This window comes from Cetorhinus maximus, chromosome 23 (genome assembly GCF_964194155.1).
Source record: "Cetorhinus maximus chromosome 23, sCetMax3.hap1.1, whole genome shotgun sequence".
Taxonomy (NCBI): Eukaryota; Metazoa; Chordata; class Chondrichthyes; order Lamniformes; family Cetorhinidae; genus Cetorhinus; species Cetorhinus maximus.
Genome location: NC_135901.1, coordinates 53,004,072 through 53,076,160, shown reverse-complemented (window position 1 = coordinate 53,076,160; position 72,089 = coordinate 53,004,072). Strand labels below are relative to the sequence as shown.

At 44.3% G+C, this 72,089-nt stretch overlaps 2 non-coding genes and 1 pseudogene across 2 annotated transcripts; 1 reads left to right on the top strand and 2 right to left on the bottom strand.

Annotated features, from left to right (window-relative positions):
* Nucleotides 1-12,716: 12,716 nt before the first annotated feature.
* On the bottom strand, nt 12,717-68,008 carry LOC144698041 (uncharacterized; annotated as a pseudogene).
* trnae-uuc (transfer RNA glutamic acid (anticodon UUC)) lies at nt 20,591-20,662 on the bottom strand. The gene has a single exon. It is a non-coding gene; the product is annotated as a tRNA-Glu (tRNA).
* trnaa-ugc (transfer RNA alanine (anticodon UGC)) lies at nt 23,054-23,127 on the top strand. The gene has a single exon. It is a non-coding gene; the product is annotated as a tRNA-Ala (tRNA).
* Nucleotides 68,009-72,089: the final 4,081 nt, after the last annotated feature.

Below are 72,089 nucleotides of genomic sequence, written 5' to 3'. Positions count from 1 at the left end.
CTCAACCATCTTCAGCTGTTTGACCAGTGACCTTCCTTCCATCATAAAATCAGAAGTGGGGATGTTCACTGATGATTTGCACAATGTTCAGCACCATACCCATACGTGGGGAAAATGTTTCCATTAGGAGGAGAGACTAGGACCCGAGGGCACAGCCTTAGAGTAAAGGGAAGACCTTTTATAACAGAGATGAGGAGAAACATCTTTAGCCAGAGAGTGGTGAATCTATGGAATTCATTGCCACAGAAGGTTGTGGAGGCCAGGTGATTGCGTGTATTTAAGACGGAGAGAGATAGATTCTTGTTTGGTAAGGGGATCAAAGGTTACGGGGAGAAGGCGGGAGAATGGGGTTGAGAAACTTATCAGCCATGATTGACTGGTGGAGCAGACTCGATGGGCCGAATGGACTAATTTCTGCTCCTATGTCTTATGGTCTTATGGTCTTATGCCCGACTCTTCAGATACTGAAGCAGTTCATGTCCAAATGCAGCAAGGCCTGGATAATATCCAGGCTTGGGCTGACAATTAGCAAGCAACATTCACACCACACAAGTGTCAGGTAATGGCCATCTCCAACAAGAGAGGATCCAACCATCGCCCCTTAATGTTCAATAGCATTACCATCACAAATCCCTCACTATCAATGCCCTGGGGGTTAACATTGACCAGGAACTGAACTGGAGTAGTCGTACAAACACTGTGGCTACAAGAGCAGGTCAGAGGCTAGGAGTCGTGCAACGAGTAACTCACCTCATGACTCCCCGAAGCCTGTCCACCATCTACAAGGCACAAGTTTGGAGTCTTATGGAATACTCCCGACTTGCCTGGATGAGGGCAGCTCCCACCACACTGAAGAAAATGGACACCATCCAGGGCAAAGCAGTCTGCTGGACTGGCACCACATCCACATTCACTCTCTTCACCACCGACATGCAGTAGCAGCAGTGTGTACCATCTACAAGATGCACTGCAAGAATTCACCAAGGCTCCTTAGACAGCAGCATCTAAACCCACGACCATTGCCAGCGAGAAGTACAAAGGCAGAAGATAGATGGGAACACCACGACCTGGAAGTTCCCTTTCAAGTCACTTACCATCCTGACTTGGAAATTTATCGCTGTTCCTTCACTGTCACTGGTGCAAGATCCTGCGTGAAATGTATTTGGACCGTCTCCACCCAGTTCCTAGTGGATGCTAATTCACAACCCAGTTCCTCGTGGATGCTAGTTCACAGCCCAGTTCCTAGTGGATGCTAGTTCACAGCCCAGTTCCTAGTGGATGCTAGTTCACAGCCCAGTTCCTATTGGATGCTAGTTCACAACCCAGTTCCTAGTGGATGCTAGTTCACAGCCCAGTTCCTAGTGGATGCTAGTTCACAGCCCAGTTCCTAGTGGATGCTAGTTCACAGCCCAGTTCCTAGTGGATGCTAGTTCACAATCCAGTTCCTAGTGGATGCTAGTTCTCAGCCCAGTTCCTAGTGGATGCTAGTTCACAACCCAGTTCCTAGTGGATGCTAGTTCACAACCCAGTTCCTAGTGGATGCTAGTTCACAGCCCAGTTCCTAGTGGATGCTAGTTCTCAGGCCAGTTCCTAGTGGATGCTAGTTCACAACCCAGTTCCTAGTGGATGCTTGTTCACAACCCAGTTCCTAGTGGATGCTAGCTCACAACCCAGTTCCTAGTGGATGCTAGTTCACAACCCAGTTCCTAGTGGATGCTAGTTCACAGCCCAGTGCCTAGTGGATGCTAGTTCACAACCCAGTTCCTAGTGGATGCTAGTTCACAGCCCAGTTCCTAGTGGATACTAGTTCACAACCCACTTCCTAGTGGATGCAAATTCACAACCCAGTTCCTAGTGGATGCTAGCTCACAACCCAGTTCCTAGTGGATGCTAGTTCACAACCCACTTCCTAGTGGATGCTAGTTCACAACCCAGTTCCTAGTGGATGCTAGTTCACAGCCCAGTTCCTAGTGGATGCTAGTTCACAACCCAGTTCCTAGAGGATGCTAGTTCACAGCCCAGTTCCTAGTGGATGCTAGTTCACAACCCAGTTCCTAGTGGATGCTTGTTCACAACCCAGTCCCTAGTGGATGCTAGTTCACAACCCACTTCCTAGTGGATGCTAGTTCACGACCCAGTTCCTAGTGGATGCTTGTTCACAACCCAGTTCCTAGTGGATGCTAGTTCACAACCCACTACCTAGTGGATGCTAGTTCACAACCCACTTCCTAGTGGATGCTAGTTCACAGCCCAGTTCCTAGTGGATGCTAGTTCTCAGGCCAGTTCCTAGTGGATGCTAGTTCATAACCCAGTTCCTAGTGGATGCTAGTTCACAACCCAGTTCCTAGTGGATGCTAGTTCACAGCCCAGTTCCTAGTGGATGCTAGTTCTCAACCCAGTTCCTAGTGGATGCTAGTTCACAACACAAAGGTTGCCCCATAATCAGAACTAAAATGACAATCTTGCCAAGAAAGGACAAGAGAATGCTGCTCTGTTAAGTGGAACAAATAAACTTTGGTTCAGTTGTGCTACTGCTCCAAAATGAGGCTAAGATGCATTGTAGAGTAGAGTATGATAAGTTTTATTTTACATTTAATTTGTTCTGCCCTTCCTAACAGCACTGTGGATGTACCTACACCACATGGACAGCAGCAGTTCAAGAAGGCAGACAACCTTCCCAAGGGCAAATAGGGATGGGCATTAAAATCTGGCCCAGACAGCGAAGCCCACATCCCATGAAACAATTTTTAGCAAGTTTCAGGTTAGCCTGCAAATGATATTGCCTTGTTCTTCTTACCAAATTAAAGCGCTGCAAACGTCAGTGTCTGGAGCAAGTCTGACGTATTTGCTCAGGTGAGGAACCAGCTGAAACTTTCAATATTGGTTTTCTAAACACCGAGTTTCCAAATGGGAATTGGACAATGGCTTGAAAGTGAAATAAAAACAGGGTTAAGAAGAAAGAGAAGGAAACTGTCATTAATTATAAAGCTCTTTGTACAAAACTGACATAGACACCATGTGTGGAAGGTCCTCTTACTGCGCTGTGCCGTTTGACGATGACATTGTTGATCTGTCTGTCTCCAGCATTCCTAATGAGAACAGCCGAATTCCATTTCTTCAAAACAAAGACCCAAAGTGCTGCTGCATGACGTCACCGTTTAACATTCCAGACAGCTCCATTGGACTCTTTACAGCGCAGGGTTTATAGAGGCGAATGGGGTCATATTCGCTTCACATATGATGGAGTTGCGGTTTGAAACCTGGCAAGAGCAGTATCCAAGCTTGTTTATTTTAATGTGAGCGAAAGTTCGATAATTAACGTTTGTTGTAAATATGAACACAAGTGTTGGAATCCTGCTGACTAAAGTTTTCACCATTTTTGAATTTAATCAGTTTAACTATCAGTTAAATAGAAGGAAACCCAACCAAATACTCCCGTATTTTCGAATTTCCATTCATTTGTCAGCATTGAGGAAATTTGCTTTCGGAAATGGAACAAACATTGAGCCAAGTTGGTGACATCCTTGCTTTCTGGGTGTGTGTCTCTCCTTAGGCCTCTGTCACTCTCGGTGTATATCTCTGTGTCTCTGTTTGTCAATGTGGTTCAGTTCCCAGAGGGGGTGAATACGCTTTTAACGTTGCAAACTTGACTCACATTAGTTGTACGAATTCATGTTAAAATGTAGCAGAGGCAATCATCGACGTGAAAGATAAAACAGGAGAGTGGCCCTTTCTATATATATCCTACAACAACAACAACTTATATTATAAAGCGCCTTTAATCTAATGAAACCTTCACAAGTCGTTCCCTAGGAGCATTATGTAACAAAGTGTGACACCGAGCCTCATATTCGGTCAGATGACTAAAAGCTCGGTCAAAGTGGGAGGCTTTAAGAACTGTCTTAAAGGAGGAAAGTATCGATTTCATGTTCCAGCTCACAGCAACCGTTGTTTTCATTGGCTGAAGAAGTCCTTTGTGTTGAACTGAAACAGGCAGTTTTGTGGTGAAAGAGATCTGAACTGAAAAACAATGGGCAAAAGCAGCATAGATAAGCCAAATTGAAAAAGGTTGGTGCAGCTTCCCTGGTCGTCTATGGGCCAGGATTCAGCGCTCTCACAGCCGTGGCCCGGGTTCGATTCCCGATCAGCGGTTGTCAATTTTATTGAGTTTGTTCGAACGAGCGTTGGTTATTCGTTAATAGGAAACGTTTAAAAGCTCCACCAGAATCAGATGAGTGAGAGTTTAGGTTTCACCTCAGAGCTGGAAAACATCGCACCTGGTTCAAGTGGAGTGAGGGCATGAAGGGAGAAGAGAAGGGCAAAGCACTGACTATAGAAATGTTGGTGTGAGGCAAAATATGGATTGGAGAAGTGGAAACTTTGCTGCTTACAGTTTGCACTGGCACAAATATCACTCCTGATGTATCAACCAATCACTACTGCTCTTCGAAACCAGCACGACCGGCCGAATGGCCACTTTCTGTGCTGTGACTTTCTATAATTTTATGTTTCCCAACAGCACGAGTCATTCTGCCATTTTGTCACCCACTCGAGTGAGATGTACTTTCTTACCTTGTATTCGTCTCTCTTGACACCAAAGCACGGAGCAAATTCAGTGAGTTTTCTTGTCATTTTCAGCACGAGATTTCTCACGAGACTTATTGACCGACACATTAATGGTGCCAATACTTCACTGGAGCTCACCGCGTCCAAAGAGTACTGTTATCATCAGCCTCTTATGTACATTCTTGCAGTATATCTGCTGAACAATATCAGTTTATCACAGCTCTGCTTTCTTCACATTGAAACCTAGTGTGAAAATCAATTAAAAAGCTGAACAACTGGGAGGAGAGTGACTGTGGATAATCGGCACTGTGCACATTCCTGTATCTTGGAGAAGCAGGAAGATGAGATCCAGGTGTCTCTTTACTCACGAGTTTTACCCATTCACACGAACTGCTTGTGTCTGAATCAAGCAGCTAATTGACCTGGGAGCTGGACGGGCAGAGGGAGCTGGAGGCGAGGCAGGGACAGAAGCAGAAAGAGGTGCGACATGAAAGTAATTTGAATTTTATGTGTGTCAGTTGTTTTCAGTGATGAATTTCTGCCTTGTAAGTTTCACAGGATCTGCAGTGATTAGTTGGTGTTTTTTGAAGCAGGAAGATGTAAAAGTAAAAAGATAAAAGCAAATTGCTGCGAATGATGGAAAGCTGTAACACAAACAGAAAATGCTGGAAAAATGACAGCAGCTGGAGGGAGAAACAGTGTCAATGTTTCCAGTCTGTCTGACTCATGAGACAGAATTTGAAACAGCGCCTAGCTTGGAGTTTGAACCCACGACCCTGAATCGCATGTTCTACCGGCTGAGCTAGCCGAGCATGAGCACAATTATTGCATATCCCAACTTACATGGACGGTTTCGTCGCTTTCCACCCGATACCTCAGCTTGGTGGGAATTTTAAAGTGTGAAACGTAATCGGCCTACGAATGCCCCAAGGTTGCAATTCATTCCTCTCAATCATCAATAACATCATTCACATCTTCCACTTCTTAGCTGCACCTCCTTCCAAATACTGTGATCGATTTTCCTCAGGATTTTCTTCTGCATTTAATACTTACCTGCTTTGTGTCCTCATTTTGAAATTAGATTCGCTTCAATATCCAACACAAATTGAATTGCAAACCTGACTGACAAACAATGGAAAACAAGTCACTCGGTAACACAAATCCCATGGTGCTCATTTTCAGATTCACAACAGTCAGCTTTTCAATAAAATGAAGGAATTTTAAGGTGAAATGAGTAGAAAGTTGGTGTGACTTTTATTTGTGACTCACTCACTCGGGAATTCTGTAAATGCTGCTCGGAGGTTTAGTGACCGGGACATAATCTACCTGCGTTTTCCTGAGCCTATGCTCGGTGTATTGGGAGGTTTTGCCCGGGTTGGAGTATCTTCCGTTCCAGGGATGGGCAGTAACCCGCTGACTGAAGCTGCAGTCGCCGCTTTTTGCTGGCAGCGGGTGATTGGAGAGTGCGGGGCCGGAATATTACTGCTTTTCTGCTTTTGCCTGTCTCACTCACTGTGGAAATGAGGAAGAGGGAAGAATTGACGGATTTGTTTGAATCCAATAACTTCATAGATTTCCAGTGTGTTGGATATCGGTACATGGTATGCCTAATTGTTTTCCCATTATATTTGAAATGAATATTCGAAAAAAAAAGCCGCATCTCTGGGAGCTCACTGGATAACAGTCAAGCCGGCAACATTTCTGGAGCCTTGATAATCAGTTCAAGGATCCAGTGACAACCAGGAACTGTTTGACAGTGAGGGCTGATGGGGAGAAAACAGCGACAGCTTCGTCCCTGGGTGGCCTCGAAACCCCAACCTTTCGCTTAACAACCGAACGCGTTAACCGATTGCGCCACAGAGACCGATAAAATTTTCAGCTGGGTGTCAGCGAGTTAAAGCTTCAGATTGCGGCGAACGAAATGACAATTGTTCTCTATCAGTTTTAATCTTCCAAAATAAAGGTTGGGACATTCATTGTGGATGCATGAAAACAGTCTGATCCCACCCACTGCAGACACATCCATGTCACCGGAAACCAGCTCTCCTACAACCGGTGACATTTCCCTTCGAGCCTTTCGGTTTCTTGCCTATTACCAAATATTCTGATTGTCCCGAAGCCGATATTAGGTTTGAATTCCTGATGTGCAGTAACGAGAATCCTTTCAATGTCACAGGTCAGTTAATTTCACTGATCACATCAGAGTCAATGTTCCGGCGTCTTAAAGAAGGGAAAGTTGCCTTGACTGTCTCTGGTCAGTGAGACAGTTCATCCTTCATTCTCCCCTGATTCCGGTTCCCAAAGTCTTTCTGAAGATTCACAAAGCTGGAGACTGGGTTTTCTGGTTTGGTTCTTTCTCCATTTTCCCACCTGCCAACTGACAATATTTTCGAAAATCTCATCTCAATCCTCCGCCTATCATCATGTCCAAGGATGAGGAAATTCAGTTTGGTGGAGACATTATAGAGACCGGGATTGTTCTCTTTAAAATAAAGACGGTTAAATGGAGATTTCATGGAGCTGGTCAAAATGATGGGGATGGGGGCAGTGAGGACGGGCGCTCTCCACTGACGGGGGTCAGTAACCAGAGGACTGGGATTTGAGATAATGAAAGATGGACAGTCTTGCATTTTTCTAGCGATTTTCCCGACCGGTGGATGTCTCAAAACACTTTCCAGCCAATTAAGTACTTTTTTGAAATAAGAACAGAAAATGTTGGAAAATCTCAGCAGGTTTCTCTCTCCACAGATGCTGTTAGATCTGCTGAGTTTTTCCTGCATTTTCTGTTTTCCTTTCCAGATTTCCGCACTTTTGGTTTTATTGAAGTGGAGCCATTGTTGTAATGTAGGGACCACGGCAGCCAATCACCGCTCAGGAAACAGTAAAAACCAAGGACGTCACAATGAGCAGACCATGTGCCGTTGGTTGAAGGACAAACACTGACCAGGCCACGTGAACCCACAGATTTTGATAATGGCTCTGCCCAGTTTTGAACCAGAGACCGTTTCACGTGTTAGGTAAGCATGAAAATTACTGCACCACAGAAACAGGAAACAACACAAAGGCTCAATGGGATTCACTAAAATGTTAAGCGGTGACGTCATGCAGCAGCACTTTGGGCCTTTGTTTTGAAGAAATGGAATTCGGCTGTTCTCATTAGGAATGCTGGAGACAGACTGATCAACAATGTCATCATCAAATGGCACAGCGCAGTAAGAGGCCTTTCCGGCAATCATATCTGTGTCCGTTTTTTACAAAGAGATTTCCAGTTAATCTCAAATTCGTTGCCTCTTTCCATAACCCTTTTTTTACTCCCTTGCAAGTCATTGTCCAAATCCCTTTTGAAAACTCTGAGTTAAGAAAAACAATATTGAAATAGGTGCAGGAGCTTCTGCAGTGCCTCTGCACAGTGTATGAAAATTAACAAAGTTTCCCTGACCCAATTTCCCCAGCGTTCTCTAATTTCCATTCGTCTGCAAGGATTCACAAAAGTTACAGCTCAAAATGGAAGAAAAACAGTGCGAGGTTGGTGTCATTCTTGCTTTCTGGGTGTATGTCTCTCCGTAGAGACTTGCTCTCTGTCACTCTCGGTCTTTGTGTGTTCCTGTGTGTGTGTCAATGTGGTTCATTTCCCAATTTTTACCATCCAAACATTATTCACGTTAATTGTGTAGCTTCATATTAAGATGGTACAGAGAACAAAAAGAGCGGATTTAAAATATACAAGAAAGGCTTTCTTTCTCTTTTTTGACTGGAGACTTTTCAGCTTCTAAGGGTCGGGGTGGTTCAAAGTGGAGAATGATGGAAATTGTCACTGGGCAACATTTAAACAGGCAGACACCGAGTCCTTGTGGTCGAGTGGCTAAGGCAATGGACACATCGACAGAATGAGTTTCTAAAAACAAATAGTCCAAACTGAAATCACTCGGACATTAGGAACTGTTTCTACTGCTGTCAGGTGTCGCAAGGAACAGGGCAGTAAAAGTTCCATCACAAATGTTACAGGAACGGGTAGGTTATAATCACCAGGAAAGGCTGAACAGCCTGAAACTCTTTTCTCTGGAAAAGAGAAGGCTGAGAGATGACCTTATAGAAATGGGATGCTTTGTCCCTGTTTCTTCTGCGGTTCGAGGTGAAATTTATTTCTTCAGATGCAGCTTTACAACTTCTGAATCTGCATCAAACAAACAATGAAATGTTTAGGGATATAGAAAGAATGATTCTACATTGAGATGGAATTCTTAAAGTCTGATTTTGTCATCTGCTAAATGAATAACTTATTTCAACCTCTCTCTGTCATTAGATTACAACATTGATTGCACTTCAGCAAGATTTCATTGGCTGTAAATCGCCTCCCGTTTTCATGCGTTGGTGAAAGGCATTATTTAAATGTAAGTCTTTCTTTCTCTTCTTTCTTTCTGACTGTCGATATGAGTTAACAATCATATGGAATGGTGAAGTGTATCTGTTCCTTTCAGTGTCTACTCCACTCTCTGTCTCTACCTGTCCCTCTTTCTCCCTGTATATCTGTCTCGCTCTCTTTCACTCCCTCAGTCCCTCTGTCTGTGTCTCTATCCCTGTTGACTCCTGTGCTCTTTGTTCCCTCTATTCTCTCGCTGTCTGTGTGCAACCAAGGTTCACTGTATTGATTCCTGAGATGAGACGGTTGTCCTAGGAGGAGAGATTAAGTGGGATGAGTCTGTTTTCTCTGGAGTTTAGAATAATGAGAGGTGATCTCATTGAACAGTCTGACATTCTGAGCCAGCTTGACAGTGAACATGCTGAGAGGCTGTTTCCCCCTGGCTGGAGCGTCTAGAACTGGGCTCACATTCTCCAGATAATGTGTCAGCCATTTAGGACTGAGGTGAGGAGACATTTCTTCACTCAAATGTTTGTGAACCTTTGGAATTATGTAGCCGAGAGGTCTGTAGATCCTCAGCCGATGTGTATATTGAAGGCTGAGATGTTTAGATTTTTGGTCTTTAAGGGAATGAAAGGGCATCAGGATTGGATGGGCAATTCGTGTTGAGGTTGGGGATCCGCCATGATCTTATGAACTGGTGGAGGAGGCTCGAGGGGGCGTATGGCCAATTCCTGTTTCTTTTTTGATCATTTCAATGTTCTATGTCAGTGGAAATACCATCAAGGGAATGGGAAACAGCAGGTTGAGCGTGCTAGCCTGGCCGAACGGCCTCAGGTACTGGATTAAGATTTCAGTCTCTGTGGAACCGCTGCCAAAGTTATAGGTGGTTAACCTGTGAGTCACTTTGGGTGCTCTCTTCTGACGAAAAAGTACCAGCACAATGTGAATGCGGGAGTGTATTGGGTTTCATTTTAACCGGAAGGAGAAGCAAAACAAATATTAATTGATTTTGTGAGAATGCACGGCAGTAGAAGTAGCTGAGTTGCTCTTCCAGACAGCCAGCACGGACACAATGGGCCGAATGCCCTCCTTCTTTGCTGCAGCCATCTATGTTTATATAGCAACAAGATTAAACGATCCATAGGGCCAGTCATCGTAGCTGAGTGGATAAGCCGATGGAGTTCAAATCCATTGGGGTTTCCGCATCTCATTATTCCTGGTTTTAACTCTGTGTCTACAGAGTAAATTATTGGTTACATTGAATCAAATCCATCCAGAAACTCGGGAGCTATTTCCGTTAATTGATAAAAGCATTCACGAAATTTCCAGTCGGAAATGGAACAAAAACGGAGCCAGGCTGATGCCATTCTTGCTTTCTCGGTGTTTGCCTCTCCTTAGAGACAAGCCCTTGCCCTCTGTAACTCTCGGTGTATATGTCTGTGTGTTTTCCCCTGTGTGTGTCAATTTGGCTCATTTCCCCGAGAGATTGAAAACAGTTTTACCATCAAAAACTTTATTCATGTTAGTTGTACAGCTTCATATCAAAGTGTTGTAGAGAAAAATATCAGGATGGAAGATGCAAGACGGGTTTGCAATATTTGGCATGAGGTGCAGCCATGAAGTAGAGGATTCAGCGAGAAGCTTTCTTCTCATTTAACACGAGATTTGGAACTAGATCTGGGAGATCTTTGTATCGGTGCAAACGGTAAAATCTCCTCTATAAACCTACAAGATTCTGAGGAAGCTTGACAGGTTAATGTAAAGAAGACGTTTCCAGTAGTGGGGAATGTTGATTCAGTAGGCTCATTTTTGGGATGAAGGGGCTGACCTATCAAAAACGGCGAAATGGGTTAAGCCTTTATTCATTAGAGTTGATAAGAATGATGGGTGATCTTATTGAAACGGACAAGATTCTGAGGAGGCTTGACAGGGCAGATGTAGAGAAGATGTTTCCACTAGTGGGGAATCTCGAACTATGGGACATAGTTACTGAATAAGGGGACACTCATTTAAAACTGAGATGCGAAGGAATTCCCTCTCTCAGAGGGTAGTACATGTCTGGAATTCTTTACCACAGAGAGTTGTGGCGGCTATATCACTGAATGTATTTTAAGAGGAGATAGCGGATTTTTAAAATATCGGGAAGTTGAGGCCGATGAGGAGCTGGCACTAAAGAGGAGTTGAGGTCTGGAGCAGATCAGCCATGATCTTAATGAATAGCGGGGCAGGCTTGAGGGGCCGAATGGTCGACTCCTGCTCCATTACCTTATGTTCCTATGTTCCTTTGAAACGTGTTTCTGGTGAAAGGGGCCGGAAATAAAAGGCACAGATAACATAGGTAATCCAGGTTGTAAGATTTGTAAGCAACTGCCTTAATGGTCTAGTGGTCAGGATTCAGCGTTTTCACGGCTGCTGTCCGGGTTTGATTCCCGGTTAAGGGGTAGTAATTTGTTGACCTCGTGCAAACTGTTAAAATGAGCTTGAATAATTTCCTGATTAAAAGCGAGAAATGCAAGTCATCTGATTCTCAGTGGCGTGGGAGCTCGAGTTTTGCATCAGAGTTGGAAATGTCATTCGGTCGCAACCGGTCGAGAACAAACACAGAGATGAAGATAATGAATGAGAGAAAGTCTGTGATCGGCTACAAAGCGCTGACAATAGAGATGGTGGTGTACGACAGAAGATAGCGGTAATAGGGGAGATTTTATCGTTGACACTGATACAAATATCTCCCAGAACTGCTTCCAAATCTCATGTTAAACGAGAAGAAAACTTGTTGCTGAATCTTTCACTTTTTAGCTGCACCTCCTTCCAAACATTGCAAACTCCTAAGATAAAAGCAAAATACTGTGGATGCTGGAAGTCTGATACAGAAACAAAAATAGCTGGAAAAACTCAGCAGGTCTGACAGCATCTGTGGAGAGGAATACAGTTGACACTTCGAGTCCGTTTGACTGACTCTTCAACAAAACTCATGAAGAATCATAAGGACTCAAACGTTAACTCTGTCTTCCTCTCCACAGATGCGGTAAGACCTGCTGCGTTTTCCCAGCTATTTTTGTTTTTATTGCAAACTCCTCATGCGTCTTCCATCCTGATATTTTTCTCTGTAACATTTTGATATGAAACTGCACAACTAATGTGAATAAACTTTGTGATGGTAAAAATGTGTTCACCCCCTCGGGGAACTGAAGCACATTGACACTCACAGAGGGATACACACGGACATATACACCGAGAGTGACAGAGGGCAAGGGTTTGTATCCAAGGAGAGACAAACACCCAGAAAGCAAGCATGACACCACCTGGCTCCGTTTTTGTTCCACTAGGACTACAAGTTTCGTGAATGTTTTCGTGAATGAACGGAAATATGAAAACCCCCTTGGATGCTTTACTGCTTGGATGGATTTGATTGCATCTAACCGATAATTAACTCTGCAGACACAAAGTTAAAACCAGGAATAATGAGCAGCGGGGAAACTCCAATGGATTTGAACTCCATCGCCTTAACCACTCTGCTTCAGCAATTGGCCTTATGGAGAGGTTAATGTTGCTGGTATATACGATGGCTGCAGCAGAGAAGGCGGGCTTTCGGCCCATCTTCTCCGTGCTGGCTCTCTGGAAGAACGAGTCAGCCACTTCCACTGCCGTGCATTCGCACATAAGCAATGAATATTTGCATTGTCTCTTCTTCTTCTCCCAGTCAAAATGAAACCCAATACACGCGTGCGTTGACTTTGAGCTGGAACTTTGTCATCAGAACAGAGCATTCAAAGTGATCCACAGATCAACCACCTATAACTTTGGCAGCGGTTCCACAGAGACTGGAACCTGAATCCAGCGCCTGAGGCCGTTCGGCTAAGCTACCTCTCTCAACCTGCTGTTTCCCGTCGCTTTGATGGTTTTCCCACTGAAACAGAACATTAAAAACATCAAAAAAGGAACAGGAATTGGCTATATGCCCCCTCGAGCCTCCGCTACCATTTTATTAGATCATGTCAGATCCCCAAACTCAACACCAATTTCCCATCTGATCCCGATTGTCCTTCATTCCCTTAAAGCCCAAAACTATATCCACCTCAGCCTTCAATATACTCGTCGACTGAGGATCCAGAGACATGTGGGCTACAGAATTCTAAATATTCACAAGCCTTTGAGTGAAGAAATGTCTCCTCACCTCAGTCCTAAATGGCTGACACGTTATCCGGAGAATGTGAGCCCAGTTCTAGACTCTCCAGCCAGGGGGAACAGCCTCTCAGCATTTTCACTGTCAATCTGGCTCAGAATGTCAGACTGTTCAATGAGATCACCTCTCATTATTCTAAATTCCAGAGAGAACAGACTCATGCCACATAATCTCTCCTCCTAGGACAGCCGTCTCATCTCAGGATCAATCCAGTGAATCTTGGTTGCACACAGACAGCGAGTGATTGGAGGGAACAAAGAGCACAAGAGTTAACAGAGATAGAGACACAGACAGAGAGACTGAGAGAGTGAAAGAGACCGAGACAGATGTACAGAGACAAAGAGAAGCAGACAGAGGGAGAGAGAGCGGTAGACACAGAAAGGAACAGATACACTTCACCATTCCATATGATTGTTATCTTTAAGTAGACAGACAGAAAGAGAGAAATAAATATTTACATTAAAACAGAGCCTTTCACCAATTCAGGAAACCGGGAGGCTCTTTAGAGCCAATGAAATCTTTTTGAAACGTAGTCACTGTGGTAATCTAATGACAGAGAAAGTTTGATAAAAATGCTGATGCAATAGATGACAAAATACGATCTTAAGATTTCCATCTCAATGTAGAATCTTTCTTTCTAAATCTCTAAACATTTCATTGTTTGTTTGATGCAGATTCAGAGGATGTAAACCTGCAGCTGTGTGAATAAATTTCACCTCGAATCCCTGAAGAAACAGGGGCAAAACATTCCATTTCTATCAGGTCATCTCTCAGCCTTCTCTTTCCCAGAGAAAAGAGTTTCAAGCTGTTCAGCCTTTCCTGGTGATTATAAGCTATCAGTTGCTGCAACATTTGTTATTGAGCTTTTACTTTCCTGTTCTTTGCGACACCTGACAGCAGTAGAAACAGTTCCTAATGTCCGAGTGATTTCAGTTTGGGCTATTTGAATTTAAAAATTTATTCTCTCGACGTGTCCATTGCCTTACCCACTCAACCACAAGGACTTGGTGTCTGTCTGTTTAAATGTTGCTCAGTGACAATTTCCATCATCCTCCACTTTGTAGCTGTAACTTTTGTGAATGCTTGCAGACGAATGGAAATTAGAGAACGCTGGAAGTTATGGCTGTTTTTTATTCAACTCATTCGGCAATTAATTGTGCACGCACACAGTTAAATTCAGGGATGATAAGAAGCGTAGCTGTTAGGATTCCAGCCGACCTGTGGAGATCCCAATTCATTCAAAACCCGTCACCTTAACAACTCAGTCCAAGTCCCAGATTTGCATGAAAGTTGTTTGTATAAAATCATAGACGGCTACATCAGACGGCCATTCACTTGCCGAGTCTCTGGAAGAGCAGCTCAGCGACTCTCATTCCACACACCGTGTTTTTCCTCCAGCAACTCATATTCATGTCGTCTCTCCTCGTTCCTCCTAACAAAGTTAAAAACTGCACAGTCCGCTGGATTTAATGTGAGTTGGTATCTGTTGGTTCAAATGGGACTGCTGCAGATCCTAAAAGGCGGATAACTTAAATATTTGCCAGTGGTGGGATTCGAACCTACGCCTGAGTAGAGACTAGAGTCTTCATCCAGCGACTTAAACCGCTCAGCCACGTTACCACAGTAAGCAGCAGCACTCATAATTTCCTTCACTGGTATTGCCAACGAAATAGAACAGCAGCAAAGTAGCAGGGGTAGGTCGTTTCGAAACTCGAACCAGCTCCGGCAGTTAATCAGATCATCCTGCATTTTGTTACATACAGAAATCATCTCCACTGTTAAATTCTTTTTTCAATGTCTCATTGTTTCGATGTTGCAAATGATGTTTCTTTTTTCCTGTGTGACTGTGCGTGTTTGCTGAATGAAATGTTGGTAACAGGTAATGAATTTGCATCTATTGACTGAGAAAATTGAGGAGATGATTGGTCAGGATAAACATTTTTTGATAATTCGATTTGACATCAACTATTTCAAAAATTTTGAAAACTGTAAAAAGTTTCAGAATCCAACTCTTCATATAATTGGGTCAGGGAAGGTTTGTTAATTTTCACACATTGTGCATAGACACTGCAGAAGCTCCTGCGCCTCTTTCAATATTGTTTTTCTTAACTCAGAGTTTTCAGAAGGGAATTGGACAATGACATGAAAGGGAGAAACATAATCAGGGTTATGGAAAGAGACAAAGAAATTGAGATTAACTAAAATTCTCTTTGTACAAAACTGACATACATATAATTGTCCGAAAGACCTCTTGTAGCGCTGTATCATGACATGATGACATTGTTGATCAGTCTGTCTCCAGCATTCCTAATGAGAACAGCTGAATTCCATTTCTTCAAAACAAAGACCCAATGTGCTGCTGCATGACGTCACAGCTGTACATTTTAGTGAAGCCCATTGGGCCTTTGTGCTGTTTCCTGTTTCTGTGGTGCAGTGATTTTCATGCTTGTCTAACACGTGAAACGTTCTCTGGTTCAAAACTGGGCAGAGCCATTATCATAATCGGTAGGTTCACGTTGCAGCCACGTTGCCTGGTCAGTGTTTATCCCTCAAACAACCGCACATGGTCTGCCCATTGTGACGTGCCTGATTTTGACTGTTTCCTGAGCATTGATTGGCTGCCGTGTTCCCTAAATTACAACAATTACTGCACTTCAATAAAAGCAAAACACTGCGGAAATCTGGAAAGGGAAACAGAAAATGCAGGAAAAACTCAGCAGGTCTGACAGCATCTGCAGAGAGAGAAACCTGCTGAATTTTTCCATCATTTTCTGTTTTTATTTCAAAAAGCACTTAATTGGCTGAAAAGTGGTTTGAGACATCCACTGGTCGGGAATAGCGCTATTAAAATGCAAGTCTGTCCTTCTTTAATTATCTTAAATCCCAGTCCTCTGGTTACTGACCCCCGTCAGTGGAAATATTCTCCCCCTATCTGCTCTATTGAATCACCTGTCCCCATTGACCCCACCCCCATCATTTTGAACATCTCCGTTTAACCGTCTTTTTTTTAAATATAACAAGCCCTGTCGCTATAATCTCTCCACAAAATTGAATTTACTCATCCCTGGACATGATGCAAGGCGGGGGATTGAGATGAGATTTTGGAAAATATTGTCAGTTGGCAGGTGGGGAAATGGAGAAAGAACCAAAACAGAAAACCCAGTCTCCAGCTTTGTGAATCTTTAGAAACTCTTTGGGAACCAGACTCAGGGGAGAATGAAGGGTGAACTGTCGGACTGACCAGAGACAGTCAAGGCACTTTTCCCTTCTTTAAGACGCTGGAACATCGACTCTGATGTTATCAGTGAAATTAACTGATCTGAGACAGTGAAAGGATTTTCGTTACTGCACATCAGGAATTCAAACCTAGTATCGGCTTCGGGAAAATCAGAATACTTGGTAACAGACAAGACACCGAAAGACTGGAAGGGAGATGGCACCGGTTGTGGGAGAGCTGGTTCCCGGTGACATGGATGTGTCTGCAGTGGGCGGGATCAGACTGTTTCGGTGTATCCACAATGAATGTCCCACCCTTTGTTTTGAATAGTAAAAACCGATAGAGAACAATTGTCATTCTCGTAGCGACAATCTGAAGCTTTAATTCTATAGCACCCTGCGGTAAGATTGCATCATTCTCTGTGGTGCAATTGGTCAGCGCATTCGGCTGTTAACCGCCAGGTTGGTGATTCAAAGCCATCCACAGACGTAGTTTTCACGGTTTTCTCCCCATCAGCATTCATTGCCATACAGTTGCGGGCTCTCATGATCTAAATGTCAACAGCCCAGAAATGTTGCCAGCTCAACTGCTATCCAGTGAGCCCCCAGGCAAGCGGCTTTTTTTCCGATCATTTATTTCAAATATAATGAGAAAACAATTAAATCTACCATGCACCGATATCGAACCCATTAGAAACCTATGAAGTTATTGGATTCAAATAAACCCATCAATAATTCTCTTCCTCAGCTCCACAGTGAGTGAGACAGGGAAAAGCAGCAAAGCAGCAATATTCCGGCCCCACACTCTCCAATCACCCGCTGCCAGAACAAAGCAGCGACTGCAGATTCAATCAGCGGGTTACTGCCCATCCCTGGGACACAAGATACTCCAACCCGGGCCAAACCTCCCAATACACCGAGCACAGGCTCAGGAAAACTCAAGTAGATTATATACTGGTCACTAAACGTCCGAGCAGCATTTACAGAATTCCCGAGTGATTAAGTCACAAATAAAAGTCACACGAACTTTCTAAATCGTTTCACTGTAAAATTCCTTCAATTTATTGAAAAATTAACTGTTGTGAATCTGAAAATGAGCACCATGGGATTTGTGTTACCGAGTGACATTTTTCCATTGTTTGTCCGTCAGGTTTGCAATTCAATTTGTGTTGGATATTGAAGCAATTCTGATTTCAAAATGAGGTAAAAAGCAGGTAAGTATTAAATCCAGAAACAAATCCTGAGGAAAATGGATCACAATGTTTGGGAGGAGGTTCAGTTGAGAAGCGGAAGCTGTGAATGGTGTTATTGATGAATGAGTGAAAATCCTTGATCAATCATCGTAGCCGAGTGGTTAAATGGATGGTTCTAAAATCCATCGGAGTCTCCGCAGGTAAATTCAAACCTTACCGAATGTTCTTCTTATTATTGCTGATTTCAACCGGGTGTCCACAGAACTCCCGGATCAATGGAAGAAAAAACATCCAAAAATTCTCCTGATTTTTGGACTCTAAGGGAATGAAGGGCTATCGGGATCGGGTAGGAATTTGGTGTTGAGGCTGGAGATTCGCCATGATCTTATTAAGTGACGGAGGAGTCTTGAGGGGCCTTATGAAGTATCTCTGCTGCTTTGCTCCTGTTCTATTTGAGTAGCAACACCAGCCAAGCTGATGGGCACTAATAGCCTGAGTTCGGTAGAGTGGCTAAAGGTGGTTGAAGGTGTCACTCTTCATTGAGAGGTGAAAACGATGCTTTTAAAATCCACTGGGGTTTCCCCGGGAAAGTTTAAATCTTACCAACTGTGCTTCTTATTATTGTTGATTTCAACCAGGTGTCCACAGAACTCTCGGATCAATGGACGAAACAACATCCACAATTTCTCCTGATTTTTGGACTCTTAGGGAATGAAGGGCGATCGGGATCGGGTGAGAAATTGGTGTTGAGGTTGGGGATCCGCCATGATCTTACTAAGTGACGGAGGAGGCTTCTGGGGCCTTATGACGTATTGTTGCTGCTTTGATTCTGTTCTGTTTCAGGAGCAATATCAGACAAAGCAATGGGCAGTAGCATCCTGAGCTCGGTATTTCAATTGACTTGTTATGGTGCTTGTTTAAGGTTTCACTCTTTATTGAGGCGTGGTTTCTAATCCCACTGCTGCTAAATTGTCCTATTGGTCGAAAAGATGCCAGCGCACAGTTAAAGCAGGTTTTTGCAGTGTTTCACTTTAACAGTAAGAACGAGGAGACACAATAAAAATATAAATGGCTGTGGGGAAAATGTGTGTTTGTCGAATTAGCTAAATTCCTCTTCCATAAGCTGGCATGGACAGACTGGGCCGAATTTCCTGCTCCTTTGCTGTAGCCATCTATAATTTTATACCAACAACACTAACCTAGCCATAGAACCAGTCATCGTGGCCGAGTGGTCAGGCGATTGAGTCCAGACCCAGTCAAGGCGATGTGAAATAGCATCATGAGCTTGGTAGCGCAGCTGTAGTGTTTGTCAATGGTTTAAGGTCTCATTCTTTATTGAGGCGTTGTTTCAAATCCCACTGCTACTAAAATTGCCCTATTGGTCGAAAAGGTGCCAGCTCACAGTTAAAGCAGGTCTGTGTGGTAAAGTGAAACCACTTTAACAGTAACACTGAGGAGAGACATAAAAAATACAACTGGCTGCGGGACATGACGGGCCGAATGTCATCCTTCTCTTCTGTGGCCGCCTACAATTTTATACCAACAAAATTACCCTGTGCATAGGGGCCGACATCGTAGCCGGATGGTTAGGCAATGGAGTCCAAATCCATTGACGTTTCCTGCTTCTCATTATTCCTGGTTTTATTCTGTGTCTACAGAGTTGATTATCGGTTACATTGAATAAAATCCATCAAAACAAGCGGGCGTTTCCCTATTTCTGTTCATTCACGAAACCTGCAGTGGAAATTGAGCAAAACTTGGTGTCATGCTTGCTTTCTGGGAGTTTGTCTCTCCTTAGAGACAAACCCTTGCCCTCTGTCAGTCTCGGTGTATATCCCTGTGTGTGTTCCTCTGTGTGTGTCAATGTGATTCAGTTTCACGAGGAGGTGAACACATTTTTACCATCACAAACTTTATTCACATTAGTTGTGCAGCTTCAGATGAAAATGTTACAGAGAAAAATACCAGGATGAAAGATACAAGAGGAGTTTGCAATGTTTGGAAGGAGGTACAGCTAAGAAGTGGAAGGTGTGAATGATGTTATTGATGATTGAGATGAATGTATTGCAACCTTGGGACTTGCGTAGTTCGATTACCTTCTACACTATGAAATTCAGAACAATCTGAGGCTGCAGGTGGAAAGCAACAGTTGTCTCCATGAATGATGGGATATGGGATACATATGTTATGTGTGCCCGGTTAGTTCAACTGGTAGATCAAAGGCTCTTAATCTCAGGTCGTGGGCTCGCCGCACATTGAGTGCAGCTTCTTTCAAACAAATAACCACCAACCTCTGTCCCTTTGAAACTGGCACACGACGGATTTTCACCACTCATTCAAATCACTTCCATGTCACATCTCCTTCTGTCTCACCTCCAGCTCTCTCCGCCCTTCCAGGAGCTGTTTGACCACACACAGTCAGTTAGTGCGAACGTAATACACAACGTGATCGGTTTACAGATAACAGGCTAAAGAGACACCAGGATCTTCCTGATTCTCCCAGTTACTGATTACAGGAATGTGCACAGTGCCGATTATCCACAGTCACACACTCCTTCCAGTCTTGTCTACATTGTTCAGCTTTGAAATTTCTCGTATTTTCGCACTGGATTTCAATGTAAAGAAAACAGAGCTGTGATAAGCTTATACTGTTCAGCAGATATACTGCAAGAAGTTACATAACAGGCTGATGATAACAGTGCTCTTTGGTCGCGGTGAGCTCCAGTGAAGGATTGGCACCATTAATGTGTCGTTCAATTAGTCTTGTGATTGGTTGATCCATCAGGAGTGATATTTTTGTCAATGCAAACAGTAGGCACCAGAATTTGCCCTTCTCCCACCCATATTTTGCCTGGCACCACCATCCCTATGGTCAGTGCTTTGCAACCAGCCCTTCTCTTGTCCTTCTTTTACTCCGCTTCTGTCTTTGTTCCCGGCCTGTTCTAAGTGTGATATTTCCAACTCTGAGGCGAAACTTAAACTGATTCTGGTGGAGCTGCTAAATGTTTTCAATCAATAAGTAATTAATACTCATTTTGACAATTCCACAAGATCAATAAAACTGCATTCCCTGACCAGGAATCGAACCCGGGCCGCGGCGGTGAAAGCGCCAAATCCTGACCACTAGACCACCAGGGAAACTGGCAGACTTGTTTCAGGTTGGTTTATTGACGCTGCTTTTATCCCTGTTTCCACTTTAAATGGAATGAATTCTTCAGTCAATTACAACAACGGTTTCTGTGAGCTGGAACATGAAATTGACAGTGAGGTGAAATATCCCCATAAGCTGCTCATGTGTAACTGTCAATTTCCTAAACCCACCAACCTCATTACTGCGGTTGTTGTGAAATTGACAAGGGAACACATGGCAGACATTCATCACTGAAAGTAACTGACACACTTCTAAACACTTTCATGTCGCATCTGTTTCTGCTTCTGTCCCTGCCTCACCTCCGGCTCCCTCTGCCCGTCCAGCTCCCAGGTCAATTAGCTGCTTGATGCAGACACAGTCAGTTCATGAACCCAAGCTTTCCCTGGAAAGCAGGGACAGAGAATGCGGGACCCAAGGATTTTAGAAAGAAGAGGTTTGCAGATGACATGGTAAAGATAATCTGGGATCTCATCTTCCTGATTCTCCCAGACACTGATGACAGGAATGTGCACAGTGCCGATTATCCAGAGTTGCAGACACCTTCCAGTCTTGTGCAAGTAGTTGAGCTTTTAACCCACTCGCAAAAGTGGATTATAAAATGGCAGAATGAGTGTGAAAGAAGTGGTGTTGGGAAATATCAAATTATAGAAAGTTACAGCAAAAAAAGAGGCCATTCGGCCCTGTGTGCGACTTTCAAAGAACTCCAAAGAAGAGTCACACAGAATTGAAACATTAATTCTATTTCTCTACCAGAAATATTGCCAGACATGCTGAATTTTTCCAACATTTTCTGTTTTCACTTCAGATTTCCCGCATCCACAGTATTTTGCTTTTATCTCTGGGTTTCTAGCCCAGTGACAATGCCAATACGCCATCTCCTGAATGCTCTGATTTGATTTGAACATGTTTTCCCGAAAGAAGTGCTGTTAGTAGCGGACGAGTATTGGGGGCGATTGTTTCTGACATCCATCTGGGTTTCCCCAATGTTGGTTTGCTGACTGCGGTTCTCATTATTCCCGATTTTGACCAACAGAATTAGTTATCTGGTAAATAGAATCAAACAAAAACTTCCGCGCTTTCTTATTTCCATTCATCTGCAAGGATTTGCGAAATCTGCAGACGGAAATGGAGTAAAACTGAGCGAGTTTGGTGTTTTTCTGGGTGTTTGTCTCTCCTTGGCCCTCTGTCACTGTCGATGTATATGTCTGTGAGTGTCCCGCTGTGTGTGTCAATGTGGTTCAGTTCCTCATTTTTAGCAGTCCCAACTTTATTCATCTTACTGTGGCTTCATATTAAAATCGTAAAGAGAAAATAAAAACCGGTTTAAAAGGTTCAGGAGGAATTTTCTTTCTGTCTTTCTGAGTGGAGACTGTTCAGTTACTAAGTGTCCGAATGTTACAAAGCGGAGGGCGATTGAAATTTTCACTGAGAAACATTTAAACAGACACCGAGTCCTTGTGGTCGAGTGGTTAAGGCAATGGACACATCGAGAGAATGAATTTGTAAATACAAACAGTCCAAACTGATACCCCTCGGACATGAGGAACTGTATTTCTTCTCGAAGTTGTTCCACGTGTGACATTTGCAGCTCTGATGTGAAACTTCAACTCTCACTCCACTGATTCGGGCGGAGCTGTTGTGCGTTTCGGTTTTCAATCAATAAGTAAATGAGGCTTGTTTTAACAGTTTGTACCAGATCAATAAACCTTCATTGCCTGGCCGGGAATCGAGTCCGGGCCACAGCGGTGAATGGGCCGAATCTTTACCTCTAAATCACGAGGAAAGCTGTCTATAACTCTTGCAACGTGCTTTATCTGGGCCACGTTTGCCATTTCTCAGACACTTTCACCAGAGGTGTTTTTAAGGGGTAGCTGCAGTGAAGGATTCGCACCAATATAGTGTCGTTCAATTGGTCTGGTTCCAAATCCTGCTCAGGAATTTAAGAAAAACTTTGAATTTGCTCAGTGTCTTGACTTCAAAAGCGAGAATGTAAGAAAGTACATTCCCCCAAGCGTGTAATAAAATGTCGGAATGACTGGGAAATTATGCTGGGAAACATAAAATTGTAGACAGTTACAGCAAAGAATGAGGCCATTCGGCCTGGCGCGCTGCTTTCAAAGAGCAGTTCTGATTGATTGGTCAGGAGTGATATTTGTGTCAGTGAAAACAGTCGGCAGTAAAATCTCTCACATTACCACGGCAGACTTTCATCACTGAAAGCAACTGACACACGTCAAATTCTGCCGCTTTCATGTCGCATCTTTAACTTCCTGTTCTCCCTTTCAGGCATTTCCAGGTCTATCAAATATTATCCATGCAGAACGTTGTCCTGTTCCTGGTTCCACTAGGAGACTTACTGTGAGCGGGGTTGAGTAACTGGCTCCATAGCTCAGTGGTTTAGAGCACTGGTCTTGCAAACCAGGGGTCGTGAGTTCAATTCTCACTGGGGCCTGCGATTAACGTTTATGAAATTTGGTAATAAGGTAACCTTTGAGCATAGCACTGTAAACAAATAAAAGCTAGAAATCCAAAACAAAATAAAAAAATACCTCGAAAAACTCAGCAGGTTCGACAGCATCTGCGGAGAGGAACACAGTTAACGTTTCGAGTCCGTATGGCAACAAGATGGCAGGTGGATTATAATGTAGGCAGGTGCGATTATGTTCACTTGGTTATTAAAAATGAGAATAACAAAATGCTTTTAAAATGAGGAATTTGTAAGTGCTGATGTTCAAAGAAACTTGCGTGTGCTTGTACAAGCAATGTGGAAAGTTTGCATGCAGGATCAGCATGTTGGCCTTTATTGCAAGGGGATTGGAGAGCAAGAATAAAGAAGTCTTGCCACAGGGTTTTGGAGAGACGGCATCTGGAATCCCGTGTGCTGTTTTCATCTCCACATTTATAAAAGAATAGACTTGTATTGGGGACGGTGCAGGAGAGGTTCACTAAATTGATCTCTGGAATGTGCTGGTTGTCCTAAGATGAAAGGATTTTATTCTCTGGAGTTTAGAAGAATGAAAACCAATCTAATTGAAACCTGTAAAATTCTGAGAGGGCTTGATAGGGTAGACACAGGGATTGTTTCCGCTGGTCAGGGAGTCTAAAACACTGGGGCACAGTCTCAGGGTAAAGGGTCGATAATTTCGGGCTGAGATGAGGAGAAATTACTTCATCCAAAGGGTTGTGAATCTTTGAATTCTCTACCCAGAGGGTTGTGGATGTTCCATCATTGAATACATTTAAGGCCGGGATGGATAGATGTTTGGTCTTTCGGGGGACTAAGGGAAATGGAGAACGGGCAGTATAATGGAGTTGAAGCCCAAGATCAGCCATGATCGAATTGAGTGATGGGACAAGCTCGATGGGCCGTGTGATCTACTCCTGCTCCTATTTCTTATGATCATATATATAATAAAGACAGTAATTCATGTTATAATAAAAACAGAAAGTATTGGAAGTTCTCAGCAGGTCTGACAACAAATGTGAAGGGAGAAACAGAGTGAAGGTTTCGAGTCTAATTTGACACTTTTTCAAACCATAAATTGGCTGCTAGTTATGACATTTTGCACAACATCAAGACAGAATTGAACCCAGGCGGTGAAAGCACCGAGGCTGGACCACTAGAGTGTTAGATTCCAACTGAAGGTTTAATGGTTTAAGAAAACCTAGGGTCAAATAGATTCCCTCTCTTCCTGCTTCTACTCATATTACCGACATAATTCTACTTTGTGTCCTTTGGCTACAAGGAAATATTGTCCAAACTTTGCCAGCCCTGCTGTTATTCAGTAAGTTCTCACACAAGTATTGCGTGTCTCCAAATATTGTGTGCAGTTCTGGAATCAGCATCATAGGAAGGGTGTGATTGCACTGGAGAGAGTGCAGAGGAGATTTACCAAGACGTTGCCTGGGCTGGAGAGTTTTAGTTATAAGGAGAGATTAGATAGGCTGGGGTTATTTTTCTTGGAGCAGAGGAGATTGAGTGGGGGCATGATTGAGGTGTATAAAATTATGAGGGGCATAGATAGAGTAGACAGGAAGGAACATTTCCCCTTGGTGGAGGGATCAATAACCAGGGAGCATATATTTAAGATAAGGGGAAGGAGGTTTAGAGGGGATGTGAGGAAGAATTATTTCACCCAGAGGTTAGTGGAAATCTGGAACTCACTGCCTGAAAGGGTGGTAAAGGCAGAAACCCTCATAACATTCAAGAAGTATTTGAATGTGCACTTGCAATGCCATGGCATAGAAGGCTATGGGCCTAGTGCTGGAAAATGGGATTAGAACAGTTAGGTACTTGTTTGACGGCGCAGATTCGATGGGCTGAAGGGCCTCTTGCTGTGCTGTAGACCTCTATGGCTCTTTGACTAAATAGATTTATGAATATTCATTTCAAATAACGCGAGAAACTGAAACAAACATGTGCGTAACATTCAACCTATTAGAAAGATTGGGTTCAAAGCAACGAATAGAAATTGACTGTCAAATTGCTTTTACCGAACTGGAACACACCATCACAATGAATGAATCCATTGTCTGTTAAAATGTTGCTCAGTGAAAATTTCAATCATCCTCTGCTGTTTCAGATACAGGCACTGAGTCAATAAGCAGTCTCCACTCAAATAAATACAAAGGGTCAATCTCCTCTTGCAACTTTTCAACCTGTTGTTATTCTCTGTACCATTTACCATGAAGATATATAACGAAAGTGAATAAGGTTTGCGATGATAAAAAATGTGTTCACCCCTCGGGGAACTGAACCACATTGAGACACACAGACACATGCAGCGTGAGTAATAGTGGGCAAGGTTTTATCTCTAAGGAGATAAAAACTCTCAGAACGCAAGTATGGCACAAATCAGCTCAGTGTTGTATCATTTCTGACTGCAAATTCCGTGAATTCTTTGGATCAACAGAAATGAAGCAACACGGAAGTGAAGCAGGAAAACTACACGGGAGTGTTTGGAAGGTGCTGATTCCATTTAACCAATAGTTAATTCTGGAGGCAGCAAAACGAAGGAACAGCGAGAAGTACAGTCAGCAGGACTCTTACCCACGAGGGGAGGCCCCAGTGGATTTTAAATCCATCCCTGTAACCACTCAGCCACGGCTGCAAGCCTTATCCTAGCGTCATTGTTGTTCATGTAAAATCCTGGAATGGTTACAGCAGAGAATGAGAGCATTCAGCCCCACCTATTCCCAGTCACCCTGCAATTCCTACAGCCTCCCTTGTTCTACCTACCAAGACGAACTACATCATATGTCAAATACCCCGAGCCTATTCTAAAGGATTTGATGAAACGTCTGAAAGGCAAACCAACTGAAACTTTGGCAATGGTGGGATTAAAATCTATGATTTAATAGGAACTGGTGCTTAAATCCAGCGCCTGAGACCACTCGCATACGCTACTGCCGGCAATATGAAAGTAACCATTGCCTTGATTAGTAACGGGACTGAATTGGAACATAACAAATAGCTACAGGAATAGACCATTTTGTCTTTCGAGCCCCTCACTGTACCATAAAATCAGAGCCAAAAACAACATATAGAGACCATTCAGCCGGGTCAGAGGAACAGAGGCCGTTCAGCCCTGTGACCCTGCTCAACCATTCAATAAGATCAAGGCTGATCTGTTTGTGGTCTCAACTCCACTTTCCTGTCTGTCTGTCCGTACCCAGCCCCACCCTCACCACCCCCCATAACCTTTGAGTCTCTTCTCTACCAAAAATCTGTCCAAATCAGCCTTGAATAAATTCAATGACCCAGCCTCCACTGCTTTCTGGAGAAAATTCCTCAGACTAACGACCCTCTGAAAAATCAAAAAAAAAACTCTTCATCTGCGTCTGAAAAGGGAAGCCTCTTACTCTTCTGGAATTAACTCACCTGGCCCCTCTCCCCTACCTTTTCCCTGGACATGTTGCAGTATTTGGTCCAATTCCCTTTTGAATTCCGCTGCTGAATCTACCATCCCCACACTCTCTATCTAACCCAGCCGCCGGATCCATCCCTCCCAGGTCGCCATGTGGAAATGCATGGTGACCCTACACTGAAGAACAGGTCCCAGGCATACTCAGCTACTTGACAACAGAACAACATGAAGTGACTATTGTGGAAAATTGAATGAGACAACATTTTAAATCATCAAGATATTGACACACACTCCATAGAGAAACTGGCTTTCAAACAATCAGGATAGAATTAAACACACCAGTACCTATCAGAGGGAGTAAAATTAAAGTGAAGAGGGAAACAAACTCTAGGTTTAGAAAATATCCACAAGGTGGATGAAGGTGAATAGTGAGCTAGAGAATCTTTAAAGTCCGTGCATGAACTTCTGTTTGAACCAGATGTATTTACCAATGTCAATAATTTAAAATTGTGTGAGATGATCTGCAGGTGAGGAGGATGAATCTCAGTCGATAGTTATCACATTTAGTGGATAAAGTTTTCACATTTACTCTTGGTGGCAGCTCAAGAGTTTGTGTTGCTGATTCTGATCATTCTAGTAGCTTTAGTGTGTTATCCACGGTTTGTCATAAAGAAATTAGGAAAACAAGCTCGTAGCTTAGAAATAGTGAGGTTAGTCAGAAATCAGTTGTGAGAAATCAATAAGGATATTCCCTTCTCAAGGTGGTTATATCTGTAAGAAATCACTGCCTAATAACCTTATAAAATCTTCAGAAGTGTATTGAATATTGTACGAATGGCTCCCCCTTTCCCTCTCTCTCTCGCTTAGGAACAAAGATTCCTGGCTTGACAAACATAGGACAACATATCCCAATGTTACCTCATAGGGATGGACTCAGGAGTTAGGGAATGGAATTTGTACTGGTGACTGAAGACAATGGCTCTGATCTTCCCAATTATTAAAAGGTGCAAATTTCTGCTCATCCTGTACGGAATGTTGGATAAGCAGTTTGATAATTTAGTAACAGTGAAGGGATGGAGAGGGATGGTGGTGAGGTAGAGCTGGGTGTTGTCAGTGTACATGTGAAAACTAACGTGGTGCTTTTGGATGATGTCACCTCGTGGCAGCATGGAGATGAGAAATAGGAGGTATCAAGGATAGATCCTTTTTTTAGGATGGATGATGACAGTGGATTTAAAGGTGAGAGGGACAGTACCAGAAGAGAGGGGAAAAAAAAAACATGAACAATATCAGCCAACATGGAGAAGTTGAATGGTCAGCAGTTCAGTGGGAATCGGGTCACTGGAGCAGAAGGCGAGTCTCATGGACAAGATGAACACTGAAAGGTTATGAAGGGAAATAGGAAACTGGAGAAAGATCTGAGTTCAGATCTCGGACATGAGGGATCTTTAGAGACAGTTGTCCCGGTGGGCTAGTGGAAGGGAGGGAAGCAGCAGAGGCAGCTGATCGGATTGACTCAATCTTAGTGACAAAGAAGCTGCATGAGCTCCTCACACTTGCTGTTGGAGGTGAGAACAGAACAGGCATGGGAGAGAGAGAGAGCACTTCAAAAGGAACTAACTTCTGTAGAGAAATGAAAAAGACTCGACACACTCTGTGTTTGACACAAAGCTAATTTATTTGACTTTTATCCAGAATTTTAACCCCTATAACTGGGTTGAAGTTTATTAACATCAGCAGAAACAGACCCCATAGAACATGGTTCAGTCCCAAATGTGATTAACAGCAAAATCCAATCACTGTAGTTACTTGTCAACTTGAGTTAATGTTTCGAGTCCATGTGACTCTTCTAAAGAAGAGTCTATGTGGACTCAAATCGTAAACTTTGTTTTTCTGTTCACAGATGCTGCCAGACCGGCTGAGTCTTTCTACACTTTGTTTTATTTCAGATTTCCAGCATCTGCAGTATTTTATCTTTATGCTTGTGAACTGGTTGTTATCACTGAAGTGTGGATGAACAACCAAATGACTTGCCACACTCGGAGCGTGAGAACAGCCTCTCCCCAGTGTAAATTCACTGGTGTACAGTGAGGTCAGAGGATTGCCTGAAGCCAGGCCCATTATGAGAGCACCTCAACGGTCTTTCGTCAGTCTGAACATGTTAATAAGGCATCAGTTGCCTGGAACATTTCTAGCACTTCCCGCAGTCCGGGCATTTAAAATGCCTCATCAGTGTGAACTCACTCGTGTGTCTGCAGATGGGACAACTGAGTGAATCCCTTTCCACAGTTGGAGCAGTTGAATGGTCTCTCGTCAGTGTGAACATGTTGATGGGAACCAATGAACATTCTCCACTCTCACAATCCGCTGCTTCCGGCTTCTCTCCGGCACCAACCTCAAGCAAAGAGAGCAGGAGACTCCGAGCATGCGCCATCCACCCGGACAACCCGCGGCAGATAGAGCGGTTTCTGAGGCGCACGGGGTTGTGGGTAATCAGGCCGCCATTAGAGACCTCGTCTCAGTTAATCTTTGCCTGAAACTGGGAAAGCAAGGGGAAGGTTCAATTCGCATCGGGATAGAAAATAAGAAAGATCAAGTTCCAACTCCTGCCATTCGGACTAGAGATGATAAGGGACGAAAAAGAGGATTTACACATGGGGGCAAATGGCATAGCCGAGAGTCGAAATGAATACTTTGCAATTGCCTTTACAAAGGAAGAAAATGCTACCAAGAACATGGTGAAAGAGGAGGTCATTCAGATTCAGAAAGGTTTAAAATTGAATTCGAGGAGATATTAGATAGGTTATCAATACTTAAAGTTGTGAAAGAAAAACAGAACATTATGGAAAAACTCAGCCGGTCTAACAGCATCTGTGGAATGAAAAAATAAACAATTAATGTTTCGAGTCTGTATGACTTACTGTTTTGTTCTCCCTCCGCAGATGCTGTTAGACCTACTGAGTTTTTCCAGCATTTTCTGCTTTTGTTTCAGAATTCCAGCATCCGCAGTATTTTGCTTTTACTTTAAAGTTGTGAAATCACCTGAGCCAAAAGAGATGCACCCAAGGATCCTGGGAGAAATTAGAGTGAAATTTACAGAGGCGGTGGCCATAATGTTTAATTGTGCCTTAGACTCAGGTACCAAAGGGCTCGAAAATTGCAAAAGTTACACCCTTGTTCCAGAATAGGTGTAAGGATAAGCCCAGCAATTGCAGGCCAATTATTTTAACTTCAGTGGTGAGAAACTTCTAGAAATTATAATTTGGACGAAGTTAGCAGTCACATGGTCAAATGCAGCTTAATAAAGGAAAAACAACATGGACTTCTTAAGAGAAAATCATGTTTAACTTCCTGGAGTTTTTTGAAGAGGTAACAGAGAGGGTTAATGAGGGCAATGCTCTTGATATAGTGTACATGGACTTTCAAAAGGCATTCTGTACAGGGCTGCTCAACAGACTTTTAAGCAAAGTTATAGCTCGTGGAATAAATGGGACAGTAGCCACATGGATACGGAATTGGCTCAGTGGAAGGAAACAGAAAGTAGTTAATGGATGTTTTTCAGGCTGGTGGAAGGTTTGTAATGGTGTTCCCCAGGGGTCAGTGTTGGGACTCGGGCTTTTCCTGATATATTAATGACCTAAATCTTGATGTAAAGGGAAAAATTTCAAAGTTTGCAGAAGATACAAAAGGGGTTGAAGGAGAAAGGGACCTGGGTGTATATGTCCATAAGTCATTGAATGTGGCAGGAGAGTGATTGAGAGAGTGATTAATAAAATATACAGTATCCTGGGTTTTATTAATAGGGGCATAGAGTAGAAGAGCAAGGAGGTCATGTATAAGTCACTCGCTTGGCCTCAGGTAGTTTATTGCATCCATTTCCGGGCACCACACTTCAGGAAGGATGTGAAGGCATTGGAGAGGGTGCAGAAAAGATTCACAAGCTTGATTCCAGGGAGGAAGGACAGCACATCAGAAGATAAATTGGAAAAAATTAGGACAGTTTTCATTAGAGAAAAGGAGGCTGGGAGGATATTTGGCAGAGTTATTCAAAATCAAGTGGGGGCTGCACAGAGTAGATAAGGAGAAATTGTTCCCACTCATCAAAGGATTGAGAACAAGAGGGCATAGTTTTAAAGTGATCAGTAAAATAATCAACAATGATATGAGAAAAATCCTTTCACGCAGTATCTGGTTAGGGTCTGGAATGCTTTGTGTGGGAGTGTGGTGGAGGCAGGTCCAATTGAAGCATTCAGGCAGGAATTAGGCTATTATCTGAAAAGGAAGAATATACAGGTTTATGGGGAAAAGGCAGAAGAATAGGACTGGTTGAGTTGCTGATTCGGAGAGCCAGTGCAGACACGATGGGCTAAATGCCAAGCACCAAACCAAATCTATAACGTGGTAAAAATTATTGGTTCATTCTGACAGTCAATCTCTATCAATATGTTTGTAACAGAGCAACATTCCATTGTTCTCCCAGATTTACATTCTAACAGGAAGTTCCAGGTGTTTGTAGCGCTGTGATCTTGTGGTGTGGACAATAACATAGTCAATGTTATTGTCCACACCACAAGATCACACATCAATCTTGTGGAAAGGGTCTGATACATCCAGAGTGATATGGTCTGCAAAATGCAATCTGTGTGAGTCATTGGAATATGATTGTGTAATAGTTCAATGTGATCTGACCACTCACTGAGTGAGTCCGTATAAGTGTAACATAGATACACACAGCTTGTGTCATAGTTCAGTGAGACCTGACTACTTAATGAGTGAGTCTGTATGAGGGTGAGATTCTGCTAACATAGACATTACAAACTAAGAATGACAAGGTCCATCTCCTACCATTTGCATCCTGCAATAATGGACCTGTTGGCAAATTCTTGGGAATTAATCTGTTTCAATAAGTCTGTCACAAACTAACACCCTGTTGTTCTGCTGTGCTTTATATTTTAATGGGCATTAGCAGACATATTTATTGCTATGAGCTTGGGTAGTGGCTATGTCTTCACTCTTCTCTGTTGATCTGATCAAGAAGGGCTGCTGCAGAAAGAAGGACTTGGTCTGTCAGACGCGGTCACTGTGAAAGTGATAATGAAACATCTGTGTGTCAAAGTTCAGTGACACCTGATCACTTACCGAGTGTGAGTCAATGAAAATGTAACTCAGATAATCTCAGCTCCTGCAGGTGATTCTCTGGCTACAATGACAGAGATAAGAAAGGAATCAGGAGCATGTAGTCCCACCCAGCTGGACACCAGTGGAGAGGCATTGGAGGAGGATGGTTCAGTCAATGGTGTCAAAGACCACAGACAGGCCAAGAAGGACAATGAGGGAGAATTTACCTTTGTCACATTCACAGATGATGTAATTTTTGACTTTGATGAGAGCTGTTTCAATATTGTGGTAGGGGCAGTTTTCTTATTGGAGGGATTGAACCATGGAGTTCCATTAAAGATTGGCGTGGATTTTGGAGGTGACCAGGACTTTGGAGAAAAAAGGGTGGAGAGAAATGGGGAGATAGTTTGCAAGGGCATTGGGGTCAAGGATTGGTTTTATTGCGGAGGGAGTGATGATGGCAGATTTAAAGGAGAGGGAACGTGCTTCAAAGGAACTAACTTGTGTTCGAGATATTAAAAAGACTCAACGCACTGTGTTTAACACAAAACTGATTTATTTGATTTTTATACAGAATATTAACCAGAATGACAGGGCTGGAGTTTATTAACATCAGCAGAAACAGACCCCAATGAACATGTCCTGGATGTGATTAACAGGAAAATCCAATCACTGCAGTTACTTACGAAATCACTGGTGTTTCACCCGGTTAGCTGACCGAGTGTTGGAAGGGATTCACTCAGAGCAGGTGAACAGTCTCTCCCGATTGTGAGCTCGCTGGTATGGCAGCAGGTGGGATGACTCAGTGAACCTTTCCCACACTTGGAGCATCTGAACGGCCACTCCCCCGTGTGAACTCACTGGTGTACAGCGAGTTGAGAGGATCACCTAAACCCAGTCCCACAGTGAAAGCACCTAAGTGGTCTCTCATCAGTGTGAACCAATTGATGGGACACCAGTTCCCCAGAACTTTTAAAGCACTTTTTGCAGTCTGGACATTTAAAAGGTCTCTCATCAGTGTGAATTTATTGATGTGTCTTTAGATGGGATGATTGAGTAAATCTCTTCCCACACTCGGAGCAGCTGAACAACTTCTCCCCAGTGTGAACTCGCTGTGAACCAGGTTGTTTGAATGGGCGAATTTTTTCCCACACTCGGAGCAGCTGAATTTCCTCCCCTCAGTGTGAATTTGTTCATGTCTCAGCAGGCTGGATAACTGAGTAAATCCCTTCCCACACTCCATACAGGTGAATAGTCTCTCCCCAGTGTGAATTTACTGGTGCCTCAGCAGGGTGGATAACTGAGTGAATCCCTTCCCACATACAGGTGAATGGCCTCTCCCCAGTGTGGACTCGCTGCTGTATAGTGAGTTCAGATAAACGCCTGAACCCAGTCATACAGTGAGAGCACCTGAACGTTCTCTCGTCAGTGTGAAGACGCTGGTGTGCCAGCAGGTTGGATGAGTCAGTTAATCCTCTCTCACACTCGGAGCAGGAGAACAGCTTTTCCCCAGTGTGAACCTGCTGGTGTATCACCAGGCTGGATGACTGAGTGAATCCTTTCCCACAAATGGAGCAAGTGAACGGTCTCTCCCCCGTGTGAACTCTCTGGTGCCTCAGCAGGTTGGATGAATTAATGAATCCCTTCCTACACTCTGGGCAGGTGAACAGCCTCTCCCCAGTGTGACTGTCTCGATGAGTTTCCAGCTGAACTGCATAAGTGAATCCCTTCCTACAATCTGCACGTTTCCACAGCTTCTCTCCGTTGTGACTGTATTTATGTTCTGACAGGCCAGATGATCGGCTGGTCTCATCCACACACAGAACACGTGTACGGTTTCTCCCCAATGTGAACAGTGCTTTTTCCTTCCATTTTCAAAATCCAATGATATTCAGGTTACCACAAATTTGGCGAATCCATCAGATCCTGATGTGATGTTTTATTTCACTTCCCCAAATTAAAATCCTCCCCTCCTAATACTCTGTGAAATTGATTTAAAACAGAAAAAAAGGAGTGAGAGAGAACCCACAAAAACACAAAGGCAGGTTGTGAAATTGAGCTGAATGAATCTGGGAATTTGTGGGGCCGGCACTAGGAAAATGTGACCATGAAAGCTGCTGGATTGTCATAAAAACCCAACAGGTTCACTAATGTCCTACAGGGAAGGGAACCTGGCACTCGGTCTGGGCCTACACAAGACTCTGGACTCCATCGGAGCAAATAGAGAGAGAGGTTGGAGAGGTATTGGATAAAACAAAGGGATAAACTCTAAATCTCCATCCCTAGAAGGACCAGGGTAACAGGTGTAGGTGAACACCATCACCTCCAAGTTCCCCTCCAAGTCACACACCGTCCTGACTTGTCTGACATCCAGTACTGGATTAATAGAAATTTCCTCCATTTAAGTATTGAGAAGACGAAAGCCATTGTCTTCAGTCCTCGCTACAAACTCCACTCCATAGTCATTGGCTCCATCCCTCTACCTTGCTGGGAGTTGGAGCAGAGCCGACCTGTGGGAGATACTCGGGAGATGAGAAGCGCCTAGAAATACAGGTCGGGGATTCGAGTGAGGCCTACCTTGCTGGGAGTCAGAGCAGAGCAGACCTGCAGGAGACAGTGGGGAGCTGAGGAGCCCCTATAAATACAGATGGGGGATTTGAGTGAGGAGTGTCTATAAATACAGACTGAGGATTCGAGTGAGGAGTGTCTATAAATACAGACAGGATATTTGAGTGAGGAACACATATAAATACAGACCGGGGATTTGAGTGAGGAACGCCTATAAATACAGACCGGGGATTTGAGTGAGGAGTGTCTATAAATACAGAGTGAGGATTTGAGTGAGGAGTGTCTATAAATACAGACTGGGGATTTGAGTGAGGAACGTTTATAAATACAGACGGGGGATTTGAGTGAGGAGCGTCTATAAATATAGAGTGAGGATTTCAGTGAGGAGTGTCTATAAATACAGACTGAGGATTCGAGTGAGGAGTGTCTATAAATACAGACAGGATATTTGAGTGAGGAACACATATAAATACAGACCGGGGATTTGAGTGAGGAACGCCTATAAATACAGACCGGGGATTTGAGTGAGGAGCGTCTATAAATACAGACCGAGGATTTGAGTGAGGAGCGTCTATAAATACAGAGTGAGGATTTGAGTGAGGAGTGTCTATAAATACAGACTGGGGATTTGAGTGAGGAACGTTTATAAATACAGACAGGGGATTTGAGTGAGGAGCGTCTATAAATACAGACGGGGGATTTGAGTGAGGAACGTCTATAAACACAGACGGGGTATTTGAGTAAGGAACATCTATAAATACAGACCGGGGATTTGAGTGAGGAGCGTCTATAAATACAGACGGGGGATCTGAGTGAGGAATGGGCTGTTTCACTGTTGCAGCTGCTGTGAGGCAGCAGGAGAGGGGGGAAAGAGGCAACTGTGATGTCACAGGAAGCTGGTACGTTGATTGGTTGGTAAGTGCTCAGTCTAAGGGACAGTGTGTGAGAAACCAACTTAGGACAGGCGAGTTCAGGTAGATCTATAAATAAAAATAACTAAAACTTTACAATCATAATCCAAAATTTGAAAACTTTAAAACTCAAATAAAACAACAAAGATTTTAAACAAGCAATAAAATAGAGTTACTTAAATCAACATCTAATACACATCCATTGTAGTTAAGAAGCATATAATCTTTAGTTGTCAGTGATGCTAGCATTCAGTAAACACAGTAAATTGTAGCATACATAGGAAGAAAGTAATTAAAGTAAATTAACTAAATAACATAAGTTAGAATGGTAGGACAGGGGTTATGTTGCAGCTGTGACACGTGGGAGCTTTTGGATGCCAAGGCGATCCATGACAAACACGTCTGCAGGAAGTGTAAGCAGCTTGAGGAATTCCGGATCAGGATTATTGATCTGGAAATCGAAATGCAGACACTGTGCAACATAAGGGATGGGGAGAAATACCTGGATACTTTGTTCCAGAAAACAGTCATACCTCTTAGAAGAGGGTCATCTGTTTTGATCAGCAGTGAGGGACAGGAGGATGTGACTGTCAGTGAGGCAGGTAGTGGGACTGAGCAGGCAGGAGTGGAGGGGCCTCAGACTTTGCAAGTGTCAAACAGGTTTGAGGTGCTCACAACCTGTGTGGATGAAAGTGAAATGTGCAAGGTGGATGAGCTGGCTGGCCATGATACTGTGGTACAGGAAGCCATTCACGCAGGGGGAGCAAAAAGGAATGTAGTGGTAGTAAGGGATAGTATAGTGAGGGCATTGACACTGTTTTCTGCAGCAAAAAGTGAGAGTCCAGACGGCTGTGTTGCCTGCCCAGTGCCAGGGTTCGGGACATCTGCTCAGGGCTGGAGAGGGACTTGCAATGGGAGGGGGAGAATCCAGTTGTCGTGGTCCATGTACGTACCAATGACATAGGTAGAACTAGGAAAGAGGTTCTGTAAATTCAGTGTAAGGAGATAGGCACCAAATTATGTAGCAGAAACTCAAAGGTAATAATCTCTGGATTATTACCTGAGGCACGTGCAATTTGGCATCGGGCAAATAAGATTAGCGAGACCAATGCGTGGCTCAAAGATTGGTGTGGGAGAAGTGGGTTCCGGTTTGTGGGGCACTTGTATCTGTGTTGGGGACAGTGGGGGCTGTACCGTTGGGATGGTTTACACCTGAACTGTGCTGGGATGAGTGTCCTTGCAAATCGCATAGTTAGGGAAGTAGAGAAGGCTTTAAACTGAACAAGAGCAGTGAGGGATCAAGCTTGGGTAGAGGTAGCAATTCAAGGTGTAGAGTCAAGACAGGAGAGCAAAATAGTAATATGAGAAATGATGGTCAGAGAATGGCAGGAAAGGACTGAGAGAAAAAGCATAAGAAGAAATCAACAGTCAAGACTAGATGTTACAACGGTAACAAAAATATAAGACTCAAAGCTCTCTATCTGAATGCACATAGCATTCAAAACAAAGTAAATGAATTGATGACCCACACAGAAGTAAATAAATATGATCTGATAGTAATTATGGATATGCGGCTGCAGGACAACTAAGATTGGGTCCTTAATATTGAGGGGTACATGACATTCAAGGAGAATAGGAAGCTCAGTAAAGGTGTATGGGTAGCATTGTTAATCAAAGAGGGCATTGGTGCAATAGTTAGAGATGACCTTGGATCAGGAGATCAGGATGTAGAATCGGTTTGGGTGGAGATGAGGAATAGTAGGGGAAAAATAGTCATTAGTGGGAGTGGTAGACGGGCCGCTAACAGCAGCCATAGTGTAGGACAAAGTATTCAAGAGAAAATATTGTGTGCTTGTGATAAAGGGACGGCAATAATCATAGGTGATTTTAATCTACACATTAACTGGAAGTATCAGATTGGCAGTAATAGCCTGGGTGAGGAGTTCTTAGAATGCTTTTGAGATAGTTTCTTAGAGCAGCATGTTCAGAAGCCAATCAGAGAGCAGGTTATATTTGACTTGGTATTGTGTAATGTAACAGGATTAAGTAATGACCTCAGAGTAAGGGCACTGCTAGGTAGCAGCGAGCACAATATGGTTGACTTTTACATCCAGTTTGAAAGGGAGAAGAGTGGGTCACAGACTAGTATCTTAAACTTAAATAAGGGCAACTTTGTGGGGATGAAAGCTGAGCTAGCTGAAGTGAAATGGGAAACTAGCCTAGAGGATAGATGAATAGAGAAGCAGTGGCAGGCATTTAAGGGGATATTTCAGAGTATTCAGAATGAATCCCGACCATATAGAAAAATTATAAGGGGAGGACCCACCATCTGTGGTTAACTAAAGAAGTTAAGGAAAGCTTCAAGCTTAAGGAAAAAGCATACAACTCCGCAAAGATGAGCAGCAGGACAGATGATTGGACAGAATATAAAGAACAGTCGAAAATGGCTAAAAGGTTAATCAGGAGAAAGAAATTAGAGTGTGAGAGGAAGTTTGCTAGAAATGTAAAAATGGATAGCAAGTGTTTCTACAGGTGCTTAAAAAGGAAAAGAGTGAGCAAAGTGAGTGTTGGTCCTCTAGAGGGTGACAGTGGGGAGTTAATAGTAGATAAGGAAATGGTGGAAGAAATGAATAATATTTTGCTTCTGTGTTCAATATAAAGGATACAAAAAACATTCCAGTAATAGCTGCAAATCAGAAGGTGACAGGAGAAAGGAACTTGGTGAAATTGAAATCACTGGGGAAATGGTACTGAGCAAATTGAAGGAGCTGCTGATGTCAAGTCTCTGGGACCCAATGAACTACATCCTTGGGTCTTAAAAGAGGCGGCTAATGCGGTAGTCAGTGCGCTGGTGTTAATTTTCCAAAATTCGCTCGATTTTGGAAAGGTTCCATCAGATTGGAAAGTAGCAAATATAACCCCTCTATTCAAGAAGGGAGGGAGGCAGAAAACAGGAAACTATAGGCCAGTTAGCTTGACGTCTGTCGTGGGGAAGTTATCAGAATCAATCATTAAGGAGATTATAGCTGGGCACTTAGAAGAGCTCAAGGCAATCGGGAAGAGTCAGCATGGTTTTGTGAAAGGAAAATCCTGTTTAACCAACTGATTGGAGTTTTTTTGAAGGAGTAACATGCGCAATGGATAAAGGGGAGCCTGTAGATGTACTGTACTTGGATTTTCAGAAGGCTTTTGAGAAGGTGCCACATCAAATTATTATGGAAAATAAAAGCGCATGGTGTAGGGGGTAACTTATTAGCATGGATAGGAGATTGGCTGGCTGTCAGAAAGCAGAGAGTGTGTGTAAATGGGTCTTTTTCTGATTGGCAGGATGTGACGAGTGGAGTCCCACAGGGGTCTGTGCTGGGGCCTCAACTTTTTATGATTTACATCAATGACTTAGAGGAGGGGAGTGAAGACATGGTCGCTAAATTGGCAGATGGCACAAAGATAGCAAGGAAAGTATGTTGTGAAGAGGACACGAGGAGGTTGCAGATGGATATAGATAGGTTGAATGAGTGGCCAAAGATCTGGCAAATGGAGTAAAATGTGGGAAAATGTGAAGTTGGTCACTTTGGCAGGAAGAACAAAAAAGCAGAGTATTGCTTAAATGGAAAATGGCTGCATAATTCTGAGGTGCAGAGGGACCTAGGTGTTCTAGTAAATGAGTCACAAAAAGTTTGTATGCAGGTACAGCAAGTAATTAATAAGGCTAATGGAATGCTATCCTTTGTTAGGAGAGGGGTTGAACATAAAAGTAAGGATGTTATGCTTCAGTTGTACAGGACTGCACCTTGAATTCTGTGTGCAGTTTTGGTCTCCTTATTTAAGGAAGGATATAAATGCATTGGAGGCGGTTCAAAGGATGTTCACTAGATTGATATCTGGAATGCGTGGGCTGTCTTATGAGGAAAGGTTGGACAGACTGGGCTTGTTTCCACTGGAGTTTAGAGGAGGGAGGAGTGATTTGATTGAAGTATACAAGATCTTGAATGGCCTTGACAAGGTGGACATGGAAAGGATGTTTCCTCTTGTGGGTGAGTCCAGAACTAGGGGGCACTGTTTCAAAATTAGGGGGTTGCCCTTTTAGGACAGAGATGAGGATAATTTTTTCTCTCAGAGGGATGTGCGAATGGGAACTCTCTGCCTTAGAAGGCAGTGGAGGCACGATCATTGAATATTTTTAAGACACAGGTAGATCGATTCTTGTTAGGCAAGGGAATCAAAGGTTATCGAGGTTAGATGGGAATGTGGAAATTCAAAGACAACAAGATCAGTCATGATCTTATTGAATGGCACAGCAAGCTTGAGAGGCCAAATGTTCTGCTCCCGTTCCTATTCCATATGTTCTTATGGCGTCTCTCCAGTATGAATTCGCTGGTGTATTTGTAAGTGGGATGACTGAGTGAATCCCTTCCCACACATGGAGCAGGTGAATGGTCTTTCCCCAGCATGAAACCGTTGGTGTCTCAGCAGGCCAGCTGGCTGAGTGAATCCCTTCCCACACACAGAGCAGGTGAACGGTCTCTCTCCAGTGTGAATTTGCTGGTGTGTTCGGAGCCTGGATGACTGCGTGAATCCCTTCCCACACTCAGAGCAGGTGAACGGTCTCTCCCCAGTGTGAACCCACTGGTGTATCAGCAGGTCAGATGACTGAGTGAATCTCTTCCAACACTCAGAGCAGACGAACGGTCTCTCCCTATTGTGAATTCGCTGGTGTGTTCGCAGGTGGAATGATTGAGTGAAACCATTCCCACATTCAGAGCAACTGAATGGTCTCTCCTCAGTGTGAATTCGCTGGTGTGTTCGCAGGTTGGCTGACAGAGTGAATCCCTTCCCACACTCGGAGCAGGTGAACGGCCTCTCCCCAGTGTGACTGCGTCGATGGATTTCCAGCTGGGATGGGTAATTGAATCCTTTCCCACAGTCCTCACATTTCCACAGTTTCTCCATGGTTCAAGTGCCCTGTGTCTCTCCAGGTTTGATGATCAGTTGAATCCTTGTCCACACATAGAACACGTATACAATTTCCCCCTGCTGTGAATGGTTTGATGTTATTTCAGGCTGCGTAACTGGTTAAAGCTCTTTCCACAGTCAGTTCACTGGAACACTCTCACTCGGGTGTGTGTGTCTCGGTGCTTTTCCACTCACACTGATGTTTGAAATCTTTTCCCACAGAAAGAACAAACATTTCTCTTTGCACATTCAAAGACGATAATATTCAGGTCCTGATGAATCGAGTGACTCGGTCAGATCTTGATGTGATGTTTGCTTTGAGTTCCCCCTCTGTAAATCCTCCCCTTCCGATACCCTGTAAAAGGGGTTTACAAATGTGATCACTGTAAGAACAGGATAGAAATTCAGAGCAGACAATTCTCATTTCTATGGAACATTATTTCCTATCTTCTTCTCCCAAAGCTGCAAATCCCTGTCCCACACATTCTCCCTCCTCCCTGTGCTGAAGCCAAACAGAGTTTTGGATAATTCTTCCTGTATCTTTTAAACAAATTTGTCCAACTGAAGATAACAATATGTTTCATCATTCATTTCAGTCATTACTCATGACAAAACATTAATCTGAAACTCCCTGACCGACCACACAGAATAGCAGACGTTCACCTTGTGTCCAAAACTTACTATGTGGAGATTTAATGAGTGATTGTGAAGGTGGTTTCTCCAAACCTCCCAGGATTTCGTTCCTTCCTTCTCTCCCTCTCTAACTAAGTTAAACCTGGGATCAGTCTCATGGTCTATTCTGGTTACTGCTTCTCTTCCTGATGACTAACTAACTCCAATTAAATACTGAGAAGACTGAAGACACTGTTTTCAGTCCCTGCTCCAATCTCCATTCCCTAGATACCATCTCCATCCTTCTCCCTGGGAACAGTCTGAGATTAAACCAGTCTGTTTATAATCTCGGTGTTACATTTGATCTCGAGATCAGATTCTGACCTCATATCTGTGCCATCACAAAAATCGCCTGTTTCCACCTCTGTAACATTACCCGCCCTCACCCTGTCTCAGCGCATCTGCTGCTGAAACCCTCATCACTGCCGTTGTTACCTCCAGACTTGAACGATTATCCCAACACACTCCTGGCTGGTCTCCCACATTCTGCTCTCCGTAAATGTGAAGCCATCCAAAAGTCTGCTGTCCATGTCTTCAGTCGTAGCAAGTCCTGTTCCTCTGTCACCCTCTGCTTCCTGACCTGCCTTGGATCCCGGTCAAGCAACAGCTTGATTTTAAAATTCTCATCCTTGTTTTCAAATCCCTCCATGGCCGCGCCCCTCCCTTTCTCTGTAATTTCCTCCAGCCCCACAACCCTACGAGATATCTGCACTGCTCGAATTCTGATAGCTTGTACATTGTCCATTTTAATCGCTCCAGCATTAATGACCTTGCCTTATGTTCCCTCGTTCCCAAATTCTGAAATTCTCTCCCTACACATCTCCCTCTGTCTACCACGTTTTCCCCCTTTAAGACACTTGAGTATTGCCAAAAAAAGAGACATTCTGTCAAAACCTTTTATCTTGTACTCATCAGGACAGGCGCAAGAACATCAAATTTAAAAGATTATCAGTCGGGCTCATAATGGGGCTCACTTATGCTTGCTATAAGCTGCATGTATTCATACACAGGGAACTGTCCACTGCAGACAGAAGGTGCATGTCCAGGGATGGGGCTGTTTGTTGAATTAAACAAAAGCATGGAGGATGATAGCTCTTTGGTGAATACTCCATGGTAATGCCTTGACCAATCGGAGCTAACTGGCCAAACCAGTCAACACCCATTCCTCGTGCAGCATAAATTGTTATTCGCTGAGAAATTTGTTTTTCTTGCATCTGTCCAGAGGAGTGCAACATGAAATATCAGCAATATGTCTCCCTTTTTCAGCAATAATTAAATTCTGTACTGCTGAGTGACTGTGGGTTTATAATTCTATTGCTGCTGATCTAAAACTCCTGGTGAACACACATTTTATGAACGTCTCCCTCGGGCTGTTGCTCATTGTCCCCGTGAGGATGGCAGCCGCGCATGCGCCCTGTAGAATATTGGCCAATCTCCACATTCCCCCTATAAAGATGGCGGCCGTTAACTCGGGTCTTTCTCCCGCAGCTCCGAGCAAACCCGTGAACGGTGGCTGCTTATTGAGGGTTTGGGGCCGACACCGTGAGTTTATGAAGCTTCCAAATTCACCCGTCAACCCTATCTCTATTCACGGGTTTATTTTCGATTCTGCATCCGCACTCGGTCTTTGTAAAACCCGCATTTTAAATCCGCTCGCTCGAGTTCACTTACCGTCTGTCTCCACGGACTGCGCATGTTCCGACTCCAAATGACTGGCGGCAGCTCCGGACCAATAGGAATAAGGGGCGGGGTTGGATGACCGAAGGGGAGCAGCAGGTCCTTCAGCCAATCGGAGTGAGAGGCGGAGCCTGCTGGGAATGGAGCATGCGCAATGTGGGCGGGGGAACCAGGATGAAGGCGGTGAATTTTTTTCCAATAATTGATATAGATTTTTCTTTTCCCACCTATTTCCATTATTTTTAAATGTATTTCCATCCATTGTTTTATCTCTACCTTTTAGCCTATTTCAATCCCTTCCCCCCACACCCACTAGGGCTGTCTGTACCTTGCTCGTCCTGCTTTCTACCCTTAATTAGCACATTCCTTAGATAATATCACCACCTTCAACACCTCTTTGCACTTTTGTCTGTGACATCTTTTGGTTATCTCCACCTATCACTGGCCCTCTATCCAGCTCTACTTGTCCCACCCCCCTTAAACCAGCTTATATTTCACCTCTCTTCTATTTTTACTTGGTTCTGTTGAAGAGTCATATGGACTCGAGACGTTAACTGTGTTCCTCTCCGCAGATGCTGTCAGACCTGCTGAGTTTTTCCAGGTATTTTTGTTTTTGTTGCGGTGGAATTTAAAGTCCAGCGGGTGAGAAAGGGCCGAGTGCAGGAGAGGAATGGAGCCGGAGGGTGGACTGGGAGGGTTCACATAGCCCCGGTGTAGGACACCAAACCCGGATTACAAACTCCCGGAGCCCAGTTTATACCGAGTGTTTGGAAACTCCTTTTACAGGGGGTTAGAAGGGGAGGATTTACACACAGCAAACTCAAACCAAGAGAAATATTTGTCTCTTTGGACTGACATGCTGAAACACATTGAATTCACACTGGCTAGAGGCTGTTCAGTTGCTCACAGTGTGGTAAGAGGTTCAGGACATCACCCCACCTGCTGGGACATTAGCACATTCACACTGACAAGAGACCTTTTAATTTAAGTGTGAGAAGTCCTTTAAAAGGTGTGGGGAACCTTGCGGGGAGATTTGCTAGTGCTGTTGGTGGGCTCTTAAACTAATTTGGCATGAGGGTGGGATACAGAGTGGAGGTATAGTAGGGGGTGATGTACATACAAGTATATAAGAAAAAACAAGTCAGTCTAGAAGGCAGGGTGTACAAAGTCAAGTTAAGGCACAAGGCAACATGGCAAGGCTGGATGACATTTATTTTAATGTAAGGAGTGTTGTGAGTAAGGCAGATGAGTTGCAGATGCTGATTAACACATGGGGATATGATATCATTGCTATCACGGCAACATGGCTGAGGGAGGGGCAGGACTGGCAGCTCAATATTCCGAGGTATAGAATCTTCAGGTGAGACAGGAAGGGGGCGGAGGTTGTAAAAGAGATGGTGGTGTCACAATATTGATCAAGGAGTCAATTAGTGCAGTAAGGAGGGATGGTATCTTAGAAGGTTCCTTAAATCAGGCCGTATAGGTAGAACTTAAAAACAAAAAGGGGGCAATCACATTGTTGGAAGCATCCTATAGACCCCCAAACAGTCAGGGAGAGATAGAAGGGCAGATATGTAGGCAAATCACAGAAGTGTCAAAAGAATAGGGTAATAACAGTCGGGGATTTCAACTTCCCCAATATTAACTGGGATAGACAAAGTGTGAAAGACTTTGAGGGGGCTGAATTCTTCAAATGTATCCAGGAGAGATTTTTAAGCCAGCACATAAAAAGTCCTACAAGAGAGGTGCTGGACCTTCTTTTAGAGAACAAAGCTGGGCAAGTTGTAGAAGTGTCAGTGGGGGAGCAGTTCAGTGATAATGACCAAAACTCAATAAGATTTTAAGTAGTTATGGAAAAGGACGAAGATGGATCGAAAATAAGGGTTTTGAATTGGGGGAAGGCCAATTTCAATATGATAAGACAGGACCTGGTCAAAGTGGACTGGGAGCAGTTACTTGTAGGAAAATCAACATCAGAGCAGTGGGAGTCATTCAAAAAGGAAATAGTGAGAGTGCAGGGCCAACATTTTCCCACAAAGGACCAACAAGTCCAGAGAAACCGGGATGTTGAGGAATTGACAGGATTAGATAAGGGGGGAAAAATGGGAAGCTTATGGTACAAACCGAGGGCTCAAAAGAGCAGGAGCCCTTGATGGGTTGAGAAAGTGCAGGGGGTTACTTAAAAAAAGAAATTAGGAAGGCGAAGAGGGGGCATGAAAAACTCAGCTGGGTGAAATAAGTTAAAATCCAAAGGCATTTTATAAGTATATTCAGGGCAAGAGGATAACCAGGGAAAGATTAGGGCCCATCAGGGACCAAAATGGCAATCTGTGTGAGGAGCTGGAAGATGTAGGTGAGGTTTGAAATGAGTACTTTGCATCTGTATTAACTATACAGAAGGATGGTGTAGGTATAGAAATCTGGGAGGGGGACTGTGATATACTTGAACAAATGAGTATTGAGAGGGAGGAGGTATTAGCGGTTTTATTGGGACTTAAAAGTGTATTAATCCCCAGGCCCAGATGAGATGTATCCCAGGTGCTGTGGGAGTCAAGGGGGGAGATTGCAGGGGCACAGACATTAATTTTCAAATCCACTCTGGTCACAGGAGAAGTACGAGAGGACTGGAGGACAGCTAATGTGGTACCATTATTAAAGAAGAATGGTAGGGATAAACCAGGGAGCTAATAGGCCAGTGAGTCCAACATCAGTGGTAGGGAAACTTTTGGAAACATTCTGAGGGACAGAATTAATCCCCACGTGGAGAGGCAAGGATTAATCAAGGATAGTCAGCATGGCTTTGTCGGTGAGAGATCATGTCTAACAAATTTGATTGAATTTTTCGAGGAGGTAACGAGGTGTGTAGATGAGGGTAGTTCAATTGATGTAGTCCACATGGAATTCTCTGAGGCTTTTGACAAGGTCTGGCCTGGGAGACAGGTCCAGAAGGTAAGAGCCCATGTGATCCAGGGCAATTTGGCAAATTGGATCCAGAATTAGCTCAGTGTCAGGAGGCAGAGGGTGATGGTCAAAGGTTGTTTTTGTGACTGGAAGCCTGTGTCCAGTGGCGTACTGCAGGGTTAGGTGCTGGGTCCCTTGTTGTTTTTAGTGGACATTAATGATGTACACATGAATGTAGGAGGTATGATCAGTAAGTTCACAGGTAACACAAAAAAATCACTATTGTAGTAACTAGCGAGGAGGAAACCCTTAGACTAGAGGACAATATAGACAGGCTGGTCAGATGGGCAGGACAGTGGAAAATGGAATTTAATCCCAAAAAGTGTGAGGTGATGCATTTTCGGAAGACTAACTAGGCAAGGGAGTACATGATGAATGGTAGGACCCGAGGAAGTACAGACCCTTGGTGTACATGTCTATAGATCCTTGAACATAAGAACATAAGTACTAGGAGCAGGAGTGGGCAATTCAGCCCCTCGAGCCTGCCCCGCCATTCATTACGATCATGGCTGATCTCATTTTGGCCTCAACTCCAATTTCCCTCCCTCTCCCCAGAACCTTTCAACCCATTACTAATTAAGTCCGTGTGGTGAAGGTGCTCGCACAATGCTGTTAGGTAAGAAGCTATAGTTTATTCACCCAGCGATGGGGAAGGGACATTGTTGTTGTTGATTTGGAGAAATATCAATTTGTCTTTATATCACATATTAATTGTTATATAGTTTACCAAGATATTTCACAGAAATGTTAGAAACCAAGGAGATACTCGGGCAGGTGGCCAATAATTTGGTCAAAGAGGTTGGTCTGAAGGAGTATCTTAAAGGATGCAAATGAGGTAGAGAGATGGAGAGGTTTAGGGAGGGAATTCTAGAGTCTTGGAAACTGACAGAATGGCAACCAGTGATGGAATTATTAAAATCAGTAATTCTTGAATTCGAGAAGAGCAGATATCGTGGGGGGATTGTGAGGCTGGAGGAGGTTACAGAGATAGAAATGATCACAACCATGGAGAAAAACAAGGATGAGAATGTGAAAATTTAGGTGCTGCTTAAATGAGTGCCTTCAAATCATTTGTATAGTTTGTGAATGGTTGTGGGCCAAGCACTGATCCTTGCAGTATCCCACAAATAACTGCCTGTCATCCTGAGAATGAGACATTTATTCCGACTCTGTTTTCTGTCTGTTCACCAATTCTCAATCTATAACAGGATAATACCCCAATCCCATGCACTTGAATTCTGTTTACTGACAGCCTGTGCTTTGTTTAGTAACCTTCTCTCTCTGTCTCTCCTACTACTCTCTCTCTTTCGCTCTCTGTCACATTGAATTCTCCAGCCCAGCGAGTTGTGGATGCTCCATCATTGAATATATTTCCGAGTGAGTTGGAGAGATTTTTGGTCTCTCAGGGAGTTGAGGGATATGGGGAGAGGGCGGGAAAGTGGAGTTGAAGCCCAAGATCAGCCACGATCGTATTGAATGGTGGAGCAGGCTCGATGGGGTGTTAGGACTTCTCTTGTTCCTATTTCGTATGTTCTTATGGAGGCCAGAGTCTTGTATAGGCCCAGACCGGGTGGCAGGTTCCCACCCCTGATGGACATTAGTGAACCAGTTGGATTTTTATGACAATCCAGCAGTTTTTTGTTCACTTTTTCCCAGTGCCGGCCTCACAAATTACCAGATTCATTCAGCTCAATTTCACAACCTGCCTTTGTGTTTTTGTGGGTTCTCTCTCACTCCCTTTTTTCTGTTTTAAATCAATTTCACAGGGTATTAGAAGGGGAGGATTTGAAATCGGGAAACTGAAACCAAAGAACACAACAGATCTGATGGAGTCGCCTAATTTATCGTAAGCTGAATATCATCAGATTTTGAACATGGAAGGAAAAAGCACCGTTCACAGTGGGGAGAAACCGTACACGTGTTCTGTGTGTGGACGAGGCTTCAGCCAATCATCTGACCTGATGGAGCATAAATGCAGTCACAATGGAGAGAAACCGTGGAAATGTGGGGACTGTGGGAAGAGATTCAAATCCCCATTGGAACTGGGAACGCATTGGTGCACTCACACTGGGGAGAGACCATTCACTTGCTCTGAGCGTGGGAAGGGATTCACTCAATTAGCCAACCTCATGGGACACCAGCGAGTTAACACAGATGAGAGACCTTTTAAATGCCCACAGTGTGAGACGTGCTTCAAAAGTTCTGTGGAACTAAAGTCCCATCAATGTTTTCACACTGATGAGAGACTGTTCAGGTGCTCTCTCTGTGGGACTGGGTTCAGACGATCATCTGAACTCATTGCACACCAGCGAGTCCACACTGTAGAGAGACCGTTCACCTGTTCCAGGTGTGGGAAGGGATTCATTCAGTCATCCAACCTGCTGCTGCACCAGAGAGTTCACACTGGAGAGAGGCCATTTACCTGCTCCGAATGTGGGAAGGGATTCAGTCAGTCATCCGACTGGCTAAGGCACCAGAGAGTTCACACTGGAGAAAGGCCATTTACCTGTTCCGAATGTGGGAAGGGATTCAGTCAGTCATCCCACTGGCTAAGACACCAGAGAGTTCACACTGGAGAGAGGCCATTTACCTGCTCCGAATGTGGGAAGGGATTCAGTCAGTCATCCGGCCTGCTGCTGCACCAGAGAGTTCACACTGGAGAGAGGCCATTTACCTGCTCCGAATGTGGGAAGGGATTCAGTCAGTTATCCCACCGGCTAAGACACCAGAGAGTTCACACTGGAGAGAGGCCATTTACCTGCTCCGAATGTGGGAAGGGATTCAGTCAGTCATCCGGCCTGCTGCTGCACCAGAGAGTTCACACTGGAGAGAGGCCATTTACCTGCTCCGAATGTGGGAAGGGATTCAGTCAGTTATCCCACCGGCTAAGACACCAGAGAGTTCACACTGGAGAGATGCCATTTACCTGCTCCGAATGTGGGAAGGGATTCAGTCAGTCATCCGGCCTGCTGCTGCACCAGAGAGTTCACACTGGAGAGAGGCCATTTACCTGCTCCGAATGTGGGAAGGGATTCAGTCAGTCATCCCACTGGCTAAGACACCAGAGAGTTCACAAGTAACTGTCGTGATGTGATTTTGCTCTTAATAACATTCAGGACTGAAGTATGTTCATTATAGTGTGTTTCTGCAGACATTAATAAACTCCAGCCCACTTAGATAAAAATCAAATAAATCAGCATTGTGTTAAACACAATGCATTGAACCTTTTTTTACTATTTTTAACACGTTAGTTACTTTTTGATAATAAACTCCAGCCCAGTTACACATTCTGTATAAAATTGAAATAAATCAGCTTTGCGATGAACAGTTGAGTCGTTTTGATATCTCTAGCACAAGTTAGTTCCTTTTGAAGGGCTCTCCCTCTGCCCTGTCTCCTCCATCCTCACCTCCAGCAACAAGTGTGAGGAGCTCATGGAGCTTCTTTGTCACTAAGATTGAGACAATCTGATCAGCTGCCTCTGCTGCTTCCCTCCCTTTCACTAGCCCACCGGGACAAACTATCTCTAAAGATCCCTCTTGTCCGAGCCTGAACTCGTGATTAAATGACAAAGGGGATGATGGTGCAAGGCAGCATTGGGTGATAATGAGACAAGGAAATAAACTAATGGGACAAGTGGATAAACAACAGACAGGCCCAGAGGAGAGATAAATGGTAAAAGAAGAACCATTACCAGACCCTACTGTCAGAAAAAATGGGAGCAGTGGTTATGATTTGAAATTGTCAAAATGAATGTTGAGTCCAGAAGGATGTAAAGTGTGCAATGAAAGATGGGCTGCTGTTCCTCGAGCTTCCATTGAGCTTCATTGGAACAGTGCAGGAGGCCGAGGTCAGAGTGGGAGTGGGTGGAGATTAAACTGGTAAATGACCAGGACCTCAGGGTCACGCTTGGAGACTGAAAGGCGATGTTCCACACAGCAGTTACCCAATTGGGATTTAATCTCCTCAAAGTAGAGAAAACCGCACTGTGGTCAGTGAATAGACAATACTGAATAGCAAGAAGTACCAGTAAATCACTGTGCCCCTTGGAAAGTGTTTTGGGCCCTGGAATGAGGGAAGGGAGGAGGTGGACGGGTGCTGCTGCATCTGCTGTGCTTGAATGGAAATGATACACAGTGATGTTCATAAGAACACAAGAAATAGGAGCAGGGTTGGACCAAAAGGTCCCTTGAGCCTGCTCCACCATTAAATGTTCTTCCAGCTCAACTCCATTTTCCCATCCTATCACCATAACCCTTAGTGCCCAAATATTTATGGATTTCCCTCTTGAACATATCAAGATGGAGAACAACAGACTCAGTGCAACTATTAATCTGGGAAATGCACAAACAAGGTCCATGTGAATTACAAATTCACCTCTTAACTGCTTGGTAATCATGTTAAATGAGCTTTACACTGGCCCCATGCTGAAATCTAGTCATTCTCTGACAGGTATTCTTAATGGTATAATTAGCAAATTTAGAATGAAAAATACCCTCCGCTTCACTGTAAGGCTGAGAGACAACTTTGTAATTGATTCATAATGTCACAGAGCGGCTCATTAGATCTGCTCATTTCATCTAATCTTATTTTCAGCTTATGGGAGAATGGCTGAAACAGGGGATGGTGAATAACAGCTCGAAACCACATTCCCTCTCCCACTGCAAGAATGATCCTTACAACATACAGGAATTTGGGACAATGTGACTTTGATGCTCAGATTAGCTCTGCCTCCATTTTATAGGAAGGAGCGAAGCACTGGGGGTGGTGCAAAAAAGATTTACCGGAATGATGGCAGAATTGGAAAATATGTCAAATTCACAGAGATTTAACGGATTGAAAAGTTTTTCTCTGGAAATGAAAGTGAAGGAAGAGCTGACTAAGGCCTTTAAGATAATGAAAGCGGTTGATAGGTTAGACAAGTGGAAGAGTTTTCCACTTGTAGATGGTTGAGAATAAATGTACATTAGTCATCAATAAATCTAATGCACAATTCATATGCAACTTCTTCAATCAGAGATAAAAGCAGAAAATCATGGAAATACTCAGCACATCCAGGAGAATCTGTGAATTGAGAAATAGAGTTAAGTTTTCAAGTCTGCTCACTGATGCAGTGCAATTCTGATGGAAAATCACAGCCCTGAAATTTAAATACATCTTTCACTCTCCACAGACACTGCCAGATCTGCTGAAAATTCCAATATTTTGTTTTTTTATTTCAGATTTACAGCACCACCTTTCTCTAACTGTGGTTGAGAATGTACGGCTCATTCTCAGAAGGGTTTGAGATCCCAGTGTGAGCTGAACACTTATGTTGCAAAATCACACCATGAAATCACACCACCTGAATGTGGAAATGGATTCACCTCGTTATTCCATTTTCTGACACAGCAGCACAGTCATACCTGTGGGAGACCATTCAGATACTTCATGTGTGCAACCCTTTGCTCACTGCCCACCAGCTAACACTCCAGTTTTAGAAGGTCAAAGGATTAGATCCACAATTGCTACATTCCAACTGACAAGACAGAGTTTCAGTCGTCAGAATATGGGGAGAAAAATCACTTGTCTGCGCCGCAGCTGAGACTCCAGTGAGTTCACATCTAACCGTCAGGGTTTGATCTGTTGTTAATTACACCCAGGACAGAACTATGGTGGAGGTGCCGTGCACTATGGTTGCCATATCAATATTAATAATTTTATATATTGGCCCTATGGCGCCAATCATCATCGGATCATTAAACATAATTATCTTTACAGAAAAGGCCTTTCAATGGCGGTACGTTTACCCAGGATTCAGTGGGGGGCAGAATGTGCTCTATCCTCACGACAGGCGGTCCTCGCGCAGGCGCAGTGACTGGTACATGCGCATTGCGATCTCTGACTGGAGCATGCGCAGTCCCATCTGGAGCTGGTGGAAGACGCTGAGAAATGGCGAACACAGGCGAGTAAAAGGAGTCGGTGAGTGGGGAGAGATGGAGGCGGCGGAGTGGGCGGGGAGGCTTCATGAAGACCCTGCAAAGGTCTGAAATCTTGAATAAGAAGCTACCGGTCCTGCGGTTACACCGAACGGAGAGGAGACAATTCCGACCCGCGTCTCCTCTCGGAGACAGGCCCGAGTTAACAACCGCCATCTTCACAGGGGCAATGTGCATCAGGGCGCATGCGCGGCCATCCTGGTCCAGGTAGCAGGAGAAGAGGATGTTGCGCATTTCTATCCTGGACTGACAGGGATGGATTTTGGAAACTCCTTTTACAGGGGTTTAGAAGGGGAGGATTTACACACAGCAAACTCAAACCAGGAGAAATGTTTGTCTCTTAATTTCTATCTTGGACTGACGGTTAGTGTTTCTGTAAATTTCTGATACTGGATCTTCGAAGTTAAGGGTTGACAGATGGGAAACTCAAATCAAATATCAATTCAGATCTGGCAGAGTCACTCGATTCGTGAGGATCTGAATATCATCGGCCTTTAAATCTGGAAGGTAAACAGTTGGCCTGTCTGTCTGTGGGCAAAGGTTACTTGTAGGAGAAAGAATAATTAACTAGGGAAAGCCAACTTCCATAGGGTGAGAATGGATCTGACGCAGTAAAGTGGAATCAAAGGTTGGCAGGAGAAACTGTAATTGAGGAATGGGCTGCCTTAAAGAGGAAATAGATCAGACATAGTAATGACATATTCTTACAAATGAGGAAGGTGTGGCTAACATATCCACAGCTCACTAAATAAGAGAAGAGATTAAGATGAAGATGAATAAGTCTGCTAACAGAGATATCAGGTGGCTAATACAACCGAGAGACAGGATAAAGAAAGAATATTCAGAGAGAAATTGGAAAAAGAAAGTAAGAGAAGCAAAGAGAGAGTATGAGAAGAGACTGGCAGCTAACATGGCAGGAAATCAAAACGCTTTCTCTGGCTTATACCTAGTAACAGGGTGGTAAAAGGAGAAAGGGGCTGATTAGGGATTTAAGCAAAGGTGATTTACCCATTGGGACAGGGGGTATGGATGAGGTATAATTGAATATTTGGCATCTGTCTTTACCAAAGAAGATGATGCTGCACAGGTCATGGTTAAAGAGGAGGGAGTTCAAACACTTGTGGTGTTTAATATTGATAAGGAGAAGGTATTATATAGGCTGTCTGATAAAGTTGACAAGGCACCAGGATTGGATGAGATGTATCCAAGGATACTGAGGGAATTCAGAGTGGAAATTGTGGAGGCACTGAACATATTATTCCAATCTTCTTCAGACCCATGAGTGGTGACAGAGGACAGGAGAATTGCAAATCATACACCTTTGTTCAAAAAGGGTGTAATGATCAGCCCAGCAACTACCAGACCAGTCAGTTTATCCTTGGGAGTGATATTTCTGGACAAAATTAATAGTCACTTAAGCAAATGTGGGCTAATTCAGGAAAGCCAGCACAAGTTTATTAAGGGAAAATCATGTTAAACTAACTTGCTTAAGGTTTTTCAAGAGTTAACAGTGTGGTTCATGAGGGTAATGCTGTTAATGTGGTGTACATGGTCTTCCAAATGGCATTAGGTAAAGTGCCACATAACAGACTTGTGAGCAAAGTTATAGCTCATAGAACAAAATGGGCAGCAGCAACATGGGTACAAAATTAACTGAGTGACAGGAAACAGAGAGAAATGATTTTTCAGAATGGAGGAAGGTTGAAAGTGGATTTCTCCAGGAGTCAGTGTTAGGACTCCTGCTCCTATGACCTAGACCTTAGTGTTCAGGCACAATTTTGAAATTTATGGGCACAGACTGTGTAGAAGGTCCTTTCTCTGGTGGACCTTAGTGAACCAGTTGAGTTTTTGTGACAATCCAGCATCTTTCGTGATCAGTTTTTCCTCGTGCCGGCCCCACAAATTCCCAGATTCATTCAGCTCAGTTTCACAACCTGCCTTTGTGGGTTCTCTCTCACTTCCTCTTTCTGTTTTAAATCAATTCCACAGGATATTAGAAGGAGAGGATTTGCAGTCAGGAAACTGAAACCAAACATCACATCAGGATCTGGTGGAGTTGCACAGTTTATCGTAACCTGAATGTCATCGGATTTTGAACATGGAAGGAAAAAGCACCGTTCACAGTGGGGAGAAACCGTACGTGTTCTGTGTGTGGACGAGGCTTCAGCCAATCATCTAATCTGGCAGGACATAAATGCAGTCCCAACAGGGAGAAACCGTGGAAATGTGGAGACTGTGGGAAGGGATTCAATTGCATGGAAAGACATTGGTGCAGTCAAACAGCAGAGAGACCGTTCATCTGCTCCGACTGTGGGAAGGGATTCACTCGTTCATCCTACCTACTGAAACACCAGCGAGTTCACACTGACGAGAGACCTTTTAAATGCTTGGACTGTGGGAAGTGCTACAAAAGTTCCTGGGAACTGATGTCCCATCAACACGTTTATACTGACGAGAGACTGTTCAGCTGCTCTTACTGTGGGACTGGGTTCAGGCGATCATCTCAACTGACTGTGCACCAACGAATTCACACTGGGGAGAAGCCATTTATCTGTCCCAAGTGTGGGAAGGGATTCACTCAGTCATCCATCCTGCTGAGACACCAGCATGGTCACACTGGAGAGAGGCATTTCACCTGTTCAGAATGTGGGAAGGGATTCACTGATTCATTCCATCTGTTGGCGCACCAGCGAGTTCACAGTGAGGAGAGACCTTTTCAATGTCCAGACTGTGGGAAGTGGTATAAAAGTTCCGGGGACCTGATGTCCCATCAACGTGTTCACACTGACGAGAGACCGTTCAGGTGCTCTCACTGTGGGACTGGGTTCAGGCGATCAGCTAATCTTATTTCACACCAGCGAGTTCACACTGGGGAGAGGCCTTTCACCTGCTCCGTGTGTGGGATGGGGTTTACTCAGTCATCCAACCTCCTGAAACACCAGCGAGTTCACACTGGGGAGATACCATTCACCTGCTTTGAGTGTGGGAAAGGATTCACTCAGTCATCCAACCTGCTGAGACACCAGCAGGTTCATGAGTAACTACAGTGATTGAGTTTTGCAACTGAACCATGTTTCACTGAGGTCTGTTTCTGCTGATGTTAGTAAACTCCAGCCCAGTTATAGTTGTTAATGTCCTGGATAAAAATAAAATCATTAAGCTTTCTATTAAATAGATGATGTTGAATCTTTTTACTATCCCTAAGACATTAGTTCCTTTTGAAGGGCTCTCCCTCTCCCCTGTCTCCTCCATCCTCACCTCCAGCAACAAGTGTGAGGAGCTCATGGAGCTTCTTTGTCACTAAGATTGAGACAATCCGATCAGCTGCCTCTGCTGCTTCCCTCCCTTCCACTAGCCCATCGGGACAAACTTTCTATAAAGATCCCCCACGTCCGAGCTCTGAACCCACATCTTTCTCCAGTTTCTCTCCCATCTCCCCTTCCTGCCCTCTCAGAGCTCACTTTGCCCGTGAGACCCACCTCCTGCTCCATCGACCCTATTCCCGCTAAACTGCTGATCACCCAATTTCCCCATGTTCACTGATATTAATGGTTCTCTCTCTCCTGGTACTGTCCATCTCTCCTTCAAATCTGCCATCATCACCTGTCCTCAATAAAACCAACACTTGACCCCACTATCCTATTAAACTCCCACTCCAGCTCCAACCTCCTTTCACTCTCCAAAGTCCTGATCACCTCCCAAATCCATGTCCACATTTCCCAGAACTCCATGTTTAAATCCCTCCAATAAGATCTCTGTCCCTGTCACGGTATCGAAACAGCTCTTCCCAAAGTCACCAATGACACCCGATGTGAATGTGACAAAGGAAAACTCCCTCATTGTCCTTCTCGGCCTGTCTGCAGCCTCTAACAACGTGGACCTAACCGTCCTCCTCCAATGCCTCTGCACTGGTGGCCAGCTGGGTGGGACATGATGAAACAATGTACAAACAATTCAAGGGCTGACTGACTTCAAGAAATAACCGGGCAGACAGGGAATGTCACCGTTACAACAAGGAGAGTCCGTGGTTTCAGTGAATGAACCGACAAAAGGTGTTGTGGATTATCTAAGACATTCGACATGAGTCAGCTGTGTGATGGAAAAGCAACATTAATGACAAATATGGGGATACAGGAGAGCCCCAAAGACATCTCATCGATAGAAGTTTCTCCCATACATTTGGAGTATTTTGTAGACATTACAGCATTGATTACGATTACAGAATGAACCGTGTGCCTTTGTTTATAATTTCGATCCTGTACGTTCATGCCTATGTAGAAATGGTCTGCACCCATACCTGGTTCCTCTGTTATTACCCTCCCACCCCACACCACAAGTGCACTCCCTCTGAACTTCTCGACTTTCTAGCTCCTTCTCACTGTCTCCCTTTCCATCAAAAATCAGCAAATTGTTAAAAAAATGAATGTAAAAATGTCTAACCTTGTAATCCCGACATTAGCAAGAAGTCCCCTTATGTCCCCTTATAAAGATCTGTCCATTCGAACATACCCTAATCCTTCTGTTAGTCCTAAATTAATTATGTCAGACAGGCTAAGCAGAATTAATAACTTGAAGCATCTATGTGTTAATGACGCATTCCCCCCTTTCAAGGTTTAGGACAGGTTAGGAAGAAGGTTCATATTGTCATCATTCAGAACAACCCAGATTACAAAGGAACAACTAATCTCAAAGACAACCTCTTGTAGTATGTGTGGAGGGGGTGTGCTGACTCAGGTTTAAATGGGTTAAATGATATATGTTTTCTATATTAGACAATCACATTAAAATCTGGAACTCAGATGGGGATATGGATTTGTGTTAGGTGGGAAGATCTGGATCAGTGTATTACTCCAGGGACCCTAATGATCAGAGGGACAGTATTTCAGAACTGATTCCTGTGATAGCAGCAATCCCATTGCTGTCTGTGAAAAAGACCGATGGAAATATTTAAAGTGGAAACCATAGGCATGTTGGAGGATGATGTACACAAGGAATTTGTGAACTACCTGAGGATAATAGTGAGGGGAAAGGAATGGATCTGGAAAGCAGCAGACACTTCATGTTGCTCCAGGAGAAGTGGGGCCTGGTTGTGTAGGTGTCAGGTTTTACACAGCACACAGTCAGCCTGTGGTTTCACCCTGGATGAAGAATCTCCGAATCGTACCATTCACATCACTGGATGGGATTCTCAGGAGCCATGTTGTCTGCTTGGAGAGGAAGGTTTGTGTTATAGCTAATGAGAAGCAGCACAGACAACCACACACAGAGACCCACACACACATTCTCTGTCTGTCTCACACACTCAGAAATCCTCTCCACACCCACACACATTTACACACACTTCCACACTCAGGGACACACCCGCACTCATACAAACAGACACGTGAGGACACATCCTGTCCTATCAGGTGGACAACACCAACCAAAGTGACTAAAACTGGGGATAAAGTATTGGTGCCTGTGAAGAACACTGTTTTTGGCACATTCAAGTCAACATCACCCTCCATAGCCTGTGAGCGGTTTTGACCATCCAATCTCACTCCTTTCTCTGAACATTAAGTCTCCAACGAACAACATCTGGGACAGAGGCTACAACACAATTAGAAAAATGAGCTGTCTATTGCCAGACTTGGTGACAGTGGGAGGTAGTGTAAATTTCAGAACATCCTGGATAATTACAGCCTCTAATTTCCTCTTGGAATGACTGAAAATGTCAATTCCTCTCATGTTGATGGTCGGTTTGATGAGAGAATTCTGAGACAGGTCACATGGAGAAAGAATATAATGTTTTGACTCTGTATCCAATATTCCCCTGAGTTTGTTCATTGCTGCCCCAATGTCCTAAGACATGTTCCTATGCTCAAAAGGAACTATTTTGTGTTAGCAATATTAAAAAAGATTCAATACACCATATGTTTAACACAAATCTGATTGTTATCCAGAATATAAACCCCTATAACTGGGCTGGAGTTTATTACCATCAGCAGAAACAGACCCCAATGAACATGGTTCAGATCTGGATGTGATTCACAGCAAAATCCAATCACTTGTTAATTGTGAACTCGCTGGTGTCTCCGCAGGTTAGCGACTGAGTGAATCCCTTCCCACACTTGGAGCAGCTGAATGGCCTCCCCTCAGTGTGAGTTTGTTCGTGTCTCAGCAGGCTGGATAACTGAGTGAATCCCTTCCCACACTCTGTACAGGTGAATGGCCTCTCCCCAGTGTGAATGTGCTGGCGTATGGTGAGTTCTGATAAATATATGCTTTCTTTACCACCTGATCCACCTGTCCTGCCACCTTCAGGGACCTGTGGACATGGACTCCGAGGTCTCTCACTTCCTCTACCCCTCCCAATATTCTCCTGTTTATTGTGTATTCTCCAGCTTTGTTTGCCCTCCCCAAATGCATTAGCATGAATTGTCTTTCTCTTTTACAGCTGATTTAAAGTTGCAGATTTTGCTCCAAAGGTTAAATTGGGATTGATATTCAAAGTTAACTATTTAACTGCAGCAACAACTTCAGCTGGGAGTCAGTGAATTAAGAGGAAAGATCCCAGACAGCGGTTCTTCAATGTACACTGCAGGCCCGACAGCTCAATCAGATCCACTCTCAGCTCAGGAGAGCTCAACAACTCCACATCCTGTCCACAGGGGAGTTCTCCTGGTGCAGTGGGACCAACATTCGTGCTTTAACTAACACCCCACCAAAAAAAAAACTGGATTAATCAGTTAGTCTGATTGCTGTTTGTGGAATCTTACTGTGCACAAACTGGCTGTAGTGAAACAGAAACAACTTGTATTTATAAAACACGTTTAAAGTAACAAATTGTGCCAAGGTCCTTCACAGGACTTTCATAAAGAAACATTTGACATCGAGTCACATGGGTCAATATTCGGGTCAATGGACAGAACCTTGATTGGAGAGGCAGATATTAACAAGCCTCTTTAATCAGGAGAGAGAGCTGGAGGGGTTTCGGGAGGAAATTCTGGAACTTTGCACCTAGGCACGGCCACCAATGGTGGAGTAATTAAAATCGGGGATGCTAAAGAGTATGGAATGAGATAGCACAGGTATCTCAGAGGGTTGTGCGACTGGAAGTTACAGAGATAGGGAGGGACGATGCCATGCAGGTATTTGTTAATAGGGTTATGAATTTTAAAATTGAGGCATTGCTTGAACAGGGACCAATTTAGGTCAATGACTACAGGGGTGAAGGGTGAACGGGACTTGGGCCTGATAAAGCTCACGGACAGCAGAGTTTTGGATGACCTCATGTTTCTGTGTGGGGACGGGTAGAATGTGAGGGGCCGGCTAGGAATGTATTGGGATGGTCAAGTCTAAAGGTAACACGGACATGGATGAGGGTTTGAGCAGCAGATGAGCTCAGGTCAGGTGGACACAGGCAGCGTTATGGAGACTGAAATATTAGGTGTTAGTGATGGTGCGGATATGTGGTCAGAAACTCATCTTGGGGTCAAATAAAAGACCAAAATTGTGAACAGTGTGGTTCAGTCTCAGACAGTTCCCAGGGAGAGGGATGGACTCAGTAGTTAGGGAACGGAATTTGTAGTGGTGTCCGAAGACACTGGCTTTGGTCTTCCTGATTTTTAATTGGAGGAAATTTCTGCTCATCCAGTACTGGGTGTGGGATAAGCAGTTTGACAATTTAGTAACAGTGGAGGAATAGAGAGGCATGGTGGTGAGGTAGAGCTGGGTGTCAGTGTGCATGTGAAAACTAACACGGTGCTTTTGGATGATGTCACCGAGTGGCAGCATGTAGATGAGAAATAGGAGGGGCCAAGGATAGATCCTTGGGGAACACCAAGTACAAGGACTTTGGAGAGGAAAGGGAGATTGGAGATGGGGCGGTAGTTTGAAAAGATGGTCAGGTCAAGAGTTTATTTTTAGGATGGGTGATGATGATAGATTTGAAGATGAGAGGGACATTACCAGAAGAGAGAGAGACATTAACAATATCAGCTAACATGGGGAAGTTGGATAATCAGTAGTTTAGTGAGAATAAGGTCAAGGGAGCAGAGGGAGGGCCTCATGGACAAGATGAGCACTGAGAGGACATGAGGGGAGATGGGAGAGAAACTGGAGAAAGATGCGAGTTCAGGGCTCAGGCAAGAAGGAACCTTAGAGACAGTTTGGCCTAATGGGAGAGTAGAAGGGAGGGAAGCAGCAGAGGCAGCTGATCGGATTGTCTCAATCTTAGTAACGAAGAAGCTCCATGAGCTCCTCACACTTCTTGTTGGAGGTGACAGGGGAGAAGCAGAGTATTGGAGATATTAAAAAGATTCAACACACATTGTATTTCACACCAAGTTGATTTAATTGATTTGTATCAACAATATTAGCCTCTACAACAGGGCTGGAGTTTATTAACATCAGCAGAAACAGACCCCAATGAACATGGTTCTGTCCAGGATGTGATTAACTACAGTAATTGGATTTTGCTGTTACTTGTCAACTCGCTGGTGTCTCAGCAGCACAAATGACTGAGTGAATCACTTTCCACACACAGACCAGCTGTCTGGTCTCTCCCCAGTGTGAACTCGGTGGTGTTTCAGTGGGTAGGTTCAATTAATGAATCCCTTCCTACAGTCAGGGCAAGTGAGCAGCCCCTTCCCCAGTGTGAATTCGCTGGTGTCTCAGCAGGTTGGATGACTGAGTGAATCCCTTCCCACACATGGAACAGGTGAACGGCCTCTCCCCGGTGTGACTGCGCTGATGTACAATGAGGTCAGATGATCGCCTGAACCCAGTCCTGCAGTGAGAGCACCTGAACGGTCTCTCGTCAGTGTGAACACGTTGATGCAAGATCAGGTCCTGGTAACTTTTATAGCACTTCCAGCAGACTGAGCATGTAAACTGTCTCTGGTCTGAGTGAACCAGCTGATGTCTCAGTAGGTGGGATGACCTAGTGAATCCCTTCCTACATTCAGAGCAGGTGTACGGCCTCTCCCCAGTGTGAACTCGCTGGTGTGTCAGCAGGTCGAATGATCGAGTGAATCCCTTGCCACATTTTGAGCAGGTGAATGGTCTCTCCCCATTGTGAATTTGCTGGTGTGTCTGCAGGATCGTTGAAGTAATGAATCCCATCCCACACACGGAGCAGGTGTACGGTCTCTCCCCAGTGTGAACTCTCTGGTGTGTCTGCAGGTTGGTTGAACTAATAAATCCCTTCCCACACTCGGAGCAGGTGTATGGTCTCTCCCCAGTGTGAACTCGCTGGTGTGCCAGCAGAGTGGATGACTGAGTAAATCCCTTCCCACACTTAGGGCAGGTGAATGGCTTCTCCCCAGTGTGAGTGCGTCGATGAGTTTCCAGGTCAGACGGGTAATTGAATCCCTTCCCACAGTCCCCGCACTTACACGGTTTCTCCCCAGCGTGAGCAGCGCTTTCTGCTTCCATGTTCAAAGGCCGATAATATTCAGGTCCTGATGAATCAAGTGACTCTCTCAGGTCTTGGTGTGAGTTTCCCGACAGCAAATCCTCCCCTTCGAATACCCTGTGAAATTGATTTAAAACAGAAAAAAGGGAGTGAGAGAGAACCCACAAAAACACAAAGGCAGGTTGTGAAATTGAGCTGAATGAATCTGGGAATTTGTGGGGCCGGCACGAGGAAAAAGTGACCATGAAAACTGCTGGATTGTCTTAAAAACCCAACTGGTTCACTAATATCCTTCAGGGAAGGGAACCTGCCACCCAGTCTGGGCCTACACAAGATTCGGGCTTCTAGGGGAGGAGGGAGAAAAAGCGAGAGAGAAGTGAGAGATGCAGGAGAACTCTGAAAGAATCTCCCCAGCCCTCAACCTCCACCCACTAGAAGGGCCAGGGTAGCCGGTGTATGTGAACACCATCACCTCCAAGTTCCCCTTCAAGTCACACACCGTCCTGACTTGTCTGACATCCAGTACTGGATGAGCAGAAAATTACGCCATCTAAATATTGAGAAGAATGAAGCCAATGTCTTCAGCCCCCGTTACAAACTCCACTCCCGAGCCACCGACTCCATCCCTCTCCCTGACAACTGTCTGAGACTGAACCAGACTGTTCACAACCATGGTGAAATATTTCACCCCAAGATGAGCTTCCAACCACATATCCACATCATCACCAAGACCGCCTATTTCCACCTCAGTAACATCGCCCGACTCCACCCCAGTCTCAGCTCATCTGCTGCTGAAACTCTCATCCATTCCTCTGTTACCTCTAGACTGAACTATCCTAACACACTTCCAGCCAACCTCCCATATTCAACCTCCCTGTAATCTTGAGGTCATCCAAAACTCTGCTGCCCATGTGCTTACTCGCACCAAGTCTTGTTAACCCATCACCCCTGAGCTCACTGACCTACAAACGCTCCGGGTTAAGGAGAACCTAAATTATAAAATTCTCATCCTTATTTTAAAGGCTGTGTTTGCTGCCGTTGTGCAAGCGCAGCTGTGCTGTTTTATTCTGTCTTCATAGGGTTAATCTCTCCTCCTCCTCAGGCTCAGGTCACCACTGCAGACTCACCGTGAGGAAACGCAGACTGACCTGGTTACAGTGTCCATCAATCAGCCAATTCAGAACTCAGTCAACAGCAGAGAGCTTTGATTGTACAGTCCTAATCTCTAATGCTTTTTTTTAAACGCATGCTGTTCTTTGAAATGCCTTGGAAAGTTTTATTAAGTTAAAGGCACCATTTAAACACAAATTGTTGTTGTTGATTTGGACATATAGCACTGTTCCTTCATCACCACTGGGTGAATAACCTGTAACTCCTTACCTAACTGCATTGTGGGAGCACCTTCAACACACGGACTGCAGCGGTTCAAGAAGGTCATACATCTTCTTCTCCACAGGCAACTGGGGATAGGCAATATTTGCTGGTCTGGTTAGTGAAAGGGCAGGGGAGTGGGACTGGCTAATGTGCTCTTGCAGAGAGCCAGCATGGGCACAATGAGCTGAATGGCCTCCGTCTGTATTGTAATCATTCAGTGATTCAGTGACTGGTTGAGAAAGGACCTACACTGGAGGCCAGGGACCAACTTCTGTAACCAACACCCACCCTGATACAAACCGGCTCTTAATTGGTCTGTCTGTGTTTCTAGACTCGGTTCTGCGAGCAACGCCTGCAATAAAATAATAGCAAAATACTGCAGCTGCTGGAAATCTGAAATAAAAAGAGAAAATGCTGGAAATACTCAGCAGGTCAGGCAATATCTGTGGAGCTAACATTTCAGGGTGTGCAGAATGATTTAGGGGGAATAAAAATGGTGCAGAATTTGATGGTCAATATAAGCTCAGAAGTGGAAGAGAAATGGACTATAGCACAGGAAAAACAATTCCTGACTGTGAAAGATACTGTGGGAAGACAAAGCTGGTAAGACAGCTGGTCAGGGGATGGGTAGATGTGGAAACCTTGTTTGGACACAATCAGCAGAAGTAACAGTTAAGTGCCAAACACAGCTAAAGTGCATCCAGTATTAGAGACAGAGGAAGTTAGACAAAGGCAGAGAGGTGATCAGGGAGGGCAGTGGTGAAACAGAGCAAAAGATGGACATGGATTCAGATCCACAGTAAAGGAGCCACACCAGCCCCACAGCGATGGAACCTCTAAAAGATAACAGAGGAGAGAACTAAAAGCTCCAAAATGTAAATGAATGGTCAAAAACACTCAACTCTGAAACAATTTCAGTTTTCAACTTTAAACTCTCCTGCCGGAGCCTGCAGCTAGAAAGATATCAGAAGCACTGGAGTCAGAGAAAAATCTCCCAGTTGAGGAAATACCCGGGGAGCGGGGTGATGTCACCGTGTAATTGTCGATGTGTGATGATGTCACTGTGTAATTGTCGATGTGTGATGATGTCACACACACGAACACAGAACATCTGGGTCTGTGCAAACCAGTGATCACCACACATTATGAAGGATGGGAGGGTCCTTGAGAGGGGGCAGAGGAGATTTACCAGAATGGGTCGAGGGATGAGGGATTTTAGTTGTAAGGTTAGGTTGGAGAAACTGGGATTGTTCTCCTTGGAGCAAAGTAGATTGAGGGAAGTTTTAACAAAAGGTGTACAAAATTATGAAATGTTTACATAAAGTAGTTATCACATTAGCAGATCGTGAAAGGATTATGGGTCACAGATTTAAGATTTTGGGTAAGATGTACAGGAGGGATGTGAGAAAGAAATGTTTGCACAGTGAGTGGTAATGACCTGGAACTCAATGCTTACACTCAGAGGCCGATAGAATCCAGGTCCTGAATTTCTATCCTGGACTGAGTATGGCAGGTTTGGGAAACAGTTCACACAGAGCTTTAAAAAAGGAGGATCCAGGTCCTGATGAATTAAGTGACTCTGTCAGATCTCAACCGTCTGTAAATGTTCCCCTTCTAACCCCCTGTAAAAGGTGTTTCCAAAATCCATCCCTGTCAGTCCAGGATAGAAATTCAAATTCTCTCCTCCTGCTACCTGGATCAGGATGACCGCGCATGCGCCCTGCTGCACATTTCCCACTATAAAGATGGCGGCCGTTACCCCGGGCCTGGCGATGGGAGAAATCCAGACTTTTTCGGCCCGTTCTCTGTAAACACAAGACCGGTACCTTGTTATTTGGGGTCTGCGGCCTGCACTGTGTCTTTATGAAGCCTCCCTGTCCACTCCGCTGGCTCCATTCCTCCTCACACACCCACTAACTCTGTTAGTTTGCTCCACTCAACATTCTCTCACCCGCTCTAAGCAGCTTCAGTCACAGACCAGTACTACGCATGCTCCAAGCACACACCCCAATACGCATGTGTAGGGAGGTCCTGTTGTGAGGATAGGGCACCTTCTGGCCCCTGTTGAAGGCTGGGTAACCAGGCTGCCATGGAGAGGTCGTTTTTTTTTAATCGAAAATTATGTTTTGTGATCCGATGACGAACGAAGCCCAAGACCAATATATAAAATTATTCAGTCAATTGGTATGACAAACAAAGTGCATGGGTACTCTGCCATAATACTGTCCCGGGTGTAAATAACTGCAGTAAAACTACATACATTTAGATGTGAACTCACTGGAGTCTCAGTCGGCGGTGTGAACAATTATTTTTTTCTTCCCATACACAGAACATTTAAACTCTGTCTTGTCAGTAAGAACGTCACAATTCAGCCGGTGAACAATCCTTTCACAATGTCATTTACCCCTAAGTTCCAGGACCATTGTGCATGGATTTGGGAGGTAAGCATGATTTTGGAGAGTGGTCGGAGATTGGATGCGAATTGCAAGGATGTCGAGGTCAAGGATGTACTTGTGGGAGAGAGAGAAGCAGGAGAGGCAGCTGATCTCAATTGTCTCAAGATTGTCTCAATCTTAGTGACAAAGAAGCTCCATGAGCTCCATACACTTGTTGGAGGTGTGGATGCAGGAGACAGAGGAGAGAGAGAGTCCGAAACAAGGACTAACTTGTGTTAGAGATGTTTTTAAAAATTCAACATTCTCTGTGTTTGACAGAATGTTGATTTATTTGACCTTTATCCAGAATATTAACCTTATAACTGGGCTGGAGTTTATTAACATCAGCTGAAACAGACCACAATGGGTATTGTTCATTCTTGTACATTATTAACAGCAAAATCCAATCACTGTAATTTGCTGTGAACTCGTTGGTGTCTCAGCAGGTGGGATGAATGAATGCGTATCTTCCCACACTCGGTGCAGGTATACAGCCTCTCCCCAGTGTGAGAGCACTTGTGTAGAGAGAGGTGGGATGATTGCCTGAATCCAGTCCCATAAAGAAGGCATCTGAACGGTCTCTCATCAGTATGAATACATTGCTGGCGGATCAGTTCCTGAGAACTTGTAAAGCACTTCCCACAGTCTTGAAATTTAAAAGCTCTCTTTGATGTGCAATCAGGTTGGATAAATTAATGAATCTCTTTCCACACAGCACAGATGAATGGCCTCTCCACAGTGAGAACTCGCTGGTGTGTCTGCAGGTGGGATAACGGAGTGAATCCCTTCTGACACTTTAAGCAGGTCAATGGCCTGTCCCCAGTGCGAATGCTCCGATGAGTTTCCAATTTCAATGGGTAAATGAATCCCTTCCCAGTGTCAACATTTGCACAACTGCTTTCAGTTGCGACTGCATTTATGTTTTGACCAGGCCAGATGATCGGCTGAAACCTCATCCACATGCAGAACACTGTGAATGGTGCTTTCTTCTCCCATTTTCAAAATCCCACAATTCTCTGCGGCCCAGAAACCGCTCTGTCCAATAGAGACGCCCTCTGAAGAAGGGTCAGACAGACTCGAAACTGCTGTCAGGCGTCGCAAAGGCCAGGGATATAAAAGTTCATTCAGAAATGTTCCAGAAACTGATACATTATAATCGCCAGGAAAGGCTAAACAGCCTGAAGCTCTTTTCTCTAGAAAAGAGAAGGCTGAGAGATGACCTGATAGAAATAGGATAAAGAATGGAGTTGGTAGCTCAGGAATGAAAACAATGGCTTCAATCTTCCCAAAATTTAATTGGAGAAAATTTCTGCACATCCACAGTCTGATAATTTAACAAAAATGGAGAAGTCGAGAGAGGTGGTGGTGAGGTAGAGCTGGGCACTGTCAGTGTACACTTGATAACTGACACTGTGTTTTCAGATGTTGTTGTTGTGGGGAGAATGTTGCTGAGAAATAAATGGAGGCCAAGGCTGGATCCTCTGGGGACACCAGAGGTAACTGTGGGAGTGGGAAGGGAAGACATTCCAAGCGATTCTCTGGCTATGATTAGATAGAGAAGAATGGAACCAGGAGAGAGCAGCCCCACCCAGCTGGACGACAGTGGAGAGGTGTTGAAGCAGAATGGTGTGGTCAACCTTGTCAAAGCAGGTCGAGAAGGGATAGTTTCCCTTTGCCACTGTCACATAGGATGTCATTGGTGGCTTTGATCTTAGCTGTTTCAGTACAGTGGCAGGACAGAAACCTGATTGGATGGATTCAAGCAGGGAGTTCTGGGAAAGATGGAGACGGATTTGGGAGGTGTGAACGCTTTTCAGGAGTTCAGAGAGGAACTGGGGGTTGAAGACGGGTCAATACTTTGCAAGGACAGGAGAGTTAAGTAATTGTTTTTTGAGGAAAGTATGATGATTTGAAGGAGAGAGGAGAGTACCAGAAGAGAGAGAACTGTGAACAATATCAGTGAACATGGGGAAGTTGGGTAATCAGCAGCATTGTGGGAATAGGGTCGATGGGGCAGGAGGTGTGTCTCATGGACAAGGTGACCACTGAGAGGACAGGAAGGGAGATGGGAGAGAAGCTAATGAAAGATGTGGGTTCACGGCTTGGACAAGGTGGAACATTATAGAGGCAGTTTGTCCCAGTGGGCTAGGGGAAGGGAGGGAAGCAGCAGAGGCAGCTGATCGGATTGTCTCAATATTAGTGACAAAGAAGCTCCATGAGCTCCTTACACTTGTTGTTAGAGGTGAGGATGGAGGAGAGAGGGGAGAGGGAGTGCCCTTCCAGAGAAACTAACTTGTATTAGGGATATTAACAAGACTCATTATGCTATATTTAACACAAATATGTTTTATTTGTCCTTATCCAGAATATTAGCCCCAATAACTGGGCTAGAGTTTATTAACATCAGCAGAAACAGACTCCAATGAACAAGGTTCAGTCCTGGGTGTGATTAACAGCAACATCCTGTTTGTTATTTGTGAACTCGCTGGTGTCTCATCAGTTGGGATGACCAGGTGAATCCCTTCCCACACTCGGAGCAGCTGAACGGCCTCTACTCAATGTGAATTCGCTGGTGCTTCAGGAGGTCAGAGGACACAGTGAATCCCTTCCCACATACAGGACAGATGAACGGCCTCTCTCCAGTATGAATTCGCTGATGTCTCAGCAAGTGGGATGACTGTGTGAAGCTCTTCCCACAGTGGGAGCAGGTGAACTGTCTCTCCCCAGTGTGAATTCGCTGGTGTCTCAACAGATCGGATAAATGAACGAATCCCTTCTCACACTCGAAGCAGATAAATGGTCTCTCCCCAGTGTGAACTCGCAGGTGTGTGAGCAGGTTGGATAACTGAGTGAATCGCTTCCCGCACTCGGAGCAGGTGAACGGCCTCTCTCCAGAGTGAACTCTCTAGTGTATCAGCAGGTTTGATGACCGAGTGAATCTCTTCCCACACTCGGAGCAGGTGAACAGTCTCTCCCCAGAGTGAACTCTCTGGTGTTTCAGCAGGTAGGATAACTGAATGAAACCCTTCCCACACTCGGAGCAGGTAAATGGCATCCTCCCAGAGTGAATTCGCTGATGCCTCAGCAGGCTGGATGCCCAAGTGAATCCCTTTCCACACTCAGAGCAGGTGAATGGCCTCTCTTCAATGTGAATGAGCTGGTGTCTCAGGAGGGTGGATGAATCAACAAATCCCTTCATACATACAGAACAAGTGAAAGGCCTCTCCCCAGTGTGTGCGCGCCGGTGAGTATCCAGCCTGGATGGATAATTGAATCCTTTCCCACAGTCTCCACATTTCCATGGTTTCTCCCCACTGTAACTGCATTTATGTTTTGACAGGTCAGATAATCGGCTGAAGCCTCGTCCACACACAGAACACGTGTACGGTTTCTCCCCACGGTGAACGGTGCTTTTTCCTTCCATGTTCAAAATCCGATGAAATTCAGGTTACCACTAATTGTGCGACATGTTAGATTCTGATGAAACATTGGGTTTCCCAATTGAAAATCCTGGGGAAATAGTTTAAACAGACAAAAGTGAATGAGAGAGAAACCACAATATCACAAAAACAGGTTGTGACATTGAGTTGAATGAATCTGCTAATTTGTGGGGCCGGCACAAGGAAAAAGTGACCATGAAAACTGCTGGATTGTCATAAAAACCCAACTGGTTCACTAATGTCCTTCAGGGAAGAGAACCTGCCAACTGGTCAGGGACTATACAAAACACCAGCATCTACTGGGGGAAATAGAGAGGGAGATGGGAGAAGCAGGGGGTGAAGGAAAGGGATTTTATGCATCTGCAATTCTACCAACATCTCCCAAACCCTCACCCTCCATCCCCTAGAAGGACCTGGGTAGATGTATGTGAACACCATCACCTCCAAGTTCCCCTCCAAGTCACACACCATCCTGACTTGTTTAACATCCAGTGTTGGATGAACAGAAATTTCCTCCATTTAAATATTGGGAAGATTGAAGCCATTGTCTTCAGTCCCTGCTACAAACTCCACTCCCTAACCATCAATGCCATCCATCTCTCTGACAACTCTGAGGCTGAGCCAAACTGTTCACAACCTTAGTGTCATATTTCACCCTAAGCTGAGCTTCTAACTACATATCACTAAGACCGCCTATTTCCACCTCAGTAACTTTGCCTGCCAATAAAATAATAGCAAAATACTGCAGCTGCTAGAAATCTGAAATAAAAAGAGAAAATGCTGGAAATACTCAGCAAGTCAGGAAGTATCTGTGGAGAGAGAAACAGAGTTAACATTTCAGGGGTGCAGAATGAATCTGATCATCAATATAAGCTCAGGGGTAGAAGTGAGATGGACTATAGCACAGGAAAAACAACTCCTGACTATGAAAGACATGGTGGGAAGCTATAATTGGTAAGCCAGCAGCACATGGTCAAGGCAGCAGTTGGCAGAAGTAACCCTAAAATGCTAAACAGAGCTAAAATACACCCACTATTAGAGACAGAGAAAGTTAGACAACAGCAGAGAGGTGATCAGGGAGGGCATAGGTGAAACAGAGCAATGGATGGACACAGAATCAGATCCACAATAAAGGAGTCACACCAGCCACAGAGCTGTCTGACCTCACACAGATAACAGAGGACTAAAAGCTCCAAATTGTAGATGAATTGTCAAAACTACTCACCTGTGAAACAATTTAACTCTTTTCAGCTTTGGAAACTCCTGCCGGAGACTGTTGCTGGAAAGATATCAGAAGCACTGAAGTCAGAGAAAAATCTCCCAGTTGAGGAAATACACTGGGAGCGGGGTGATGTCACCGCGCAATTGTCGGTGTGTGCTGATGTCACAGTGTAATTATCGATGTGTGCTGATGTCACAGTGTAATTGTCGATGTGTGATGATATCACAGACATGGACACAGAACATCTGGGTTTGTGTAAACCACTGATCACCACACATTATGAAGGATGTGAGGGTCCTTAAGAGGGTGCGCAGGAGACTTACCATAGTGGTTCAACGGGTGAAGATTTTAGATTAGTTTGGAAAAACTGGTGTTGTTCTCCTTGGAGCAAAGTAGATTGAGGGGAAATTTGATAGAGGTATACATGTTTATGATTGGTTTACATGAGGTAGTTAAAGAAAAGCTGTTCACATTATCTGATCATAAAAGGGTTATGGGACACAGATTTAAGTTATGAAGCAAGATTTACAGGAGGGGTGTGAGCAAAAATTTTACACAATGAGTGATAATGACCTGAAACTCATTACTTACTCTCAAAGGCTGATGAATCGAGTGAGCCTTTCAGATCTTGATCTGATGTTTGGTTTGAGTTTCCCGTCTGCAAATCCTTCCCATGTGATATCCTATGAAAAGATTACAAAACAATCAATCACTGTCAGTCCAGGACAGAAATTGAGAAATATTTCTCTTGGTTTGAGTTTGTTGTGTGTAAATCCTCCCCTTCTAACCCCCTGGAAAAGGAGTTTCCAAAATCCATCCGTCAGTCCAGGATAGAAATGCACAACATTCTGTCCTCCTGCTACCTGGACCAGGATGACCGCGCATGCGCCCTGCTGCACAGCCGCACCCCCGGGCCGAGCAGAGGGAGAGACCCAGCCATTTCCGGTCTGTTCGCTGCAAACGCGGGGCCTGTAGTTTCTTATTAAGGCTCTGCGGGCTGCACCAAGTGTTTATGAAACCTCCCTAGCCACTCCGCTGGCTCCATTCATCCCCCAAACGCACTAACTCTGTTATTCTGCTCCAGTCGCCATTTTCTCACCCACTCTGCGGCTCCAGTCACAGGATAGCACTGCGCATGCTGAGGTAATAGCCCGCAATGCGCAGGTACGAATCAGACTGCGCATGCGTAAGACCCTGGCGCTCTGGATAGGGCACATTCTGTACCGCATTGAATGCTGGGTGGGAGGACGTAATTGCATATCAAATAAATTTTTCGGATCCGATGGTAATTGCAGCTTTAAGGCCAAGATATAAAATTATACAATCAATTGATACAATAAATTGCATCAGCCTCTACCATACTTCTATCCTGGGTGTAATTAACAACAGAACAAACCCCTACAGAGAGAATTGAAGAGAAGAATGAGATTTTAAAAGGCTTCAGCCAACAGACATCACCCCACAGTACCACAAACAGAACAGCTGCCCTTTTAAACAATGAATGTGCAGCAGGGTGTAATGAAATCTGGAGCTGTGTGGCCCTGCTGGATCCCAAACTGAACATCATTGAGCAGGATTTTGGTGAGTAAGAAACCAGAATTAGAGGAACAATGAGTTTTTAAAATCAGAGATTGATACAGTTCTTAAGGAGGCCATCCAGCCCATCATGTCTGTGCTGGCTCCACTTTCCTGCCCTTTCCTCCTAGTTGTGCAACATTTTCCAATTGAAGAATTTATCAGTTTTGAAATTTGCTTACACCACCGTTTCAGGTGTTGCATTGCAGACCATAAGAAATCAGTGCAGAATGATATATCTCATGTCATATCTTCTTATTTTGTCAATTACCTCAAGCTTGAGCTGCCTCCTTACCAATCCCTCTGGCACTGGAAACAGTCTTTCCTTTTTAAGAGGGTTGGAGACTAGCAGATGTTCACAGAGATAGGGGTGGGCGAGGTAATGGAGGGAATTGAACAGAAGAATGAGAATTTTAAAGGCTTCAGCCAACATACATCACCCCACAGTACACAGTGTGCTTCACAACTAACAGAACAGCTGCCCTTTTAAACAATGAATGTGCAGAAGGGTGAGGGTTTTTTCATCTAAATATCACAAATGGATGCAGAGTGAGGGGATCAATCTCGGTATCTTTAATTAACAGCAACATGGAAAAAGGGCAATGAATGATCTTGAAAAACCTGAAACTTGATTGGTCAACTCAGGTCAATCCTTCCAGGCCCGCGATTTGTTCCAGAGGAACCGGCGGGGGGGCGGAGGGTTGATTCGCACCCACAAACCCCAATAAAATCCTGCAGCTCCGAGGCTTTTACCCGGGAGCAGGCCCAGGTTAGCGGCCGCCATCTTGTTCCAGCGGGGATCAGGGAGCATGCGCGGTTGTCTTGGTGACGCAACAGAGAGTGGGCAGGGCTTCATGGTCCCTGTGACCAGAGGAGAAATGATTGATTCAGGCAAAATACTGCGGATGCTGGAAACCTGACACAAAAACAAAAATGCTGGAAAAACTCAACAGGTCTGACAGCTTCTGTGGAGAGAAAGACAAAGTTATTGTTTTGAGTCCGTGTGACTCTTCATCAGAGAAATTATTGATTATTTGATTTTATTCTCACTCTTCACACAGGGGCTGCAGAACTGAACCCAGCTACAGTACAGAGAGGGAACAATCTCGGAGTGGAGAAAATAAATGGTTCCAATGGTGTGATGTGTTTGGATTTCAGCACAGGAGAAGCAACTGTGTGTGGGACAGCTTTGGGGGAGCAAAGGAGGAGAAATGTTGGATGAAAATTAGAATTATTTTTTCAGAATTTATAGCCTGTGATGACTTTTG